The following is a 72,089-nucleotide window of genomic DNA, read 5'->3' on the forward strand; positions in this document are numbered from 1 at the left end:
GCAGTAATACACACCAGAGTCTGTGACTTTAACAGAAGAGATCTTCAGATACACACGAGTTTGATCTTTATTCACTTTTCCTGAGAATCGAGGATCCTGATCCACAATTTCTGACTGTTGTAAAACATTTCCAGTAGCATGTAGAATGACAAAAAGATATTGAGGAGAAGATCCGGGATATTGGCGATACCACTGTAGTGAGGATGCTGAAGAATATTTACAGGACAGAGTTAAAGTTTCACCCTCTGTCCCATAAACCTCAGTGTCGTCTGGTGTGATGACATTCGCAAATATACAACCTTCAAAATCAAACATCTAAATTAAATCAATGCCATGAACATCAAAATGAATGAAAAATGTTTAATGTAAATAATAGATCATCCAAACACGAAGTCTCAAATGAAATACTTACATACTAGAGAATAAATCAAAGAAAATAAAAAGAGTAACATTGTGAAGAGAAACACAAGGATGTTTTGCTTTAACACAAACTGTTGTTCAACTGAATGATATGCAGTAATGCCTTGTCAAGCAGAGGATGTCTTAACTCCTCCCCTTAAAGCTACAGAACACAATTACTGTCACCGCATTTGACACATATGGCCAGATTTACTAAACAAAGCAAATTAGCATGAATGTGAAAAAGTGCAGATCTCATTTCCATAATGATCAACACAGATGAATGTAGGGTTTAAGACGTGCTTTTAAAGTGTTCAATAATGCTGCTAATACCAGTTCACTTTCATTTGCAAATATTAGTAAAACATGATGCGTGATTCATTGAAACACTTTCTTCTCGTACATTTTGGGTCTGAAAGAGAAACTCCTACAAACGCATATGCAATAAGGTCACAAGACATGACCGTGACGTTTGAGCCTTGACCCTCTGCGCACGCACAACACCCCCAACACACACACTTACCACAGTACAGTTAGGTATTTGACCTTATTGTGCTTTCCTATAGAAGTGAGAATACATCATTATACCATCAGACTCACCACATGATACATTTACAATGCTACTTCATACCCTAAACGCAACAAGCCGAACACAGCAAGACATTTATCACCAAATAAAACGCAATACAAATACAAAGCATTAATACACATATACATTATGATCGGCGTGTTGTGTGTATGGCTCTTCAACAGAATAATGGAGCTCATGACAGACATTGCCTCCCAGTCTGATCATAAAACCAACACAGACTAACATACACAATGCCAGTTTAAAAAGCAACACAGAGACACTCTCAGCAAAGAAAACTGGTGCTACACTAGCAGACATAACAGAGATTCAGCAGCGTATGATTATAATAAATCTTAATATTAAACCTGTAACGTGACAGTGAACTAAACGTATGGAACTGACCGTAGTAACTTGACCATTTATCTGATAAAGTGTCACTGTTATGCAGAATAACAGCAAATATGCACAATATGTGACATTTAAAACTGATCACAGTCATAATCACCCGTCTCAATTAAAGCGAATGTTAAAGGTGGGGTGGATGATAGGGAAAGGTGCTAACTTTAGCCTGCTAGCACTGATAGTCCCACCCCTTGCTGTTCAAAGCCACGCCTCCTCCAAACACATGGACGTATTTTGTAATGAGTTGCAAACTAAATCCATTAAATTCTTCTGGTAGCATGTACATACCTGTCCAAAAGAAAGAGAGCAACCATTGTCTTTCAGGACCTTTGTCTGCCGGAGCTGTCTTCATCGTGTAAAAGCTGAACCGATGTTAATTCAAGTTTTTCCTCTTTCATTATGCAAAATACGTTGACTGAAAATATACACATGACCAGTCACAGCGTTCGGCCAGAATGTTTATGGTCCTACTCCTTTCACAGACGATTTTTAATAATACAAATATTATTTGACCTCTAAACGTCTCGATTGCTATCAGGATATAAAGACATTTCCAACCAACATGACAAAAAATGTTTCTTGAAGAGATCACCTCTCCTGTAAAAAATGCGCCCATTTATAAAAATGATATGATTTTGAGTTTTACTGTCACTCAAATGAATCTCTCCCATTGATTTACTGTACTGTCAGCCAGCGGTTTGCTACTAGAAGGCGCCCAACCCTGTGTATGCACACGTTTGACTTCTCGAGCATGCGCAGGCTGAGCAAACACCATATGACATCCCAGAACTGCGACTTCTCCATATTCTTGAATTATACTTGGAAATCTCACGTGGATAGAGTCCAGATCGATCGAGGAAGTTAAAATATATAATAACATTTTGGGTGTTTAACATCTGATGTATGTAAATGATGAATATATCAACACAGATGGTATTTTACCAGAGGATTGAGCATCACTGTCTCTGCAGTTATAACAGAGCTAGAGAAAAAAACAGAATCTGCTCTGATGTCCTCAAGAAATGTAGAGAAACAGACAATATGCCATTTGACCTCATCCTATCAATTAAATGTATAGTTTACTTGTTCTAAACCTTTTTTACGCAGTATTATATTTCTGTTTTATATATATTCCTATATTTTACTATATCACTTATTTAACTTTGCAATGCATACATCTCATTTTCTTCGACACTTTCACTATATGTGCGTAAACCAGAATCATACCCCAAGACCAACGAGCCGCAGATTTCAGGCAATTCTGCAGCCTCGGCCACCTGGCAAAGACAAGGAGGTCAATAAGTATGTAAGTTTTTCACTCGTGGGTTCCATGGTGTAATGGTGAGCACTCTGGACTTTGAATCCAGCGATCCGAGTTCAAATCTCGGTGGAACCTCTTTGTGGGTCCTGATGTTTGCCAAAATGACCTGTGGACTTTGAAGTGTGAGGCACTGGACAAACAAAAGAAGGTTAGGGCACTCATGATAGAATACCTTTCGTTTCTTCAAGATATGTTCTAACGTTTATATCTGATGGTGGATTACAAGCGGCTGGACGAGGGAGTGTATCTCAGCATGGCACAGGGGAATTAGCTCCAATGGTAGAGCGCTCGCTTAGCACGTGAGAGGTAGCGGGAATCGATGGCCGCATTCTCCAGCTGATGTTTGTCATACACTTGCTTGTATGGGAAGGTCCGAGTCAGCAATGCGAACGATACCTGTGGCTTTGAATGTATAGTGGGAAGACCTCTGGGCCAAGGCTCATTTAAAATGGACTGTGGCAAAGTGGAAAACTGTTCTGTGGTCAGACGAATCAAAATTTGAAGTTCTTTTTGGAAAACTGGGACTAAAGAGGACAAGGACAACCCAAGTTGTTATCAGCGCTCCGTACAGAAGCCTGCATGTCTGATGGTATGGGGTTGCATGAGTGCGTGTGGCATGGGCAGCATGCACATCTGGAAAGGCACCATCAATGCTGAAAGGTATATCCAAGTTCTAGAACAACATATGCTCCCATCCAGACATCGTCTCTTTAAGGGGAGACCTTACATTTTCCAACATGACAATGCCAGACCACATAATGCATCAATTACAACATCACGCTGCATAGAAGAAGGATCCTGGTACTGAAATGGCCAGCCTGCAGTTCAGATCTTTCACCCATAGAAAACATTTGGCGCATCATAAAGAGGAAGATGCGACAAAGAAGACAGTTGAGCCACTAGAAGCCTGTATAAGACAAGAATGGGACAACATTCCTATTCCTAAACTTGAGCAACTTGTCTCCTCAGTCCTCAGACGTTTGCAGACTGTTTAAAAAGAAGAGGAGATGCCACACAGTGGTAAACATGGCCATGTCCCAACTTTTTTGAGATGTGTTGATGCCATGAAATTTAAAATCAACTTATTTCTTCCTTAAAATTACACATTTTCTCAGTTTAAACATTTGATATCTCATCTATGTTGTATTCTGAATAAAATAGTGAAATTTGAAACTTCCACATCATTGCATTCTGTTTTTATTCACAACTTGTACAGTGTCCCAACTTTTTTGAATTTGGGTTTGTATTTATCAGTCTGTTTTTTGTTGTTGTTGCACTACTGCTAATAAACTAACATCTACCATAATATGTATTTTATTATGATGTCTTCTTTATTCTTCTGTACAGCACTTTGATCAGCTTTGGTTGTTTTAAATCGCTTAACAAATAAAGTTGGATTTGATTGTATAATGACAAACTGCTTAATAGTGAGTGAAGTACATAAGAGGCTGAATCTGGACAGTCTGGTATAATCTCACCCCTGATCCATCATCATTCATCTTTGTGTCCCAATGCAATGACTTCAGTTTTCTCCTTGTTTCAGTTTTAAAACTGAACATATCTTTGAAAAGGTGACTGTACTCATAGATGTATCGACTTGAATAGAAACATCTCTTTTAGTGAAATAGTTAAAAATGGATAAATGTTGATATGATTTCTGAGAGATATTTTCTTTGGAGTAAATTTATGAGATGAGATCAAGTGACTAATATAGAGAGAAATTTCTCCACCTAGTGGTTTTGTGCCTTTACAACACATTTGTATGATCCCAGATTTAAGGACACGTTTTAAATCATTACCCTAATATTTCAACATCTTCTTCTTTAATGAATCTGTAAGAAGTTGTTCCTTCATCGCTTTACAATGTGTAGTGTGTCTAACATAAGACAAAATGTACATTATTTATTTTAATAAAATTTAATTTTTGAACAAACATCTATATATTAGCAGACAGAAGACTCTTAAGATAATTTATTAAATATCACGACATCACATATGTTTGTTGTGTTTTCACACAATTTCACATAATAACTGTGAATCCGTGAGGTTTGTGTTCAGTGTTGTTGTGTTTTGTGTCACTGTGGGCTCCAGGGCGCAGTAATACACATCAGAGTCTGTGACTTTAACAGAAGAGATCTTCAGATCCACACTGCCGTCTGCTTTTCTGTGTTTGATGGAGATTCCAGAAACTGGAGGATCAGCTTCAGTTATGACACCTGAATAATCCAGTATAAGAAACTGTGGTGCTGAAGCTGCATATTGACGATACCAGTGAAGACTATAGACAGAACCAGTGTAGTTACAAGACAGGGTCACATTCTCAGATTCGACTGCAAACACTGTATCTCTGTACGGACTGATGACTTCTTTAGCTCTGTAACCTACAACACAACATTATATGAGTAGAGTTCAAATAAGAGTATAGTGATATAATGATGAATGAATATTTTACCTTCAGTTACAGTCAATAATAGAAGAACACAAGTCAACATGACAGTATTGAAAGAGCAGTTCAAACACACGTCCTCTTCTCGTCTCAGATCCGCATCACAGATGTGTTAAGCTCCACCTCTTGACATAAACTTAATAGTCACATATGTACAACCTTTAAAATCAAAATGAACTGAAAGCCATTATTGACCAAACAGCATCTGACATATAGTCAACATAAAGACATGTACGAGGAGGAAAGACTGAGGAAGGCTTTTGCTTGTCATGTACAGTGGACACACAGAAGTTTAGGAAGAGCAATTTAGATTCATTCTAACAGAGAGAGAACATGAGAACTCCACACATGACCTTACGACTCAGCCGAGGATTAAACCGGGACGTTCTCTATGAGGCAAGATGTACAGTAACTATTATTGTACTCACAGAGAGAAGTAGCAATGTGGGATTGAACGCATGAGTTTTTGAAAAGAGAAAAGTCCAGTCCAAGAACATGAAAACATATTAAAGATTGAGGAATTGAAAGGCACTTGGAACACTGAGACCAGCAGTAAACCCCTGATGTCTGAAAGCCAAGAGTTGAAGACCAGAAGACCAGAAGCCGACTGTAACTGAGGATTGTGTTTCAGTCATTAGATGTTATTTACCTCTACACTTGTATTTATTATATACAAAAGAATTACATGTATTTTTAAATGTCATGTATTTATTACAAAACTGCCTTATAGTTTTATTTCATTCATCTTAGATTCATTTTCAGCAGGTGTTACTGTATCCTGTCATATACAAAGCTTTGTGGTTTTCATACAGAACAGCTGTGGTTTGATTTACTTGATTAAAAACTCTTCAAAGAAATAACTGTGTTTGAGTTTTTGTAAAGACTTTCAGGCGTTTTGTGTCACTGGGCTTCATCTCTCACAGCACAGTAATATAGAGCTGAATCTGACAGAGAAACACTCTTAATAATGACTTCAGTGGATGTGTCTGATGTCTTTGACTGAAACCGATGGTCTGGTATATCTTCATAACTACGTGATCGAGCTCCTTTATACAGTAGATATTGAGGTTCTCTGTTAGGATTCTGTCTGTACCAGTAAAGATAAATATAACGGCTGGTTGCTTCATACGTGCAGCTCAGTGTCACAGAATCTCCTTCACTTTTCATTATATTAGTTTCTTTTGGATCAATGCTGTCAGCAAATACACCTGCAAGGGAATAGAAAAGTAAATAAACAACATTTATAGTAATACAAGTATTATAAACCCGTTTTATCTAATATATTCACATAGTAAATTCAGTAGTTCAATAGGATTTTTGAGGCTTACAATTTTAGATGCACTTTACCTGACACTGTAACAAGAATCAGCAGGACACATCTCTTCATGTTTATAAAGAAACTATATCATCACTGTCTTCATGAATCAATGCTGAAAGAGAAAGAAGTGAATTGGGTGGAGATGGCTGTAGGCTGTAAAGTGGGTAAATGTGGGTGTGGTGTATAGCAGGGGCTCTCAACCTTTTGCAACTCATGGCCCACCAAAGACTGTTAAAAACATTTCTGAGGATCCCCTTTCCAAATATGACAGTATTAACCCAGTGTCATGATTCTGCCTTCTCTTGTCTTGGTTTTCTGGTCTAGAGGCAGAGTCATGACAGACCCACGTGTTTTATGTGGAGAGAAACATATTATTGTCAATCAGGACATAATATGCGTTCTCTCCTGTCTCGTCATTTGGCCCCGCCCCTCTCGTTTCTAGTATAGCTTTCCTCCTGTGTCTCATTACCCACACCTGCCCATCGTTATATCCTTTGTTCGTCTCCCTATTTAAATCCCTTGTATTCTCTGTCCTGTGCTCGTTTGTCTTGTAAACCTTGTAAACCTTGTTCATCGTGTTCATGTTAATGGTCCCTTGTATTTTGAAGTGCCTTGTTTTGTTCCTGTTTATTTATACCCCCCTTGTGGGAACCCTTTATTTGTAGTTTACCTTTATTATTTATTAAACCCTGTTTTACCCCGTATTGCTGCCTGCGCTTGGGTTCTTCTCACCACCTGTTCCGTGAAACACAGACTATTCAAAGAGTAGATATACTCTACTGTTAATATGCCACAGTAACAGACTTAGTCAAGTCAGCTGTATGTAGATGAAAACTGTTGTAATATTATAGAAAAGATTTGGCAGGTCTGTTCTGTAACCATTTATTCCTGTAACAATAACAGGGCCGGTCACAGACCGGTGTTCTGTGTTCAAATGTCTCTGATGGTTTTAGCGCATTGTTAGAAAACATTTCTCCACATATAACACACTGTCCACAAGCAACAACTGAAGGGCTACAAATAGCAACTATCACTTTTATTACATTTATATTTGCAGGATTCTCAAGTTTTATCAAAAGCTTGGAGCGAGATCACATGCGGTTAGGGGAGGAGCCCTAATAGAGACCCTGATGTTAGTTCAATCTGACATTGAATGTTGCAACACCAAACACGTCACAAATATTAATGGACTTTAAGATAATGCATCTTGACTCGGACATGTAAATTCATAAGACTTATTAAATCATTACAAAATGTGTCAATTTAAAAATAAATACAAATTGGAAGAAAAAAAATAATTTGGTGGTAGTCTACCACTGACTATACGGCCCACCAGATGGCGCTACAAAGCCCACCAAAGGGCCGCGGCCCGCCGGTTGAGAATCACTGGTTTATGGCATTAAGACGTTTACACAATGAAAACCTGAAAAGTTTTTCCTTCATTTCTGAAAAGTTTCACGTACACAAGACAGTGTTGTCAAAACAATCTGCATTTACACGGATCTGGGAAAACAAATAAAAGGCTGTATTATGAGTGCCAGGCCAGTGGATGGCGATGTTGCTCCGTAAAGAGACACGACGGCCAGCGGACATATGCCAAAAGTGCTTTAAACACACATATATGTCAACCAAGGGTATTTAAAAGTCTGGTGAATGTAAATAATGTGTCTGGGCTGGTCTCAGTGTTGCAGTAAATCCACTCTTTGCTGGAGAAACGTGAAAACATATGCAGAGAAGCTCAAGCACACAACACCGGAGACGTCATACTGTTCTGGGCCTACTCACGTCACTGAACACGTAATACACATGTGCGTGACGTCATCGCTCTCAGAAAGCTTCGTCTTGCAGTTTACACAGAGATGAGAACGCCGCCATTTTCAAAAACTTGCACTTTGAAACATGTTTATAAAAGTTCATGTTTTCTTTCCCCAAAACAACCAACTAAACAGCCTCTAAGACCCTCTCATCCTCCTCGCTCCATTTCTATAAGAACATGTTATAACAGTATGCTGATGTTTACTGTATTTAGTGTATTATAAGGACAATAGAAGTCACACAGAAATGATGTCTAGATTAACATACTAATAAATTGTGATGATGAAGTTTTCTTCTTGTACTGTAATAAATGTTATTATCAGAATGTTCACTGTATGTCACTGTATCACATCTTTTATTTCCCACAGTATGACATGAACATGCTGTTTAGACAATAAACATGAAGAACCACAGTTACAGTATACAGATACCATTGGGATCTTTTTGAGAAAACTGTGATGTGATGTACAGTTTGTTCATCTTGTTGTTTTGTGTTTCCTGTCACTGTTATAATCATCTATTCACAGGGAACCATTGAATGTTTCTGGTACAACATCTCCCCCTACTGGCACTCTTTTACAGCCCTGCGTTACACTTACAGGACCCAAAAATACATCTTCCCCACATCATTACAAACCCTTATGCCATCATATGTGTATATGACTTCCTTTTATCAGCTGAACACAATATTATAAAACAGTTTGGTTCTCAAATCTGATTGGCTGAGAGCCGTCTCCAGCAATGAGATATTCACCACTGGAACCGCTGGAAAAACATTTTTCATTTGTATAAAAGTACTAAGTGATCATTATTGTAATGTATGTAATGCAAACACACTTAAGATTAAAGCTATAAAAGCTAACAAACATAACTTAAAGATTACATAACTTATACATAACACATCATTTATAGTTCGTATACAGTATTCTAGAATTCTATTATTTTCATATTTTAAAAACATTTCTGTATTAAAACTAAGTTTTCATGAATGTTGAAGCTTCTTTCTATATAACAGAGGGTTTGTGTTCAGTGTTGTTGTGTTTTGTGTCACTGTGTCTTCAGGGCGCAGTAATACACATCAGAGTCTGATAGAGTAACAGAAGAGATCTCCACATACACACCAGTTTTCTTTTCATTCAATTTCCCAGAGAATCGAGGATCTAGATTCACAATTTCTGACTTTTGTGAAACTGTCCCTGTAGCGTGTAAAATGAGTAACAGATATTCAGGAGGTGATCCAGGAGACTGGCGATACCACTGTAGAGTATCTGCTGAAGATGATGAGTAGTTACAGGAGAGAGTTATATTTTCCTCCTCCGCTCCAGACATCTCAGTTTCAACGGATGTGATGATGTTTCCAAAACTGTCTCCTGTGTAAAACAAAGATCAAAGTTTATGAAAATGTTTTAATGTCATAAAGTAACAGGCCAGAATAAAATCAACATAAATGTTATTGTTCTGTAACAGAATAGCACTTACTTGCTAAAGAACAAAGAAAAGCCAAAACAAACAGCATCGCTTTACAGGATGATCATCCGCAGCACACACTGAAGTGAATACTAGTTTATTTATCAAGTTGTTTCCACTAGAAGCTCCTCCTCTATAAACTTGTGGGTGAATGTAGTCTGTGGTATTTCAACAATCCTGAGACAACTGTATCACTATTCATAAGAAATCTTCATTCACACACAGTGTGTCTTTAAAAAGAGATTCAGCCTCCTCAAGATTGACCTCTAGTGCATTAAACCAGCAGTGTAAACGCCACTCTAATAGTTTTCATTGAAATATCAGCCTCTAGTGACAGATGACAATCAATAAATAATAAACATATTTGCTTTCATAATGCCTTGGTATGTTTGAGGGCTATTGCACTTGAGACACTATTTTATCTCACATCTCAAGTCAGGGAGGTTTCTGTATGATGTATCTGTTTCTGTTTTCTACGGCCTGTCATTGATAAAAGTTTGATTCATATATAACGTTTTAAATATGATCACATATTATGTATATTATACAGTATAGATGCAAGTGTTGTGAAATAATGACACAATGTTCAGTTTTACCTTCAGTTACAGTCAGTAATGTGAGTATCATAGTCAACATTGCAGAGATGAAAAAGCTATCAAACATTTCTGCTGCTTGTTTCAGTGATCTGTGATGTTAGTTCTGTATCAAACTTCATCTCCTGTCTGACAGATACAGAATACATCAGATATAGTGTGAGATCATACACAACCACGACTCATGCTTGATGTCCATTTGTAGGATTTAAAGCAACATTTAGAAAACATTTTCTAATCCTGATCATCATATGAATCCAGCAGATGACAATCTGATCTCGTTCCTCAGTTCCTGCAGTGAACTTCACAGATCTTTCTTTAATAGTCACTTTTTTGAGTGACTTGAACAGCAAGTATACTTTTTATGACAGCATTTGTTAAGTTAGAAAACATGTTTTGGTGTTTAATGCACTGAACAGTTTGTTTTATTGATGTAATTGTGTGTTTGTGTTCAGTGTTGTTGTGTTTTGTGTCACTGTGGGCCTCATGGCACAGTAATACAGATCAGAGTCTGATAGAATAACAGTGTCACGGTGTGTGGACAGAACCCAAACGCAGGCAGCAGAGTTAAATAACAAAAACTTTATTTAAACAAAAGACCCTCGATGGGGAGAACATGATCAAAACAAGACAAAAGTGTAAACATGGGGAACAAAACAAACAAAGTCCTTTGAATAATAAATCAACAAAATCCACAAATTTAGAACAGGAACAAACACGATAATCCATAGACAGGAATAATCCAACAAGGTGACGTGAGGAGGTACGATAATGACAAAATGACAATGAACCGACAAGGGACAGAGGGAAACTGGGCTTGATAAAGGGAAACACTAACAAGGACAGATGACACAGGGAGAGTGGCCACAGGTGACAAGGATGAAACACTAAGGGAAAGCTAACAGGAGGATTGCACGAGGCAGGTGAGGGGACTGAAACACTAAGGGAAGGATGGATCAGGGCTGGAGACAAGACTAACACTAACGGACTGCAAACAGGGAAACAAGGGGGCGGGACTAAAGGACGAGACACCGGAGAGAGAGCATGGCTTCTTAAACCAAAACAATGCTCTTTCTCCACACAAAACACATGGGACTGACATGATCCTGCCACAAGACTCGAAAACCAAGACAAGGAGAGGCAGGATCATGACAGAGCGCCCGCCTTAAAGAACTCCTCCAGGAGTTCTTCAAGATCACACTAAACATGACAAGACTGACAGACAGGAGGACAGACACCATAAACACAGAACAGAACACACTAGGGGCAGGGCTGACATGACTAGAAAGGGATTGGGGTTGGACAATAAAATAAACATCAATGGGAAGGGGGGAGGCGGAATTGGTGGGAAAAACTTGGGAACATAACTGGGTGGGGACTTAGGAGGGACAGGACCCTGCTTCCTAGAGCTGGGCGGAGGGATGGGATAGGAAGGCCTGGGCATGGTAGGGATACCTTTCACGGAGTGGGAGGAACTAGAAGGGGTAGGGCATGACAGGACGGCCGTAGTAGGGAACGGCTGGGGCAAGGCTGACTGGGTTGTAGGTTGGAGGGCCGGCTGTGACTCCGGCTGAGAAGGACTGGGTGCAGGACGGACCACCGGACTTGACGGGACCACCGGACTTGACGGGACCACCGGACTTGACGGGACCACCGGACTTGACGGGACCACCGGACTTGACACCTGGGCAGGGCTTAATACCGGCTGCTGGGCAGGACAGGATGGTTCCACTCTCCTCTGCCTCTTCCTCTTTGACCGGCTCACAGGACGTGTGGCCGGCTGCAGAGTAGCGGTGGGGGACCCCACTATCTCCGTGCTGGAAGCCTCGGACGGGGAGTCCCACGACTCCCTCCGTCCACGCCTACCACGGAGGCTAGCTGGTGGTGGAGCAGAGGCTGGTGGCGCGGCGGTTGTCAACACCCCTAGCTTCAGGGCAAGACCCTCAGGGATGGGGCCCAACGGAGATGCAAAACATGGAGCAGTTGAGACCCTGGGCTCCGGTCGGCTCATGACAAACCTGAGCACACCCTCGAAGTCCAGCGGTCTCAGCCTCCTCGTCTCCGCTGGAGATAGGGGAACCCTGAGGCCGTGGATGAATGCTGCGGTCACCTCCTCCTCTCCGAGGACCAGCTCTCCTGCAGCTTCCAGAAACCTATCAAGGTAGTCCACCAGGTCTGAGTTATCCTGGCGAACGCTGCAGAGGGGACGAGGCTGGCAGGACCTTGCAGCAAACACTGCTGCCTGCTGGGTTCTTCTTGGTCGGTTCATTCTGTCACGGTGTGTGGACAGAACCCAAACGCAGGCAGCAGAGTTAAATAACAAAAACTTTATTTAAACAAAAGACCCTCGATGGGGAGAACATGATCAAAACAAGACAAAAGTGTAAACATGGGGAACAAAACAAACAAAGTCCTTTGAATAATAAATCAACAAAATCCACAAACTTAGAACAGGAACAAACACGATAATCCATAGACAGGAATAATCCAACAAGGTGACGTGAGGAGGTACGATAATGACAAAATGACAATGAACCGACAAGGGACAGAGGGAAACTGGGCTTGATAAAGGGAAACACTAACAAGGACAGATGACACAGGGAGAGTGGCCACAGGTGACAAGGATGAAACACTAAGGGAAAGCTAACAGGAGGATTGCACGAGGCAGGTGAGGGGACTGAAACACTAAGGGAAGGATGGATCAGGGCTGGAGACAAGACTAACACTAACGGACTGCAAACAGGGAAATAAGGGGGCGGGACTAAAGGACGAGACACTGGAGAGAGAGCATGGCTTCTTAAACCAAAACAATGCTCTTTCTCCACACAAAACACATGGGACTGACATGATCCTGCCACAAGACTCGAAAACAAAGACAAGGAGAGGCAGGATCATGACAAACAGAAGAGATCTCCAGAATCAACTGAGTTTTCTTCTCATTCAGTTTTCCAGAGAATCGATGATCGACATCTAAACCTTTAGACTTTTGTAAAACGTTTCCTGTAGCGTGCAGAATGAGGAAAAGAAAATCAGGAGCTGATCCAGAATATTGGCGATACCAATAAAGATAAAGTGCTGAAGAGAAGTCACATGATAGAGAGATATTTTCCCCTTCTGTCCTTTACATCTCAGTGTGAACCGGAGTGATATTCCCCAAACTGTTCACTGCAGAAAAGATCAAATATATGTTTAACACATGACATTTAGTCCTTCAGCAGACACCTTTTTATTTTATAAGGAAATAAAGAAAACAAATGTTCACAATTTGAACTGACTGGATAAGTAATATTATAAATACCTGCAAAGGAAAACAGCCAAATAAAAACAAACAGCATCATTTTCAGAGGTTCAGCTGAGCCAAATAATGAGAAATAACCAAATTGCTTACCACAGCTATGCAGACGACACACAGATATATTTTAACGATTACAGCCCCATTGACTCCCTGCTCAAATGCATTGATGAAATAAATAGTTGGATGTGCCAAAACTTTCTTCTGTTTAACAAAGACAAAACTGAAGTCATTGCGTTTGGAAATAAAGATGAAGTTCTCAAGGTGAACGCGTACCTTCACTCTAAAGGTCAAACAACAAAAAATCAAGTCAGGAATCTCTGTGTGTCTCTAGAGTCAGACCTTAGCTTCAGTAGTCATGTCAAAGCAACAACTAAATCAGCATACTATCATCTGAAAAATATTGCAAGAATTAGATGCTTTGTTTCCAGTCAAGACTTCATCACCAGCAGGCTGGATTATTGTAATGGACTCCTTACTGGCCTCCCCAAAAAGACCATAAGACAGATGCAGCTCATACAGAACGCTGCGGCAAGGATTCTGAGCAGAACCAGAAAATATGATCATATCACACCAGTCCTCAGGTCTTTACACTGGCTACCAGTTACATATAGGATAGATTTTAAAGTTTTATTACTGGTATATAAATCGTTCAATGGCCCAGGACCTCAATACATTGCAGATATGCTCATTGAATACAGACCCAAAAGAACACTCAGGTCATTAGGATCGCATCAGCTAGAAATACCAAGAGTTCTCTCCGAGCAAGGAGAGTCTGCATTTAGCTATTATGTGAGCGGCAGCTGGAACAAGCTTCCAGAAAAGATCAGATGTGCTCCAACAGTAGTCAAATCCAGACTCAAAACACATCTGTTCAACTTTGCATTTAATGAATGTGCACTGTGCCTCTGACCGTCCGACTGTTAAACTGTTAAAACATTAGTTTTTACTCTTACATATGTTGTCAGCTATAGCTCCTCCTCTTAAAGCGACAGTGCAGTGTTTCCTTAAGCATTCTTACGGTATATGATCATGAAGATGATACAACAGTGAATTATTTCATCTCAAACACATGATGCCCAATGAAGGTTTATGTCCAGAAGTTTGTATGTCTGTGTCATGTTTGACCGCTGCTGTATTTTCTGTCATGATTATAAGACGAATATGTGGCTAAAGATCAGCAACTGTACAGAACTCAGACTGGTACAAAATAATAGTAAAATCACTGTATTTCTATTTAGTTGTAAGGTTGAATGCGTTGGGCCTGACTGAGGGAGATGTTTTCTTTGTTTTGGTCCTCTTGCATCACTAAGCAGGTGTTAACACATCCTGTCTTGTGTTATTTTACAGACAGAACTGTGGTTTGTCACTTCATGGATCACTGACTCTAGTTGTGTGTTAGTTTTTGTAAAGCGTCTGTGGACTTTGTATCGCTGTGCTCTTAACAGCACAGTAATAGAGAGCCGAATCTGACAGAGTCACAGATTTAATAGTGAGTGAAGTGGATGTGTGAGAGGTTGTCGACTGATACCGACCGTCCGACACGTTTCCTCCGCGAGTCTTAAAGCGAGCACCTTTAAACAGTAAATACTGAAGTTCTCTGTTAGGATTCTGTCTGTACCAGTAAAGATAAACATTATTTCTGCTTGTATTATATGTGCAGCTCAGCGTCACTGATTCTCCTTCTCTTCTTATTTTACCTTCTTCTTTTGGTATGATAGTGTCAGCAAACACACCTGCAAAGAGAATATGGATTAAGATTTAGAAGAAATAATAAAACAATCCTCTAGTAGAGTTGTGCACCGTTACAAAACTCAAATGTACCTGTCATGAGAATCAGCAGTTGACATCCGTCCATGTTTACATTAAAACATATATATTTAATAACAGAACTACTTTTCTTATGAAAAGAAAAGTAGACATATAAATAAATGAATTTAGGCAATCCTTAAATCCTTCGTTTTATTGTGAATCCAGTTAGAAGATTATTTTTGCTGACACTGAAAATCAGATGCAGAAATATATTTTGAAGCTTTAACATGTGTTTGTAATGTGGGTGTGGTCAGAGATATTCCTGTTACCAATGAACATACTGGAAATGTTGTTTTACTACAAACATTCATACTAAATAGGCCAAACTAAAATAACTACATTTAATATTCACTTGTGTACAATGATTTGAGTTATTAACTGTAAAGAAAACATATTCCTATATTGTGTGCACAGAAACAGCGCGTCATGTTTAAATTACTTGTTTAAACGGATGTCTGCACCCTAAATAATGCATTTACTGCAAAAAACAACAACGATTACCAGATTATCGGCACTATACCAAGATGTTTCTAACACATGCTGGTCTATATAATGTGTTACCGTCAGATCTCTCGCCCGTCAGCTGAAGTGCCCTCATGATCCACCAGAGGGCCCGCCACACATTACCCGGACCGCCATTACTCACTACATTCCCCATAATCCTTTGCTGGACTCATTAAGATCAATCAGATCCACCTGTGTGTTGTTAACTTGTTATATATATACCCAGTGGCCTTCAGAAAGCAGGTAAGTGCAAAGTCAGAGTAAGTTAACGCCGGAAAACGCAAGTAACCATAGCAACCATGGTAACCATAGCAACCATGGTAACCATAGTAACCATAGTAACCGTGCACAGTAACCGTGCACAGTAATCATAGTAACCGTGCACTGTAACCATGGTAACCATGCATCGTAACCACGCTGTTTGTTTCTTTATTTGTTTTCCTTAAGTTCGTAACACAGACATTAAAATGGCATGTCCGTTTATTCAGGAACCCGTAGATGAGGAAGCTGCATTCATTCAGAGAGAGTTACATTTTCGTCGGGAGAGAATATATGGTGAAGCCCCGTTTGGATGTTTTATTTGAGCGATACTGTTTTTCTTTACAGTCCGTTACATATATCCACACTCCGCTTCATCCTTACATCACAAACCTCACTCGTCGTGGCCGCGCTCTTCCATCTGAGCAGATTCTTTGTGCGGCTTTACGTTTCTTTGCTAATGGATGCTTTCTATATAACAGCAGAGATGCAGAACACGTTAGCAAGGCAACTGTATGTAGAGCAGTAAGATAAGTGTGAATCGCTCTCAAGCACTTTTTATACATTAAGTTTCCTGTGAGAGCCTTCAAAGAGGAGTTTCATAGGATTGCAGGGGAATGGTTTACATCTTTCTGAATTAGTCTGATCAAATAAATGTGGTCTTGCTGTCACCTCTGGAAGTAGATAATCAATTATTATCAATTATCAAGAACTATTATGTCCATGGGAAGTCCATCCACAGCATTAATGTGCAGGTACACTGACATGGTCTAATGTTTCCTAAAGTCAAAGTACAGTAACTCTAATGTCTTTGTCACTGTGAAGATCATATGTGATGCTGCACACATAATAACAAATGTGGAGGCTAAGTGGCCGTCTCGGTTCATGACTCACGGATATATGGTGAGTCATCTGTGAGCAACAGAATGGACCAAGGTAAGTGAACATATGCCCTGAACACATTGTCATGTCTGTCTGTCTGTGGAAAAGCACTAAACCAATGTGACCTTACAGGAGAGACCGATGGCCTTCTGCTGGGTGATGGGGGTTACCCGTGCCAACCTACACTCATAACCTCTTACCCAGAACCTGAGCCGGGACCCCAGCAGAACTTCAATGTGGCACACAGCAGGACAAGAGCCCTATATGCAGGACTATATGATGCAATGTCTTTGGACACTAATACACCACACAAACACCATCCATCCATCCATCCATTTTCTTCCGCTTATCCGGGACCGGGTCGCGGGGGCAGCAGTCTAAGCAGAGATGCCCAGACATCCCTCACCCTAGACACTTCCTCCAGCTCTTCCGGGGGGACACCGAGGCGTTCCCAGGCCAGCCGGGAGACATAGTCCCACCAGCGTGTCCTAGGTCTTCCCCGGGGTCTCCTCCCGGTCGGACGGGCCCGGAACACCTTCCGAGGAAGGCGTCCAGTAGGCATCCGTAACAGATGCCCAAGCCACCTCAGCTGACCCCTCTCGATGTGGAGGAGCAGCGGCTCTACTCCGAGCTCCTCGCGGGTGACCGAGCTTCTCACCCTATCTCTAAGGGATCGCCCAGCCACCCTGCGGAGGAAGCTCATTTCAGCCGCCTGTATCCGGGATCTTGTCCTTTCGGTCATGACCCAAAGCTCATGACCATAGGTGAGAGTAGGAACGTAGATTGACCGGTAAATTGAGAGCTTCGCCTTGCGGCTCAGCTCTTTCTTCACCACGACGGACCGGTACATCGACCGCATTACTGCAGAAGCTGCACCGATCCGTCTGTCAATCTCCCGTTCCCTCCTCCCCTCACTCGTGAACAAGACCCCGAGATACTTAAACTCCTCCACTTGAGGAAGGAACTCTCCACCAACCTGAAGTGGGCAAGCCACCCTTTTCCGACTGAGGACCATGGCCTCGGATTTGGAGGAACTGATTTTCATTCCAGCCGCTTCACACTCTGCTGTAAACCGTCCCAGTGCATGCTGAAGGTCCTGGTTTGAAGGGGCCAACACGACGACATCATCCGCAAATAGCAGAGACGAGATCGTGTGGTCCCCAAACCTGACACCCTCCGGCCCCTGGCTGCGCCTAGAAATTCTGTCCATAAAAATTACGAACAGAACCGGTGACAAAGGGCAGCCCTGCCGGAGTCCGACATGCACTGGGAACAGGTCCGACTTACTGCCGGCAATGCGAACCAAGCTCCTGCTTCGGTCGTACAGGGACCTGACAGCCCTTAGCAAAGGACCACAGACCCCATACTCCCGAAGCACCCTCCACAGGATGCCGCGAGGGACACAGTCGAATGCTTTCTCCAAATCCACAAAACACATGTGGATTGGTTGAGCAAACTCCCATGCACCCTCCAGCACCCTGTAGAGGGTGTAGAGCTGGTCCAGCGTTCCACGGCCTGGACGAAAACCACACTGTTCCTCCTGAATCCGAGGTTCTACTATCGGCCGTATTCTCCTCTCCAGTACCCTGGCATAGACTTTCCCGGGAAGGCTGAGAAGTGTGATCCCCCTGTAGTTGGAACACACCCTCCGGTCCCCCTTCTTAAAAAGAGGGACCACCACCCCGGTCTGCCATCCCAGAGGCACTGTCCCCGACCGCCACGCGATGCTGCAGAGGCGTGTCAGCCAAGACAGCCCCACAACATCCAGAGACTTGAGGTACTCAGGGCGAATCTCATCCACCCCCGGTGCCCTGCCACTGAGGAGTTTCTTGACTACCTCAGTGACTTCGGCTTGGGTGATGGACGAGTCCACCTCTGAGCCCTCAGCCTCTGCTTCCTCAATGGAGGACGTGACGGTGGGATTGAGGAGATCCTCGAAGTACTCCTTCCACCGACCGACGACATCCCCAGTTGAGGTCAACAGCCTCCCACCTCCACTGTAAACAGCGTTGGTAGGGCACTGTTTCCCTCTCCTGAGGCGCCGGACGGTTTGCCAGAATCTCTTCGAGGCCAGTCGATAGTCCTTCTCCATGGCCTCACCAAACTCCTCCCAGGCCCGAGTTTTTGCCTCCACAACCACCCGGGCAGCAGTCCGCTTGGCCTGCCGGTACCTGTCAGCTGCCTCAGGAGTCCCACAAGCCAACCAGGCCCGATAAGACTCCTTCTTCAGCTTGACGGTTTCCCTTACTTCCGGTGTCCACCACCGGGTTCGGGGATTCCCGCCTCGACAGGCACCGGAGACCTTACGGCCACAGCTCCGAGTGGCCGCTTCGACAATGGAGGCGGAGAACATGGTCCACTCGGACTCAATGTCTCCAGCCTCCCTCGGGATCTGGTTGAAGCTCTGCCGGAGGTGTGAGTTAAAGATCTCTCTGACAGGAGACTCGGCAAGGCGTTCCCAGCAGACCCTTACAGTACGTTTGGGTCTGCCGAGTCTGTCCAGCTTCCTCTCCTGCCATCGGATCCAACTCACCACCAGGTGGTGATCAGTTGACAGCTCCGCCCCTCTCTTAACCCGAGTGTCCAAAACATATGGTCGCAGGTCAGATGAAACGACCACAAAGTCGATCATCGACCTGCGGCCTAGGGTGTCCTGGTGCCACGTGCACTGATGGACACCCTTATGCTTGAACATGGTGTTCGTTATAGACAAACTGTGACTAGCACAGAAGTCCAATAACTGAACACTGCTCGGGTTCAGATCAGGGGGGCCGTTCCTCCCAATCACGCCCCTCCAGGTGTCATTGTCGTTGCCGACATGGGCGTTGAAGTCCCCCAGTAGGACGACGGAGTCCCCAGTCGGAGCACTTTCCAGCACCCCTCCCAGAGACTCCAAGAAGGTCGGGTACTCTGCACTGCCGTTCGGCCCGTAGGCACAAACAACAGTGAGAGACCTAACCCCGACCCGTAGGCGCAGGGAAACGACCCTCTCGTTCACCGGGGTAAACTCCAACACATGGCGGGAGAGCTGGGGGGCTATAAGCAGACCCACACCAGCCCGCCGCCTCTCACCATGGGCAACTCCAGAGTGATGAAGTGTCCATCCTCTCTCGAGGAGTGTGGTTCCAGAGCCCAAGCCATGCGTAGAGGTGATCCCGACTATCTCTAGTCGGAACCTCTCAACCTCCCGCACCATCTCAGGCTCCTTCCCCGCCAGCGAGGTGACATTCCACGTCCCTAGAGCTAGCTTCCGTGTCCAGGGATCGGGCTGTCGAGGCACTCTCCTCCGACTGCCGCCCGATCCACAATGCACCGACCCCCTATGGTCCCTCCCGCACGTGGTGAGCCCACGGGAAGGCGGCCCCACGTCGCTCCTTCGGGCTGAGCCCGGCCGGACCCCGTGGGGAAAGGCCCGGCCTCCAGGCGCTCGCATACGAGCACCGACCCCGGGCCTGGCTCCAGGGTGGTGCCCCGGTTGCGCCATACCGGGCGACGTCACGGTCCTTGTTTTTGTAAACATCATATGGGGTTTTTGAACCACTCTTAGTCTGACCCGTCGCCTAGGACCTGTTTGCCTTGGGAGACCCTTCCAGGGGCATATAGCCCCCGACAACATAGCTCCTAGGGTCACTCGGGTACTCAAACCCCTCCACCACGTTAAGGTGGCGGTTCAAGGAAGGGACCACACAAACACAGCACTGTTAAATAAACTCATTTATTCAGATTTCATGTGGTCTTCTTTATGTCCTACAAATACAAAAGTGAAATAAATGTATCTATCAGAAAGGGCCTGTACAAACCAAGATCAGTGGCCTCTTACATATGACATCAGCACTTGTATCATTGGGGAGTGACAGGTGCTGATGAACTGTTACTGGTCGCCTCTTCATCCGTCAGAGAAGGAAGGACCTACATGAAAAAAATAGTGTATATTGGTGTATATATATACAGTATAAGTTTATATATATATATACTGCAACCTCCTGCAAGTTACCCAGAGTAAACACTCTCTCACAGAAACAACATGAAGACATTGGATCACAGTTGAGAAGCTTAAAGTTTTTCACTGTGAAACAACATTATGTATTATTATTTTTGCTTAGTATTTTATATTACTAAGATACTTAAAATATATATTCATCATGGCTATCTCTGTTAGGTTTGTTGAGATGTTTGGAAATATTATTTTACCATGTAATCTACTGTATCATGAAGTAAACTCCTCCTTCTTACAGTTCTCACAAATGACATTCAACATCTTTTCTTCAAGTATCACCGGCAGCCATGTGTGTAAAATAACATTTGTTTATAGGTGATTTAATAACAGGTGGTGTTTTATTAACACTGTACTAATGTTATATAGCTTTAGCTTCAGTAATCCGACATACGAAGGGCTGGAAGTGTGGACACATTTACTGTTACATGGATCATTTAGCTTTAACAAAACAAGACTTTTATTTAAAGGACATCAACTCTCTTCTTCTTCTTCTTTTGTGTGTGAGAAAAGAAAATGTCTGCAGAAATGTGCTTGATTCTGAAATATTCTCACACAACAATAATAAGTTTGTGTTCAGTGTTGTTGTGTTTTGTGTCACTGTGGACATCAGAGCGCAGTAATACACATCAGAGTCTGTGACTTTAACAGAAGAGATCTGCAGAAACACTTGATCTTCTTTCACTTCAGCAGAGAATCGAGGATCTGATTCCACAATTTGTGACTTTTGTAAAACTGTCCCAGTAACATGAAGAATGACAAAAAGAAATTCAGGAGCTGATCTGTGAGACTGGCGATACCACTGTACAGTATCTGCTGAGGAGTAGTTACAGGACACAGTTATATTTTCTCCTTCTGCTCCAGACATCTCCGTTTCAACAGCTGTGATTCTACTCGCAGAGCTGTAACCTGTAAAGAAGAGCAAGTGTGTTTATTAGAAAACAAAACAACAAATAAAAGCATCAAAGACAAGCAAAGAAACAGAGTTTAATGCAGGTGTCCAGTCCTGCTCCTGGAGGGTCAGAGCCCTGATTTAATGGAACTGAATTGTGAATATTGAAAACTTACAGACAAGAGAAGAAAGTAAAACCAAACAACAGATCATCATATTGAATGAGTTCATCTGCAGCACAAACTGATCCTTACACACTAAAGTTTCATTGTCAAGTACATGATGTCTCCTCTGTTAGCACCTCCCCTAAACACTGAACAATTCACTGCATGAATAACATTCAATTTCAATCCTCTCTTAATCTCTATAAGGTTCATTTATAGAGTTAAAACACAAAACATGGAATGTGCACAAAAAGAAACAGGCAAATATTCATCTTTAGAAAGGTTGAGAACCCTGGTGTAAGGTGTTTGGCCTTGTTTTTACAGACACGGACTCGTACTGTATATTCATGTTTAATAGCCACACTGAGTGGGATGCTTTGGGCGATAGGGTTTGATTTGGGGTCAGATATGTTCTTACATGTAAGCAAGAGTAAGTTTCTGTTCAAGCGCTGAATATGGTTTTGTCACAGTGGGCTGCAGAGCACAGTAATACACATCAGAGTCACACACATGCAGATGTTGAATTATCAGAGAAACTGATCGTGATGAAGAATCAAGTTTGGACTGAAATCTACTCTAGAATTCAGCAGCTTTATCACCATCTCCATATTTAGATTTCAAAAGGATGTATTTTGGAGAGTCATAGTTGTGTTGTCTGTACCACAGGAGAGTGGGGTTTGAGCTTGTAGTATTGTATTCACAGTCCAAAATAATGTTGTCATCTTCATGTGCAGATTGAAAACCTTTCGGCTGATGAACAGAATCCTGTGCTTTAGTTTCTGTGAGGAGAGAAAATGGTTGTTTGTCCGTCTAATAAGATAAAACAGTCCATAAAAATGTGTTTATAAAGGTTCAACTGAAACTTACCGGAGTAAATTGACAAAAGTATTAAAACAGTTCTCACAAAGTTTCTCATGGTAAAGCACATTATTTGTCACAGAGCGTTCACAACTAAACCTGTTCTCTACTCCTGCAGTTCATTTAAAGCTGTGATTTCTGTGACCTCTGCTGGTGAAAGATAAAAACACTTCTGATCTGTGTGTTGTGTTCACAGCTTTTACAGTAAAACTACAGACTTCAGTTTTCATAAAGTTGAGCAGCATTCAGAATTGAGGATGTGATACTAGAATTTAAATTAGGAGAGAAAAATGGGAAAAAACTGCAGAGGAGAGAGAAATCTGCTTTAGTTTGTTTAAAAAAATAAAGTGAATTTTTGTATTTAATTTTACCTGAAATGATGATGAAGATGAGAAGCAGGTGTGTGTTCATGTTTGTGAAGTCAGATCAGTTGTGTGTTGATGTTGTGTGTGATCTGAGCTGTAGATTTGTGTTACTGTCAGTCTCTGCACATCACACATAAAGTCACATGAAACAAAATATGCACTTTTCTGTCATCAGGGCAGTATGAGGTATAATCCACAGCTAGCTGTGAGTTAAAGGGTTTTAATGATGTTTAATTAACAAAGTTCGGGAGGAGCCGTAGCATATAATCAGCCGGCTGGTCCACAATCAGCAATCACTGCACATACACAATTAGCCATAGCGAGCTCGCTCATAAATAGAGAATCCATCTTACCTGCTCGATCTCCTAAGATTAAGCATCCCTCCTCCACCCCGGCTCCTCTCCCAAACTCACTTTTCTTTTGCAAGAGCCCCGGGGGGTGTGCTCTGGGCTCAAACCGGTTCCGAGCTCGGCGCACTCACCCTGACCAAGGTGTAGTGTTTCGGGTTCGGATAGATCTGGCGAGCTCGGAGCCCGCTTCCCGGACAGCACGCCAAATACGCATAACCTTCATAACCAAGCTCTTGCTTTATTATCCCTATCAACATCGCTGTTATCTGCGCAGGTGAACTCGTGAAATGCACGATGTGGAGTCCTGAAACAACCCGACGTGAAGCAGAAAAATCCTTTAACACACGACTGGTGTGGATTATTCTGCTTATACCAGGTCATTTGCCAAGTTAAAGCTTTTGTTGATGTTTACAGTGTAATTTTAGATCAAATAACAGTTGAAAATAACAGTTATTTGTAAGGTAATTTCTCCCATGTGTTAAAGGCCTTTAATGCACAACCTCCAGCCAATCAGAATCCAGTATTCAGACAGACCATGGGATAAATAACATTGTGTTTGTGTGAGTGTTGAGTGTGTTTGTGTGAGTGTTGAGTGTGTTTGTGTGAGTGTTGAGTGTTTTGTGTGAGTGTTGAGTGTGTTTGTGTGAGTGTTGAGTGTGTTTGTGTGAGTGTTGAGTGTGTTTGTGTGAGTGTTGAGTGTGTTTGTGTGAGTGTTGAGTGTGTTTGTGTGAGTGTTGAGTGTGTTTGTGTGAGTGTTGAGTGTGTTTGTGTGAGTGTTGAGTGTGTTTGTGTGAGTGTTGAGTGTTTTTGTGTGAGTGTTGAGTGTTTTGTGTGAGTGTTGAGTGTGTTTGTGTGAGTGTTGAGTGTGTTTGTGTGAGTGTTGAGTGTGTTTGTGTGAGTGTTGAGTGTGTTTGTGTGAGTGTTGAGTGTGTTTGTGTGAGTGTTGAGTGTTTTTGTGTGAGTGTTGAGTGTGTTTGTGTGAGTGTTGAGTGTGTTTGTGTGAGTGTTGAGTGTGTTTGTGTGAGTGTTGAGTGTGTTTGTGTGAGTGTTGAGTGTGTTTGTGTGAGTGTTGAGTGTGTTTGTGTGAGTGTTGAGTGTGTTTGTGTGAGTGTTGAGTGTGTTTGTGTGAGTGTTGAGTGTGTTTGTGTGAGTGTTGAGTGTGTTTGTGTGAGTGTTGAGTGTGTTTGTGTGAGTGTTGAGTGTTTTTGTGTGAGTGTCGAGTGTGTTTGTGTGAGTGTTGAGTGTTGAGTGTGTTTGTGTGAGTGTTGAGTGTGTTTTTGTGTGAGTGTTGAGTGTGTTTGTGTGAGTGTTGAGTGTGTTTGTGTGAGTGTTGAGTGTGTTTGTGTGAGTGTTGAGTGTTTTTGTGTGAGTGTTGAGTGTGTTTGTGTGAGTGTTGAGTGTGTTTGTGTGAGTGTTGAGTGTGTTTGTGTGAGTGTTGAGTGTGTTTGTGTGAGTGTTGAGTGTGTTTGTGTGAGTGTTGAGTGTGTTTGTGTGAGTGTTGAGTGTGTTTGTGTGAGTGTTGAGTGTGTTTGTGTGAGTGTTGAGTGTGTTTGTGTGAGTGTTGAGTGTTTTTGTGTGAGTGTTGAGTGTTTTTGTGTGAGTGTTGAGTGTTGAGTGTGTTTGTGTGAGTGTTGAGTGTGTTTGTGTGAGTGTTGAGTGTGTTTTTGTGTGAGTGTTGAGTGTGTTTGTGTGAGTGTTGAGTGTGTTTGTGTGAGTGTTGAGTGTTTTTGTGTGAGTGTTGAGTGTGTTTGTGTGAGTGTTGAGTGTGTTTGTGTGAGTGTTGAGTGTGTTTGTGTGAGTGTTGAGTGTGTTTGTGTGAGTGTTGAGTGTGTTTGTGTGAGTGTTGAGTGTGTTTGTGTGAGTGTTGAGTGTGTTTGTGTGAGTGTTGAGTGTGTTTGTGTGAGTGTTGAGTGTGTTTGTGTGAGTGTTGAGTGTTTTTGTGTGAGTGTCGAGTGTGTTTGTGTGAGTGTCGAGTGTGTTTGTGTGAGTGTCGAGTGTGTTTGTGTGAGTGTTGAGTGTGTTTGTGTGAGTGTTGAGTGTTTTTGTGTGAGTGTTGAGTGTTTTTGTGTGAATGTCTCAGTGTGTTTAGTGACTGTGGGCCTCAGAGCGCAGTAATACACAGCAGAGTCACTCACATGAACATCCTGAATGTTCAGAGGAAATGATTTTAAAGATGTGTTGAGTTCAGCTTTGAATCTCTCCATGAACTCGTTGATAAATCTGTTCAGCATGTATTTTGGGAATTCATTCACACTTTGTTGATACCAGAAGAGATCTGGAGATGAAACGGTGCTTTTATATGTACAAGTGATTGTTACAGTTTCTCCTTCAAAAGCGGTTTGAACTCCTTTACTTTGATCAACACTGTCCTGAGAGTTACATCCTGAAATAAAACATGAAACAACAGTCATAAGGATCTTTGTTCACATTAGAATTGAGACAGAAGTTTATTAACCGCAGGAATATTTGAGCACGTTGATCAGATACTAAAATATAAATGATGAATGTTCTTACCAAAGTCATGAGCAGTGAAGAAAAGAGCAATGATCATCCACTTTGTCATTGTTGATGTGAAGAGAGACAATATCTGATGTGATGTGTGTCCTTAAATCATTTCTCTTGAGATTCTCATGTCTCAGCCTCACACAAATATTCAAGAGATGTTTCCCTCTAGTGGTGGAGATGTGGTATGTAACCTTTGAAATCATTTGCGATATTTGGTGATTTAAAGCACAGAGTACAATTCCTTTGACAGATCATCTATAATATGAGATTACTGTATATTCATCTACATCCTCAATATAATAAAACATATTTCATTTATTTGAATATAAAGGAGAAGACAGATGACTTTACATGTGATATTTAGTAAAGTTATAATGAGTAAACTAATATCAAACACCGATGGTTCTTTGTTTATATAAGATGCTTTAGATGTTTCCAGACTTGTAATGTTCACACAGTGTTTTTGTATGAGTGTGTTTTTGTGAGTGTTGAGTGTTTTTGTGTGAGTGTTTTTGTGTGAGTGTTGAGTGTTTTTGTGTGAGTGTCGAGTGTGTTTGTGTGAGTGTTGAGTGTTTTTGTGTGAGTGTTTTTGTGTGAGTGTGTTTGTGTGAGTGTTGAGTGTGTTTGTGTGAGTGTTGAGTGTTTTTGTGTGAGTGTGTTTGTGTGAGTGTTGAGTGTGTTTGTGTGAGTGTTGAGTGTTTTTGTGTGAGTGTGTTTGTGTGAGTGTGTTTGTGTGAGTGTTGAGTGTGTTTGTGTGAGTGTTGAGTGTTTTTGTGTGAGTGTTGAGTGTGTTTGTGTGAGTGTCGAGTGTGTTTGTGTGAGTGTCGAGTGTGTTTGTGTGAGTGTCGAGTGTGTTTGTGTGAGTGTTGAGTGTGTTTGTGTGATGGTTGAGTGTGTTTGTGTGAGTGTTGAGTGTGTTTGTGTGAGTATTGAGTGTGCTTGTGTGAGTGTCGAGTGTGTTTGTGTGAGTGTCGAGTGTGTTTGTGTGAGTGATGAGTGTTTTTGTGTGAGTGTTGAGTGTGTTTAGTGAGTGTTTTTGTGTGAGTGTTGAGTGTGTTTGTTTTGAGTGTTGAGTGTTTTTGTGTGAGTGTTGAGTGTGTTTGTGTGAGTGTTGAGTGTGTTTGTGTGAGTGTTGAGAGTGTTTGTGTCAGTGTTGAGAGTGTTTGTGTGAGTGTTGAGTGTGTTTGTGTGAGTGTTGAGTGTGTTTGTGTGAGTGTGTTTGTGTGAGTGTCGAGTGTGTTTTTGTGTGAGTGTCGAGTGTGTTTGTGTGAGTGTTGAGTGTGTTTGTGTGAGTGTTGAGTGTGTTTGTGTGAGTGTTGAGTGTGTTTGTGTGAGTGTTGAGTGTGTTTGTGTGAGTGTCGAGTGTGTTTGCGTGAGTGTCGAGTGTGTTTGCGTGAGTGTCGAGTGTGTTTGCGTGAGTGTCGAGTGTGTTTGCGTGAGTGTCGAGTGTGTTTGCGTGAGTGTCGAGTGTGTTTGCGTGAGTGTCGAGTGTGTTTGCGTGAGTGTCGAGTGTGTTTGCGTGAGTGTCGAGTGTGTTTGCGTGAGTGTCGTGTGTGTTTGTGTGAGTGGTGTTTGTGTGAGTGTCGAGTGTGTTTGTGTGAGTGTGGAGTGTGTTTGTGTGAGTGTGGAGTGTGTTTGTGTGAGTGTCGAGTGTGTTTGTGTGAGTGTCGAGTGTGTTTGTGTGAGTGTCGAGTGTGTTTGTGTGAGTGTCGAGTGTTTTTGTGTGAGTGTCGAGTGTGTTTGTGTGAGTGTCGAGTGTGTTTGTGTGAGTGTCGAGTGTGTTTGTGTGAGTGTCGAGTGTGTTTGTGTGAGTGTCGAGTGTGTTTGTGTGAGTGTCGAGTGTGTTTGTGTGAGTGTCGAGTGTGTTTGTGTGAGTGTCGAGTGTGTTTGTGTGAGTGTCGAGTGTTTTTGTGTGTATGTTGAGTGTTTTTGTGTGAGTGTTGAGTGTTTTTGTGTGAGTGTTGAGTGTGTTTGTGTGAGTGTTGAGTGTGTTTGTGTGAGTGTCTCAGTGTGTTTGTGTGAGTGTCGAGTGTGTTTGTGTGAGTGTTGAGTGTTTTTGTGTGAGTGTCTCAGTGTGTTTGTGTGAGTGTCGAGTGTGTTTGTGTGAGTGTCGAGTGTGTTTGTGTGAGTGTCGAGTGTGTCTGCGTGAGTATCGAGTGTGTTTGCGTGAGTGTCGAGTGTGTTTGTGTGAGTGTCGAGTGTGTTTGTGTGAGTGTCGAGTGTGTTTGTGTGAGTGTCGAGTGTGTCTGCGTGAGTGTCGAGTGTGTTTGTGTGAGTGTCGAGTGTGTTTGTGTGAGTGTCGAGTGTGTTTGTGTGAGTGTCAAGTGTGTTTGTGTGAGTGTCGAGTTTGTTTGTGTGAGTGTTGAGTGTGTTTGTGTGAGTGTCGAGTGTGTTTGTGTGAGTGTCGAGTGTTTTTGTGTGAGTGTCGAGTGTGTTTGTGTGAGTGTGTTTGTGTGAGTGTCGAGTGTGTTTTTGTGTGAGTGTCGAGTGTGTTTGTGTGAGTGTTGAGTGTGTTTGTGTGAGTGTTGAGTGTGTTTGTGTGAGTGTCGAGTTTGTTTGTGTGAGTGTTGAGTGTGTTTGTGTGAGTGTCGAGTGTGTTTGTGTGAGTGTCGAGTGTTTTTGTGTGAGTGTTGAGTGTGTTTGTGTGAGTGTGTTTGTGTGAGTGTCGAGTGTGTTTTTGTGTGAGTGTCGAGTGTGTTTGTGTGAGTGTTGAGTGTGTTTGTGTGAGTGTTGAGTGTGTTTGTGTGAGTGTTGAGTGTGTTTGTGTGAGTGTTGAGTGTGTTTGTGTGAGTGTCGAGTGTGTTTGTGTGAGTGTCGAGTGTGTTTGCGTGAGTGTCGAGTGTGTTTGCGTGAGTGTCGAGTGTGTTTGCGTGAGTGTCGAGTGTGTTTGTGTGAGTGTCGAGTGTGTTTGCGTGAGTGTCGAGTGTGTTTGCGTGAGTGTCGAGTGTGTTTGTGTGAGTGTCGAGTGTGTTTGCGTGAGTGTCGAGTGTGTTTGCGTGAGTGTCGAGTGTGTTTGCGTGAGTGTCGAGTGTGTTTGTGTGAGTGTCGAGTGTGTCTGCGTGAGTGTCGAGTGTGTTTGCGTGAGTGTCGAGTGTGTTTGTGTGAGTGTCGAGTATGTTTGCGTGAGTGTCGAGTGTGTTTGCGTGAGTGTCGAGTGTGTTTGTGTGAGTGTCGAGTGTGTTTGTGTGAGTGTCGAGTGTGTTTGTGTGAGTGTCGAGTGTGTTTGTGTGAGTGTCGAGTGTGTTTGTGTGAGTGTCGAGTGTGTCTGCGTGAGTGTCGAGTGTGTTTGTGTGAGTGTCGAGTGTGTTTGTGTGAGTGTCAAGTGTGTTTGTGTGAGTGTCGAGTATGTTTGTGTGAGTGTCGAGTGTGTTTGTGTGAGTGTCGAGTGTGTTTGTGTGAGTGTTGAGTGTTTTTGTGTGAGTGTTGAGTGTGTTTGTGTGAGTGTGTTTGTGTGAGTGTCGAGTGTGTTTTTGTGTGAGTGTCGAGTGTGTTTGTGTGAGTGTTGAGTGTGTTTGTGTGAGTGTTGAGTGTGTTTGTGTGAGTGTTGAGTGTGTTTGTGTGAGTGTTGAGTGTGTTTGTGTGAGTGTCGAGTGTGTTTGTGTGAGTGTCGAGTGTGTTTGCGTGAGTGTTGAGTGTGTTTGCGTGAGTGTCGAGTGTGTTTGTGTGAGTGTCGAGTGTGTTTGTGTGAGTGTCGAGTGTGTTTGCGTGAGTGTCGAGTGTGTTTGTGTGAGTGTTGAGTGTGTTTGTGTGAGTGTCGAGTGTGTTTGCGTGAGTGTCGAGTGTGTTTTCGTGAGTGTCGAGTGTGTTTGTGTGAGTGTTGTGTGTGTTTGTGTGAGTGTGTTTGTGTGAGTGTCGAGTGTGTTTGTGTGAGTGTGGAGTGTGTTTGTGTGAGTGTCGAGTGTGTTTGTGTGAGTGTCGAGTGTGTTTGTGTGAGTGTCGAGTGTGTTTGTGTGAGTGTCGAGTGTGTTTGTGTGAGTGTCGAGTGTTTTTGTGTGAGTGTCGAGTGTGTTTGTGTGAGTGTCGAGTGTGTTTGTGTGAGTGTCGAGTGTGTTTGTGTGAGTGTCGAGTGTGTTTGTGTGAGTGTCGAGTGTGTTTGTGTGAGTGTCGAGTGTGTTTGTGTGAGTGTCGAGTGTGTTTGTGTGAGTGTCGAGTGTGTTTGTGTGAGTGTCGAGTGTGTTTGTGTGAGTGTCGAGTGTGTTTGTGTGAGTGTCGAGTGTTTTTGTGTGTATGTTGAGTGTTTTTGTGTGAGTGTTGAGTGTTTTTGTGTGAGTGTTGAGTGTGTTTGTGTGAGTGTTGAGTGTGTTTGTGTGAGTGTCTCAGTGTGTTTGTGTGAGTGTTGAGTGTTTTTGTGTGAGTGTCTCAGTGTGTTTGTGTGAGTGTCGAGTGTGTTTGTGTGAGTGTCGAGTGTGTTTGTGTGAGTGTCGAGTGTGTCTGCGTGAGTATCGAGTGTGTTTGTGTGAGTGTCGAGTGTGTTTGTGTGAGTGTCGAGTGTGTTTGTGTGAGTGTCGAGTGTGTTTGTGTGAGTGTCGAGTGTGTCTGCGTGAGTGTCGAGTGTGTTTGTGTGAGTGTCGAGTGTGTTTGTGTGAGTGTCAAGTGTGTTTGTGTGAGTGTCGAGTATGTTTGTGTGAGTGTTGAGTGTGTTTGTGTGAGTGTCGAGTGTGTTTGTGTGAGTGTTGAGTGTTTTTGTGTGAGTGTCGAGTGTGTTTGTGTGAGTGTTGAGTGTTTTTGTGTGAGTGTTGAGTGTGTTTGTGTGAGTGTGTTTGTGTGAGTGTCGAGTGTGTTTTTGTGTGAGTGTCGAGTGTGTTTGTGTGAGTGTCGAGTGTGTTTGTGTGAGTGTTGAGTGTGTTTGTGTGAGTGTTGAGTGTGTTTGTGTGAGTGTTGAGTGTGTTTGTGTGAGTGTCGAGTGTGTTTGCGTGAGTGTCGAGTGTGTTTGCGTGAGTGTCGAGTGTGTTTGTGTGAGTGTCGAGTGTGTTTGTGTGAGTGTCGAGTGTGTTTGCGTGAGTGTCGAGTGTGTTTGTGTGAGTGTTGAGTGTGTTTGTGTGAGTGTCGAGTGTGTTTGCGTGAGTGTCGAGTGTGTTTTCGTGAGTGTCGAGTGTGTTTGTGTGAGTGTTGTGTGTGTTTGTGTGAGTGTGTTTGTGTGAGTGTCGAGTGTGTTTGTGTGAGTGTGGAGTGTGTTTGTGTGAGTGTCGAGTGTGTTTGTGTGAGTGTCGAGTGTGTTTGTGTGAGTGTCGAGTGTGTTTGTGTGAGTGTCGAGTGTTTTTGTGTGAGTGTCGAGTGTGTTTGTGTGAGTGTCGAGTGTGTTTGTGTGAGTGTCGAGTGTGTTTGTGTGAGTGTCGAGTGTGTTTGTGTGAGTGTCGAGTGTGTTTGTGTGAGTGTCGAGTGTGTTTGTGTGAGTGTCGAGTGTGTTTGTGTGAGTGTCGAGTGTGTTTGTGTGAGTGTCGAGTGTTTTTGTGTGTATGTTGAGTGTTTTTGTGTGAGTGTTTTTGTGTGAGTGTTGAGTGTGTTTGTGTGAGTGTTGAGTGTGTTTGTGTGAGTGTCTCAGTGTGTTTGTGTGAGTGTTGAGTGTTTTTGTGTGAGTGTCTCAGTGTGTTTGTGTGAGTGTCGAGTGTGTTTGTGTGAGTGTCGAGTGTGTTTGTGTGAGTGTCGAGTGTGTCTGCGTGAGTATCGAGTGTGTTTGTGTGAGTGTCGAGTGTGTTTGTGTGAGTGTCGAGTGTGTTTGTGTGAGTGTCGAGTGTGTTTGTGTGAGTGTCGAGTGTGTCTGCGTGAGTGTCGAGTGTGTTTGCGTGAGTGTCGAGTGTGTTTGTGTGAGTGTCGAGTGTGTTTGTGTGAGTGTCGAGTGTGTTTGTGTGAGTGTCAAGTGTGTTTGTGTGAGTGTCGAGTATGTTTGTGTGAGTGTTGAGTGTGTTTGTGTGAGTGTCGAGTGTGTTTGTGTGAGTGTTGAGTGTTTTTGTGTGAGTGTCGAGTGTGTTTGTGTGAGTGTTGAGTGTGTTTGTGTGAGTGTTGAGTGTGTTTGTGTGAGTGTTGAGTGTGTTTGTGTGAGTGTTGAGTGTGTTTGTGTGAGTGTTGAGTGTTTTTGTGTGAGTGTTGAGTGTGTTTGTGTGAGTGTTGAGTGTGTTTGTGTGAGTGTTGAGTGTGTTTGTGTGAGTGTTGAGTGTGTTTGTGTGAGTGTTGAGTGTTTTTGTGTGAGTGTCGAGTGTGTTTGTGTGAGTGTCGAGTGTGTTTGTGTGAGTGTTGAGTGTGTTTGTGTGAGTGTTGAGTGTGTTTGTGTGAGTGTTGAGTGTTTTTGTGTGAGTGTTGAGTGTTTTTGTGTGAATGTCTCAGTGTGTTTAGTGACTGTGGGCCTCAGAGTGCAGTAATACACAGCAGAGTCACTCACATGAACATCCTGAATGTTCAGAGGAAATGATTTTAAAGATGTGTTGAGTTCGGCTTTGAATCTCTCCATGAACTCGTTGGTAAATCTGTTCAGCATGTATTTTGGGAATTCATTCACACTTTGTTGATACCAGAAGAGATCTGGAGATGAATCAGTGCTTTTATATGTACAAGTGATTGTTACAGTTTCTCCTTCAAAAGCGGTTTGAACTCCTTTACTTTGATCAACACTGTCCTGAGAGTTACATCCTGAAATAAAACATGAAACAACAGTCATAAGGATCTTTGTTCACATTAGAATTGAGACAGAAGTTTATTAACCGCAGGAATATTTGAGCACGTTGATCAGATACTAAAATATAAATGATGAATGTTCTTACCAAAGTCATGAGCAGTGAAGAAAAGAGCAATGATCATCCACTTTGTCATTGTTGATGTGAAGAGAGACAATATCTGATGTGATGTGTGTCCTTAAATCATTTCTCTTGAGATTCTCATGTCTCGGCCTCACACAAATATTCAAGAGATGTTTCCCTCTAGTGGTGGAGATGTGGTATGTAACCTTTGAAATCATTTGCGATATTTGGTGATTTAAAGCACAGAGTACAATTCCTTTGACAGATCATCTATAATATGAGATTACTGTATATTCATCTACATCCTCAATAAAATAAAACATATTTCATTTATTTGAATATAAAGGAGAAGACAGATGACTTTACATGTGATATTTAGTAAAGTTATAATGAGTAAACTAATATCAAACACCGATGGTTCTTTGTTTATATAAGATGCTTTAGATGTTTCCAGACTTGTAATGTTCACACAGTGTTTTTGTATGAGTGTGTTTTTGTGAGTGTTGAGTGTTTTTGTGTGAGTGTTTTTGTGTGAGTGTTGAGTGTGTTTGTGTGAGTGTCGAGTGTGTTTGTGTGAGTGTTGAGTGTTTTTGTGTGAGTGTTTTTGTGTGAGTGTGTTTGTGTGAGTGTTGAGTGTGTTTGTGTGAGTGTTGAGTGTTTTTGTGTGAGTGTGTTTGTGTGAGTGTTGAGTGTGTTTGTGTGAGTGTTGAGTGTTTTTGTGTGAGTGTGTTTGTGTGAGTGTGTTTGTGTGAGTGTTGAGTGTGTTTGTGTGAGTGTTGAGTGTTTTTGTGTGAGTGTTGAGTGTGTTTGTGTGAGTGTCGAGTGTGTTTGTGTGAGTGTTGAGTGTGTTTGTGTGAGTGTTGAGTGTGTTTGTGTGAGTGTTGAGTGTGTTTGTGTGATGGTTGAGTGTGTTTGTGTGAGTGTTGAGTGTGTTTGTGTGAGTGTTGAGTGTGTTTGTGTGAGTGTTGAGTGTGTTTGTGTGAGTGTCGAGTGTGTTTGTGTGAGTGTTGAGTGTGTTTGTGTGAGTGTTGAGTGTGTTTGTGTGAGTGTTGAGTGTGTTTGTGTGATGGTTGAGTGTGTTTGTGTGAGTGTTGAGTGTGTTTGTGTGAGTATTGAGTGTGCTTGTGTGAGTGTCGAGTGTGTTTGTGTGAGTGTCGAGTGTGTTTGTGTGAGTGATGAGTGTTTTTGTGTGAGTGTTGAGTGTGTTTAGTGAGTGTTTTTGTGTGAGTGTTGAGTGTGTTTGTTTTGAGTGTTGAGTGTGTTTGTGTCAGTGTTGAGTGTTTTTGTGTGAGTGTTGAGTGTGTTTGTGTGAGTGTTGAGTGTGTTTGTGTGAGTGTTGAGAGTGTTTGTGTGAGTGTTGAGAGTGTTTGTGTGAGTGTTGAGTGTGTTTGTGTGAGTGTTGAGTGTGTTTGTGTGAGTGTGTTTGTGTGAGTGTCGAGTGTGTTTTTGTGTGAGTGTCGAGTGTGTTTGTGTGAGTGTCGAGTGTGTTTGTGTGAGTGTTGAGTGTGTTTGTGTGAGTGTTGAGTGTGTTTGTGTGAGTGTTGAGTGTGTTTGTGTGAGTGTCGAGTGTGTTTGTGTGAGTGTCGAGTGTGTTTGCGTGAGTGTCGAGTGTGTTTGCGTGAGTGTCGAGTGTGTTTGCGTGAGTGTCGAGTGTGTTTGCGTGAGTGTGTTTGTGTGAGTGTTGAGTGTGTTTGTGTGAGTGTCGAGTGTGTTTGCGTGAGTGTCGAGTGTGTTTGCGTGAGTGTCGAGTGTGTTTGTGTGAGTGTGTTTGTGTGAGTGTGGAGTGTGTTTGTGTGAGTGTGGAGTGTGTTTGTGTGAGTGTCGAGTGTGTTTGTGTGAGTGTCGAGTGTGTTTGTGTGAGTGTCGAGTGTGTTTGTGTGAGTGTCGAGTGTGTTTGTGTGAGTGTCGAGTGTGTTTGTGTGAGTGTCGAGTGTGTTTGTGTGAGTGTCGAGTGTGTTTGTGTGAGTGTCGAGTGTTTTTGTGTGAGTGTCGAGTGTGTTTGTGTGAGTGTCGAGTGTGTTTGTGTGAGTGTCGAGTGTGTTTGTGTGAGTGTCGAGTGTGTTTGTGTGAGTGTCGAGTGTGTTTGTGTGAGTGTCGAGTGTGTTTGTGTGAGTGTCGAGTGTTTTTGTGTGAGTGTCGAGTGTGTTTGTGTGAGTGTCGAGTGTGTTTGTGTGAGTGTCGAGTGTGTTTGTGTGAGTGTCGAGTGTGTTTGTGTGAGTGTTGAGTGTTTTTGTGTGAGTGTCGAGTGTGTTCGCGTGAGTGTCGAGTGTGTTTGTGTGAGTGTTGAGTGTTTTTGTGTGAGTGTCTCAGTGTGTTTAGTGACTGTGGGCCTCAGAGCGCAGTAATACACAGCAGAGTCGCTCACATGAACATCCTGAATCATCAGAGGAACTGATCTTGAAGATGTGCTGAGATCTGCTGTAAATCTTGCTTTAAACTTTTCATTTTCACCACCAAAGGAACCGACTCTGTTCAGTATGTATTCAGGGAATCCATTTACTGTTTGCTGGTACCAGAAGAGAGTCGGAGATCCAGAAGATTCATATGTACAGTTTATTGAAACAGTTTCTCCTTCAGAAGCAGTTTGAGCTGTTGTATTCTGCTCAACACTGTCCTGAGATTTGATTCCTGTAGAGTTTCATGATAAACTAAATAAGTCAAAATAACGACAAGACATTGATTGAAAATAACCTGTTGATGTTTTAAACAGACATAAATTCTACATACCCATGAAATATATGAAAACAATGAGAATTTGTTGTATCCAGTGTGTAGTCATGTTTCCTGGTGAAGAGATGAAAAACATACGTTTATTCTCAACAAAACTTCAGACACATTTCCAGCATCTGCTTTAGTCTTTGACCGAGTCACTGAAAGTGTCAGACTGACATCTCATGACTCCTCTGTTCCTCTGAATACAGCAGGTTTACTTCAATAGTGGATCTTAACATAAGCCGCCTCCTCTTTCATTCTGTTCCCATCATCACAATGAGATTATAAAAGAGAAATCAAGTGAAAGTAAAACATGATGTAAGACAGAAGACCATGAGAGATAGTTTTCTATTATAAAACCGCATTACCTAGAATCACTGCGCCACTCTTGCTACGTACAGCAGTTTTATGTGGTAGTTTGAGTTTATTTATTAATTAAAAGTTAGTTTATGTTCGCCGGTTCCCGTCTCCTTCCTTCCTTTTATGGAACTTTGTTACACGTATTTTTATTGACTTTAAACACTGTTCATGTATAAAAATAGATACATGTTAATGTTAATAGATAAACACCACAGTCTTTAAGCACATTATTCATTGTGTTCTTTGCTGCGTCTGTGTTGCTTGGCAGCCGCACCTGTTTCTGAGGAACTACTTTGTTTGGCGGAAGAATGTAATTCTATTAAAATAATTACATAATATTTGTTGTGTTTTACTTCATGAAACTTTACTATGCATATGGATTAACCGTTTTATAAAAGCAATAAGCCCCGCGAAGCCGTGGGTTACAGTGCATTTTATAACAGCTAAGGGGCGTTGTTAGGCACAACGCGAAGTGGCTTCTTGGGGCTTATTGCTTTAATAAGATTGTGTGAGTTCTTCAGTTATTGATCATTGTAGTGGCGGACCACTCTTAGCTGGGACATATTGCTTAGCTATCCAACGAAAATGAAACTTTAAATTTTACCTTTTTTTGTAGTGGATGAAACAGGATTCCTGCAGATGGTTAGCGGGGAAGGTAAGCAGAGCATTGCAGGCAGGTAAGTAGGTTGATAGTATCAAACAAGGCATGGACTCCAGTAATCCAACAAACGATTGGTAAGTTAGAAGAATGGTGGTCAATTAAGGCACAACTCAAGATCAAAATACTGTTCAATTACGATTCAATACCAATTCAAACAGCGATGTAAAAACTGTATGCTTAACATGTTCCAACCGTTTTCTTGTTCTTTGTTCTTGGCAGGTGAGAGGCGGCCATATTTATCTTTCAACATTCTCACCCCCCATCAAAAGAAATGTCCCTACAAAATAAAGGACCCTAAATCTAACAAAGATTACTCATATAGCACAACAATTTAGATTAAACTCAAAAATAGCTCCTAATATTTTATCATGAGAATCTTCTTGAACCTCCTCACACTTCCACATTAATATTGTTTATTAGTTTAGTTTAGACTTCTGTTTGGATGCCTTACGTATACAGTATGTATCAACCTTATAGCTTGAGTGGGTTTATTGTGAGATCATGTGAAGGTTTGATTCGTGTTCAGTTTGACAACACTGCGACCATGTGGCTATAATGTGCTTGTACAGTGTTGCATGTGTTATGAATGAACTTTAATGCATTAATCGTATTATAGACTTTATCAAATATTGTATTGGATAGTCTTCATTTCAGTAATGTTGTGCTGTATATAACAAAACAATAAGAAACTGTATTGAAGTGTGTATTTAATAAACATGATCTCATGTACCTCTGAGGTTTTTGTCGGGGTCTGTATGGTCTTGTGTCACTGTGGGCCTCATGGCGCAGTAATACAGATCAGAGTCTGATAGAGTAACAGAGGAGATCTCCAGATGAACGTGTTTCTGCTTCTGTTTACTGAGTTTCACAGACATTCTTGGATCTACATCAGACTTTTTGTCATGTGTTGTGCCATCAAGAATAAGCACAAGAAATTCAGGAGCTGATCCAGGATACTGACGGTACCAGTACAGATAATCATTAGACGTATAACTGCAGGATAATGTGACATGTGAATCCTCCTCAGCAGAAATCTCTTCTTCATCTGCTGTGATGGCACTTCCAGAAACACTATCTGAAAAACAAGAGGAACAATCACAATACATCATCTTTTCCCCTGAAAACACATCTGATCAAATATATAAATGCACTGTAAGTCACTTTTGATAAAAGCATTAAAAATAAATACATACATGCTAAAGCACAGAAGAGAAGAACATCCATTATTCAGCACTGAATTCAAGAGAGGACACAGAATAGTTTCATCTCAGTGTGAAGTGAGTAGATCTATAAATCTACTGTATGAAGCTCCTCCTCTTTAAAACACATCATGATTTTCATTTATATTTCACACTCACTCTCTTCTGAGCATTTAATGTGTGTGTAACAAATGATTTTATTCATAAGGAAAATAAAGGTATGACGTGTATTACTCAATGTAGTCCACGTCCATTATTATTGCGTGTGGAGCTTTTGTGTTTCTTTGTTCAGTTTTGTTTCTGTTGTGTCATCAGCTGTGGTCAATGATTTTAAATCATTTTTTGTTGGGTTACTGATTCAGTTCACACCTGTTTTCTGTTGAAGTTTCTGTATTTATACTGTTTTGGTTTAGTTGGTATTATGATTTGATTACATTTATCTTCCTTGCATTCAATGGATTTTGCTTTAGTATGTTACACACCCACAATTTCTGTTTTTGAGTTTAGTTATTTTGTCTCATTTTCAATCATTGAAGTCTTGGAGCTCTTGATATTTCATTGATGCCTCTGGTTGAGAAACACTTTTAGGGTGAGCGGCGCCCTCCTCTGGTTATTTACAGCTGTTGTAATCTTAACATGCAGGTGATGTGTTATTGTTCAGTGTTGTTGTGTTTTGTGTCACTGTGGGCTGCAGGGCGCAGTAATACACACCAGAGTCTGTGACTTTAACAGAAGAGATCTTCAGATCCACACGGCTCTCAGCTTTTCTGTGTTTGATGGAGATTCCAGAAACTGGAGGATCAGCTTCAATAACTGTGTCATATGTATCCAGTATGAGGAACTGTGGTGGTGAATCTGCATATTTCTGATACCACTGAAGACTATTGACTACAGAAGCGTGATATTTACAAGACAGTGTAACAGTGTCGCCCTCGATGGAAGATTCAGTTTCATTATGGGAAGTGATGGTGTCTATGGCCGTAGTGCCTGTAAATGAAATGAAACATTAATTTATAGTTTATTAATACAATACAAACATCATTTAATACAAACTTTATTTAAACTCATTATTTTAAACTGAAATAAACAATCTAAGCAGATTCTGTGCAGTTTCTTACCGTCAGTTGTTGCCAGTAATATTATTATCCAGATCATCATGATATACTCTAAACACACTTGTAGTCGTGATGTCATCTGCTCTGAGGTTTGTCTCAGTTATTGTTGTGTTAAGCTCCTCCTCTTCACTCTGAAAACTAAAACACATTACAGACACATCACAGCAAAAACCCACATTAAGTGTAAAGATCACAACACAATAAACGTGATGATGCATTATATATCTGATGTGAGGATTTGATCCAATTACATGTATAGTTATATATACTATATATTACACAATACATTCATATTGCTTCATGTTAGATAAGATAAGACAGTGAGGGGGATATTATGATCATAAAGTACGTTTATTTTTCTTTTGAGGATTAAGAATTGTAGTTTGACACAGATATTATATGCAATACTGTACAGAGTCTGAGCTCTGTGACGTCCTGAAAACTGCTGGTTTTAGTTTGACAGCAGATCATCTGGTGATCTCTGTGGGCTTCAGATCACAGCAGTTCAAACACACAGATTCTGAATCATCAGAGGAAAAGTTTGACTTGTGTCGGTTGAAATGAGGCTTGTGTTAAATCTGTCTGTGAACTCTTTGCTGTTCTCTTCACTACACTTGTGCTTTCTCAGTATGGATCTGTGTGAATTCTTTCCTCGTTGGATTGACCAGAAGAGATCTGTGTGAACATCAACAGAGGTGTAGAGGTCTAGTAAAGATTGTTTTAGCAGAATGTAGATGAGTCAAAATCCCAGTTTGTCTTCATTACTGGGCTGTTCGGTTCACTATGAGAAAGATATGAGAGATTGATGATCGAGCTATTTTATCTTCACACATACTGTACAGTATATTCAGATGTCTGCACAGTAACCAAACCTCTTTCAGCTCAACATTCTGGCCCTCTAGTGGAAAGATCAGGTGTTATCAGATTTCACCATTAACGGGACTTTTATTTTCTCTCAGACATTGGACATTTATAAGAAAATGCATTTAGTTCATGTTGTTAACTGAGTCTGAATGTATTTTAATATCAGTATTGTAGCGGCCATTCTGTTTATTTAAGTACCTAACATCTCTTTTGATATGTTACAGGGTTGTGGGGATGTCTGCTATCCTGCTGACCTCCGCTGTACCTTTGAGGTGATCCAAAACATTTTCATGGAACTGAATGGAGATAAATTTTGAATTAAAGTTCTGACTTTAAAGAACAAACATGTTAAAACATGAAGATTGTTCTCAGTCATGTTGAACTATTTCATGTTTGACTGTTGTTTTTGAGTGACTTGTATTTCTCTTGTTGAATGCATTGTTTTCATTTTGCCTTTACACTGTGACTATTGTGGAAACACTATTGACTGTTTCTGTTGTCCTGTGACGGTTAGATTCTGTCTCATCATGTCTTGTCTTTCTGGGTCTTGTGGCAGAATCATGTCAGGGCCTCATGTTTTGTGTTTGCTGTTTACAAACCATTATTACAAGCTTTCCGTGGTGAATCCCACAAGGACAGTGACACAGTTTTAAACTCCGTTCTTTCATGTACTTGCTCAATAATTGGTTTGAGCTCATTTTTACTCAACATAACTTACGGACTGCCACTTTAAACCAAGTTTATGCTTCATATAGGGATGTGAGCTGCTTTAATATGGGTCTGAATTGGTTTCTTTGTTTACCTTTGTTTCATGTTTTTAAATACATTGTTAAATATTTGAACTCAAAAGTTGAATAAAAGTATTTTTGTGAAATGTCTGCGAGTGTTTTTGATATTCAGATACATTTGACTTAACACATCAGTAAGTACATTTCACTCCAATATTTAAATGATTTAATATTTAAAACAGTCTCACAAACCTTCTGTGTAAAACCACTTCATTTCACAGGTGTGGCCACATCCCCTTATTTCCACAGCTGTGGTTTTATCAAAAGTAAAAGAGCTTTGATGTGGTTTGATGAAACACATTGAGTTTTTGTAAAGACTTTCAGGCGTTTTGTGTCACTGGGCTTCTTCTCTCACAGCACAGTAATATAGAGCTGAATCTGACAGAGAAACACTGTCTGTCATCAGTTTAGTGGACGATTGAGATGTTTCAGATTTAAACCGATTGTCTTGTATATTCTGACCGCTTGATGACCGAGCGCCTTTATACAGTATAAACTGAGGTTCTCTGTCAGGATTCTGTCTGTACCAGTAAAGCCAAACATAGTTGCTGGTGGTTTGATATGTGCAGGTCAATGTCACAGATTCTCCTTCATTTATGATTATATGAGCGTCTCCTTCTGGTCCAATTTTAGCAGCAAATCCCCCTGAAATAAAAAGATTCATTGATATCACATACTGGCTCTTTCTTTAATCACATTTGTTGAATCACACTTTAAAACATTATTCAGTCTTTAAATGTTTCATATCGGCTTTATCAAATAATATTTGCTTCTGCAGTCTAATGTGTTTTTTCTGATATACTTGGTAATAAATGAAATATTTACCTGAGACTGCAGTAAAAATCAGCAGTAGAGTCGTCTGTGTCTCCATTTTACCAGCAGACAAGATGTTTCTGTACAGGGGAGTTTGTGTTAGATTTGTGAAGTATTAAGCACTGATACCGCACACACTGAATGTGCTTTTACTGCAGATTGTCAAATGTGAAATTCTGGTGGTTTGTAGTATATTACTGAAGTAATGAAGATATGTTGCAGATTCTTCTGTAGGTGGGTGTGGTTACTGCAGTGTTCTCTCAACGAATCAGAAGTGTTTATAATAAAATAAAATGTTTAAATAAAATATTTATTGACATTTCAACATATCTTAAATAATTGCGGGTGCAAAAGTGATATAAATTCAATGCAATGAACATTGACAAATCAAGAATGTTTAACATTGAGGTCTCTTGCTGTCGGTGCGGTTATTGCAAGCTGCATAATATTTTGTTTTTCTTTAATCGTTGAAACCTGTCTGGTCAAAAACCCCTCAAGAGATGGTCATATGTGCACAGTATATTGTACTCAAGGTAGAAAGTGCAGAAATAGTTGCATGTTTATGTTTGTGCTCTCTGAGAAAAGCCAACAACAAGATCAAAAGAATAAACAATACATTTAGATAAATATAAAGGTCTAAATAAAACATATTTTAGATATTTTCAGTTGAACAAAGTGGGATTTAACATTGAGGAAATGTTTAACAGTGTGATGATGCTGTTTAAACTCAGAACAGGGCCAGATTAACACTTCACTGTACCCTGGGCAACAATATTCAAGGGCCCCATCATCACAACCCCAGAATCACAATAATCTAGCAAAATACTGAATAAATTACAGTAATACAGTCAATATACTCAATATTTCAACTGCATTTTGATTTACAGATGTGCAAATGTTCATCGAACTACAAATGCACTCAGTCATGATGTTATGAAAACAAAACACATCAGCATCAATCTGGCAAAATTTACCCACTACATAGTCACAAAAGATAAATAAGCAACGACTTTCAAAGCATCCAATATTTATTTAACAACACCTACTCCAAACACAAATGCATAGAATTGATAGAGCCATCAAAGAGGAAGTTCACAGACAAGACACAAACAAAAATCCATAGAATCCATCTCCTAGAATCAAGTAGCATTTTGGTCCTCATCTTATTTTAAACAGAAATCACTGTCACCTCAGAATTCAATAGGACTATCAAGTTACAGCGCAATATAAACATTTTTCAATTTACATTTTTTAAAAACAAAATGTACAGCATTTACATGGAGCCACCACAAGGAACAAATGTATCAAATGCAGTATCATCTGCTCCTAAACAGTTTTAAAACAGAAAACAACTTGTCACATCACAGTTCAACAAGACAGGCAAGGGTTAAACATTTTAGTGCAATATAAACATTTGGAAATCTGTCAATTTATCTCAATTAGACAAGACAAAAAGAAATGCTAAATAATCTGGCAAAATACACAATTTGAATCCTAAATAATGGGGAAGAGTATTTATAAATTTGAAATGCTTGATTTCATTTGGCAAACACATCTCACACGAGCATTTTTCTGGACTTTGAATGTGAAACAGGGGCTGCTCGCAGACTCGACGAGCGGTTCAGATGGCGGTTAGACTCAAGACCCATCACCGCTTCCCTCAATGTTGCACTCGCAGCAGAATCCGGGTCGTAGGTTGAAGATGCTGCTGGGGGCTCTTTGCTCTCGGGGCTGTGAACATTAGCTAGCGCCGGCAGTGAAGAAATGTTCTGGCTAGCTGAGCTGTCCTCGTTGACGGATGGTGCCTTAGCAGACTAGTTGCTAACGTTTACTAGTGTAGAGAAATTCCCTAATTTCGGTCTATATTTTAAATTTTCTGCGTTCCTGATATCCTTCTCCCTTTTAAATTTCCGATTAGCGCTCCTACTTAGCTACTCAGTGTTTGCATTTTTGAGTTGTGTTGTAGCGCTTGCCGTCACGCGACCGGCTCAGTGCACGTTGATTGGTGTTACCGCCCGCGGGGCCCTTTAGAGGTCGGGGGCCCCTGGGCAATTGCCCATATGGTTAATCCGGCCCTGACTCAGAACAACATATTTTGTTCATGTTCCATTACTGTAATAAGAATCTCTTTTAATCCTTTAAAACTCTTTACTTTGGTAGAAAATGAAATAAAGCTTTGATTGTATAAAGATACTATAAGACACAGTTATATTAAGATATAAAAACATGCTGCAGTATGACAATTCTCATTCAACTTTAATATTTTCTGCAATTATTATTACATTAAAATGAAACAACTTACAATTGAACATAGTTTACATTTACATTTACATTTAGTCATTTGGCAGACGCTTTTATCCAAAGCGACTTGCAGATGAGGAAACATTGGAAGCAATTATAACAACATAGGTAACAAAATACATAAGTGCATCAAAACTAGTCCATTAAAGCCTAGCACAGTATACAAAGCTAAGAATTGTGAGGTTAGTAATTTTTTTTTTTTTTTAAGAAGGAGAGGGAAAAGAATTAGGATAAATCAATCAGTGACGTGTTGACAGAAGAGATGCGTTTTTAGGCGTTTTTTAAAGATGGCAACAGAGTCTGCTGATCTTGTAGCAGCAGGTAGATCATTCCACCAATGTGGAACAGATCCAGAGAAGGTACGGGAGAGTGACTTTTTTCCTTTTTGGGATGGTACCACTAGTTGTTGTTCCTTTGCAGACTGCAGTGATCTGGCAGGAACATAGATCTGCATTAGCGAGTGGAGTTACAATGGTGCGGACCCGGTGGGGGTCTTGTAGGCCAGGAGCATAGCTTTGAACTTTATGCGGGCGGCAACAGGGAGCCAGTGTAATCTGATGAAGAGTGGCGTTACATGCGCTCTCTTCAGTTCATTGAAGACAATTCTTGCCGCCGCATTCTGGATCATCTGGAGAGGTTTGATTGTGCAAGCAGGAAGTCCAGCCAGAAGCGCATTGCAATAATCCAGTTTGGACAAGACAAGAGCCTGGAGTGCTTCCTAATGTTGTAGAGGATGAATCTACAGGACCGGGTGATGCTGGCAACATGACTTGTGAGGTTAAGCCGATCATCGATTACCACCCTCAGATTTCTGGCTGTGCTGGATGACAAGTAGAGTTGTGTGTCGTCGGCATAGCATTGATAGGAGAAGCCATGCTTCTGAATGACAGAGCCGAGGGATCTCATGTAAATGGAGAAGAGTAGCGGTCCAAGCACTGAGCCCTGTGGCACCCCCGTGTTGAGCTGTTGGGACGCGGAGACCTCATCTCTCCAGGATACTCTGAATGACCTACCCGAGAGGTGCCATTCCAGAGACACCCGTAGCACTGAGAGAAGCCAGGAGGATGTGATGATACATTTGTTTCTATACGTATATCGTAATGCAAATGATAACATATTTGTACATGAAGATGAGGAATTGAATTGTTTGAGAGTGTATGATGTTTTTGTGTGAGTGTTGAGTGTTTTTGTGTGTGTTGAGTGTGTTTGTGTGAGTATTGAGTGTGTTTGTGCGAGTGTTGAGTGTTTTTGTGTGAGTGTTGAGTGTGTTTGTGTGTTTGTGTGAGTGTTTTTGTGTGAGTGTGCAGTGTGTTTGTGTGAGTGTTGAGTGTGTTTTTGTGAGTGATGAGTGTGTTTGTGTGAGTGTTTTTGTGTGAGTGTGGAGTGTGTTTGTGTCAGTGTTGAGTGTTCTTGTGAGAGTGTTTTTGTGTGAGTTTTGAGTGTTCTTGTGTGAGTGTTGAGTCTTTTTGTGTAAGTGTTGAGTGTGTTTGCGTGAGTGTTGAGTGTGTTTGTGTCAGTGTTGATTGTGTTTGTGTGAGTGTTTTGTGTGAGGGTTGAGTGTGTTTGTGTGAGTGTCGATTGTGTTTGTGTGAGTGTCGAGTGTGTTTGTGTGAGTGTGTTTGCGTGAGTGTCGAGTGTTTTTGTGTCAGTGTTGATTGTGTTTGTGTCAGTGTTGATTGTGTTTTCGTGAGTGTTGAGTGTGTTTGTGTCAGTGTTGATTGTGTTTGTGTGAGTGTTGAGTGTGTTTGTGTGAGTGTGTTTGTGTGAGTGTTGATTGTGTTTGTGTGAGGGTTGATTGTGTTTGTGTGAGTGTTGATTGTGTTTGTGTGAGTGTTGAGTTTTTTTGTGTGAGTGTCGAGTGTGTTTGTGTGAGTGTTGAGTGTGTTTGTGTGAGTGTTGAGTGTGTTTGTGTGAGTGTCGAGTGTGTTTGTGTGAGTGTCGAGTGTGTTTGTGTGAGTGTTGAGTGTTTGTGTGAGTGTTGAGTGTGTCTGTGTGAGTGTCGAGTGTGTTTGTGTGAGTGTCGAGTGTGTTTGTGTGAGTGTCGAGTGTGTTTGTGTGAGTGTCGAGTGTTTTTGTGTGAGTGTCGAGTGTTTTTGTCTGAGTGTTGAGTGTGTTTGTGTGAGTGTTGAGTGTGTTTGTGTGAGTGTCGAGTGTTTTTGTGTGAGTGTTGAGTGTTTTGTGTGAGTGTTGAGTGTGTTTGTGTGAGTGTTGAGTGTGTTTGTGTGAGTGTTGAGTGTGTTTGTGTGAGTGTCGATTGTGTTTGTGTGAGTGTCGAGTGTGTTTGTGTGAGTGTTGAGTGTGTTTGCATGAGTGTCGAGTGTTTTTGTGTCAGTGTTGATTGTGTTTGTGTCAGTGTTGATTGTGTTTTCGTGAGTGTTGAGTGTGTTTGTGTCAGTGTTGATTGTGTTTGTGTGAGTGTTGAGTGTTTTTGTGTGAGTGTCGAGTGTGTTTGTGTGAGTGTTGAGTGTGTTTGTGTGAGTGTTGATTGTGTTTGTGTGAGGGTTGATTGTGTTTGTGTGAGTGTTGATTGTGTTTGTGTGAGTGTTGATTGTGTTTGTGTGAGTGTCGAGTATGTTTGTGTGAGTGTTAAGTGTGTTTGCGTGAGTGTCGAGTGTGTTTGTGTCAGTGTTGATTGTGTTTGTGTCAGTGTTGATTGTGTTTTCGTGAGTGTTGAGTGTGTTTGTGTCAGTGTTGATTGTGTTTGTGTGAGTGTTGAGTTTTTTTGTGTGAGTGTCGAGTGTGTTTGTGTGAGTGTTGAGTGTGTTTGTGTGAGTGTCGAGTGTGTTTGTGTGAGTGTCGAGTGTGTTTGTGTGAGTGTTGAGTGTTTGTGTGAGTGTTGAGTGTGTCTGTGTGAGTGTCGAGTGTGTTTGTGTGAGTGTCGAGTGTGTTTGTGTGAGTGTCGAGTGTGTTTGTGTGAGTGTCGAGTGTTTTTGTGTGAGTGTCGAGTGTTTTTGTCTGAGTGTTGAGTGTGTTTGTGTGAGTGTTGAGTGTGTTTGTGTGAGTGTCGAGTGTTTTTGTGTGAGTGTTGAGTGTTTTGTGTGAGTGTTGAGTGTGTTTGTGTGAGTGTTGAGTGTGTTTGTGTGAGTGTTGAGTGTGTTTGTGTGAGTGTCGATTGTGTTTGTGTGAGTGTCGAGTGTGTTTGTGTGAGTGTTGAGTGTGTTTGCATGAGTGTCGAGTGTTTTTGTGTCAGTGTTGATTGTGTTTGTGTCAGTGTTGATTGTGTTTTCGTGAGTGTTGAGTGTGTTTGTGTCAGTGTTGATTGTGTTTGTGTGAGTGTTGAGTGTTTTTGTGTGAGTGTCGAGTGTGTTTGTGTGAGTGTTGAGTGTGTTTGTGTGAGTGTTGATTGTGTTTGTGTGAGGGTTGATTGTGTTTGTGTGAGTGTTGATTGTGTTTGTGTGAGTGTTGATTGTGTTTGTGTGAGTGTCGAGTATGTTTGTGTGAGTGTTAAGTGTGTTTGCGTGAGTGTCGAGTGTGTTTGTGTCAGTGTTGATTGTGTTTGTGTCAGTGTTGATTGTGTTTTCGTGAGTGTTGAGTGTGTTTGTGTCAGTGTTGATTGTGTTTGTGTGAGTGTTGAGTTTTTTTGTGTGAGTGTCGAGTGTGTTTGTGTGAGTGTTGAGTGTGTTTGTGTGAGTGTTGAGTGTGTTTGTGTGAGTGTCGGGTGTGTTTGTGTGAGTGTTGAGTGTGTTTGTGTGAGTGTTGAGTGTGTTTGTGTGTGTGTTGAGTGTTGAGTGTGTTTGTGTGAGTGTTGAGTGTGGTTGTGTGAGTGTTGAGTGTGTTTGTGTGAGTGTCGAGTGTGTTTGTGTGAGTGTTGAGTGTTTTTGTGTGAGTGTTGAGTGTGTTTGTGTGAGTGTTGAGTGTGTTTGTGTGTGTGTTGAGTGTTGAGTGTGTTTGTGTGAGTGTTGAGTGTGTTTGTGTGTGTGTTGAGTGTGTGTGTGTGAGTGTCGAGTGTGTTTGTGTGAGTGTTGAGTGTTTTTGTGTGAGTGTTGAGTGTGTTTGTGTGAGTGTTGAGTGTGTTTGTGTGTGTGTTGAGTGTTGAGTGTGTTTGTGTGAGTGTTGAGTGTGTTTGTGTGAGTGTTGAGTGTGTTTGTGTGAGTGTTGAGTGTGTTTGTGTGAGTGTTGAGTGTTTTTGTGTGAGTGTCGAGTGTGTTTGTGTGAGTGTCGAGTGTGTTTGTGTGAGTGTTGATTGTGTTTGTGTGAGTGTTGAGTGTTTTTGTGTGAGTGTCGAGTGTGTTTGTGTGAGTGTCGAGTGTGTTTGTGTGAGTGTCGAGTGTGTTTGTGTGAGTGTTGAGTGTTCTTGTGTGAGTGTCGAGTGTGTTTGTGTGAGTGTCGAGTGTGTTTGTGTGAGTGTTGAGTGTTCTTGTGTGAGTGTCGAGTGTGTTTGTGTGAGTGTCGAGTGTGTTTGTGTGAGTGTCGAGTGTGTTTGTGTGAGTGTTGAGTGTTTTTGTGTGAGTGTCGAGTGTGTTTGTGTGAGTGTTGAGTGTGTTTGTGTGAGTGTTGAGTGTTCTTGTGTGAGTGTCGAGTGTGTTTGTGTGAGTGTTGAGTGTGTTTGTGTGAGTGTTGAGTGTTCTTGTGTGAGTGTCGAGTGTGTTTGTGTGAGTGTCGAGTGTGTTTGTGTGAGTGTTGAGTGTTCTTGTGTGAGTGTCGAGTGTGTTTGTGTGAGTGTCGAGTGTGTTTGTGTGAGTGTCGAGTGTGTTTGTGTGAGTGTTGAGTGTTTTTGTGTGAGTGTCGAGTGTGTTTGTGTGAGTGTTGAGTGTGTTTGTGTGAGTGTTGAGTGTTTTTGTGTGAGTGTCGAGTGTGTTTGTGTGAGTGTCGAGTGTGTTTGTGTGAGTGTTGAGTGTGTTTGTGTGAGTGTTGAGTGTGTTTGTGTGAGTGTTGAGTGTTCTTGTGTGAGTGTCGAGTGTGTTTGTGTGAGTGTCGAGTGTGTTTGTGTGAGTGTCGAGTGTGTTTGTGTGAGTGTTGAGTGTTTTTGTGTGAGTGTTGAGTGTGTTTGTGTGAGTGTTAAGTGTGTTAGTGTGAGTGTTGAGTGTTTTTGTGTGAGTGTTGAGTGTGTTTGTGTGAGTGTTGTGTGTGTTTGTGTGAGTGTTGAGTGTGTTTGTGTGAGTGTTGAGTGTGTTTGTGTGAGTGTTGAGTGTGTTTGTGTGAGTGTTGAGTGTTTTTGTGTGAGTGTTGAGTGTTTTTGTGTGAGTGTCTCAGTGTGTTTAGTGACTGTGGGCCTCAGAGCGCAGTAATACACAGCAGAGTCACTCACATGAACATCCTGAATCATCAATGGGACAGTTTTTGTTGTGAAGTTCATTGTTGCAGAAAATCTCTTCTGATATTCAGGCTCAGTTGTTCCTCCACTAAATGTAAATTCACTCAGAATGAATGCTGGTGATGTGTTTGGCAGCTGTTTGTACCAGAAAAGATATGGATTTGTGTCAGAGGTAGAAAAACTGCACGGTAGAGTAACTTGATGTCCTTCATTTGCAGTCATTTCTCTTGGAGTCTGTTCAACACTGTCCTTCCCCTCACATGCTGAAAAAACAGATTTATTCATGAATCATTTAAATATACTGAAGATCTCAAACAGATATAGTGTCAATAATAAAACAATATCCTCACCAGAATAAAGTGCTGTGAAGATAAGAGTAATGATCACTAGTTTTTCCATCATCACTTACACTCACTGATCAACTTTAAAACTGTTTTCTTCTAGTGAGTCTCTGTGTGTTTAACATGTTTTCTCTTTGTGTTGTCAGATTCTCACATCACAGACTTATATTTGAGGAGTGATGCCCCCTTCTGGGCAGAAACTTTAATACTTTGAGGAATCTACTTTGAAATGAAAGTACATAAACTGTGTTGCCCTCAATGGACAAGTTTGTTTTGGACTCAAGGTTCAAGTGCAAAAATACACCAAAAACACAAAACACATAAATAATAAACACAACATGACAACTCAACATCAAAAAGCACTATAGCCAGTCCTAAAAGACACTCATTCATTATTGAAGAGTTTGACTGAAATGGGTATAAAATGTTTAATGGATTATATTGGATTTCCATCTTCGGAAGGTAATAATTCATATTGTGCAGAACATGCAATGAATCAGTTTAGATGAAAATCTGCACACAGAGTGTTTCCTGAAGAACACTGAACATACAGCGACTAAAGGGACATTCAGCATCACATCAATGACTTGATGGTTTATCGTGAGTTAAGTCGCCATTATGGTGATCAGTGTTTGTTTATTTGACCTCTTCACCCTTGAGGTCACTGATGTTATAGCTGCTGTCATTGTGTTTGTTTATCATATGACTCATTGGAATGCTTGATTCTGATTGGCCAGTCGTGACATTCCAAGGGTTTTTATTTTCATTAACAGCTGCTTAAAACTAATAACATACTGTAACCCGGATGCTGCAAATCATTATTTCTCTGATAACAACCGGCTGCTTGTACATCATCCCTCACTGAAAACATGCTTGTCACAGCAGTGAAAGTAGAAATGTGATCAGATGATTTTCTCTGTTTGTGTGTTTTAGTATTTAAATGAAGAGACACAGAGATTCTAACTCAGTTTTTCATCACTTTTGTCATTTAACAGCTTATGTGCTTTATGCAGGAATCTCAATATGAAAAGTGTTTTAAATACATAACGTACTGTAACAGCTGTTGACTCTTCACATATAAACATGAAGAATCAGCCTCCTAATCTCAACAGTGGTGACCATCGAATGAACCGCTGAATGCTGGGTACCATCATAGAACAAACTCATCCGTGACTCCCAGCATGCATTGTGACATGAAGCTTTTCATTTGGTCGTCAGCGCTGTTGACATTAACAGTCTGATTCTTGATGTATCGGTGTGTTTAACTCAAGCTGAAGTTTATGATGTTTAAAATCCTTTAGGACGTCTGTCTCAGTTATAGAGTCATAATCCAGTACAGACTACAGCATCCACAAGCAGAAGAAAACACTTGTCATCAGTATATAAGATCTGATTGAAAACATTACAGTAGATGATGCACATCTTCAATAACCGTAATGTTTTATATGATGCTTTATCTTTTCCATTGTAAGATGTTCACACAATTACAACAGTTAAAAGCTAAAGAAAATCTAAACTAATATAAGAAACCAACGGTCAAGAGCCTCACTAATACAAACACTGATGACCACAATGAAGACTCAACAATAAAACATCAACCTGTGTAAATGTGAACAAGAACTTGTAGATGTCTGACAGAAATGAAGTGAAATTGGTTTGTAATAAGTGAAGATGGTTTTTGTGTTTGTGGAGTTGTTTAATGGTGAGATCTTGACAGATGTAGATGTTGTGTTTCTGTTGCTCTTTTCTTTTTTTCTGTTGTTCTCCTCTGTTAAAATGCTATTTATTGTTAAATAAACCTGATAATTGATCAACTGGAAAAACGCTTCACAAATACAGTGAATAAATATTAGAGATGTGCTTCAGTCGAATCAGAATAGTCACGTCTTGCCTAAAGTCAAACCGCACGTGTGTGTGTGCATGTGGGGACGACACCAGTGGCCTGTAACACAAAGTTGGTTTGGGTTTTTTCAGGTAAGTTCACGTTTAGTTTAAGCAGACGCTACGTCTTTGGGCTCCAGAAGGTGGATTGGTTTTGAGTGAGTTAATAATATAAATAATAAATCATATTTTTGCCCGTCTGCTACGCCACTGCCCATATAACCAGAATGACATGATTTCATATTGCATTACACCTCTGAGAAGATTTGACTGTGAGATTGGTGGTCGAGTCAGACTCCTCCTATCAAAGCATTGAATCTTCCTCTGTTCGGGGTCACCCCTAATAAATATACAAAACATGCAACAAGATATTACACTTGATTTGATTGTAAAATAGTGAACATTTAATACAATAATAAATCATAATTAAAACATTTCAGTGGACTCAAATGAAACAAGTCCACACAACTAAGAGTTTGCAGTCAAACAAACGGTTAAGGATTGTAAAACATACAAATGTTTTCTGTTATTTTCACTGTAAACTGTTCAGATGTTTTTTCAGGTAACCACAGCTGACAGTTGGTTTAAAAACTACAGAATTTCACTGTAATTTTATGGACATTTTTTGTGAAATCAGATTCATTTATTTCATTAATCTTAATTTGATTTATGTGAAGAACATTTATATTATTGTATTTGATTCATTTGTTTGTCTTATATGTTCACATGTGTCTCTCTGCGTGCAGCTGCAGGTAATGAACCGTATGAATCTCATAAATCTGGGGACGTCACATGTATTATTACGGATATCTACTGTGTATTTCAATGAGTTTAATTTCATACACAACCACACACAGGTGTTGTGTTATCATTATTGTGTGTTATAGATTGTGGGTTTGATGTGGTTTGAGATCAAAGTGAAAAGTGAATTTCAGTTTTTGTTCAGCGTCACATAGACTTTGTATCACTGGGCTTCAACTCTCAGAGCACAATAATATAAAGCTGAATCTGACAGAGTCACAGTGTTAATAGTGAGTTCAGTAGTTGTGAGTGTTGTAGTGGAACTAAACCGGCGATCAGAGGGGTTCCCAACACCACCAGCAGCCGATCCAGCTCCTTTATACAGTAAATACTGAGGATATTGTCTGTACCAGTAAAGTCTAACACCACTGCTGTCTGTTTTATATGAACAGCTCAAGGTTACAGTCTCCTGTTCTTTCTTTATGATTATTGATTCTTTATTTGGACCGATCTGATCTGCAGACATCACACCTGAAACAAACAAACAAGAATATTCAACTTGAACACAATTATAAAGTTATATTATGTTTACTTGAATTATATTATCATTATAATCCTGTATGTTTTTATAACTATTGTAATCATACAGTACAGATGTTACCTGAAATGATGATGAAGATGAGAAGCAGGTGTGTGTTCATGTTTGTGAAGTCAGATCAGTTGTGTGTTGATGTTGTGTGTGATCTGAGCTGTTGTGTTACTGTCAGTCTCTGCACCTCACACATAAAGTCACATGAAACTTCCTGCTGTCTGTCAGATGATGCTGATGTGACTCTTAACATAAACAACGTCAAATCATCCACTTGTCATTGATGCTGTGAGTTAAAGAAACAGAATATGTGATGTGAGTCTCTTTAATCCGCTTCTCTTGACATTCTCATGTCTTTAAGAGATGTTTCCCCTAGTGGTGATAATGTGGAATGTATTGGATTTTCTTGAGTTACTTTATTCATTTGTGATTTTAGAGATGTTAACAAAGTTAAAAGCGGCGGTGGTTAATCGAATCTTAACTCCACCCATTCACACAAGGTGAAACTAAAACAGTGTATAAGTCTGCACTAATTTCTGCACTGCCACAATCATGCATAGCATATACCAATATGTATGAATGTATAATCATCATAATCTACTTAATAAACAATGAACTAGTTGAATTGGCCCAAGACAGATGAGTTCACACACTTAAAATAACAATGTGATTTTACAGGAAATTACTGGCTACTAGTTGCATTACTTTCACAGAAATTCACTGAAAGAAAATTACAAGAACTACCTGGAAAGTGACAGTACAATACTGTGATTTTTTATTATTGCCTACTAGTTGCATTACTTTCACAGGAATTCAGGCATTGTGATTTTACAGGAATCAAGTAACCCACATTATAAATACAGTGTGATTTTACAGGAATCAAGTAACCCACATTATAAATACAGTGCGATTTTACAGGAATCAAATAGCCCACATTATAAATACAGTGTGATTTTACAGGAATCAAGTAACCCACATTATAAATACAGTGCGATTTTACAGGAATCAAGTAACCCACATTATAAATACAGTGCGATTTTACAGGAATCAAGTAACCCACATTATAAATACAGTGTGATTTTACAGGAATCAAGTAGCCCACATTATAAATACAGTGCGATTTTACAGGAATCAAGTAACCCACATTAAAAACACAGTGTGATTTTACAGGAATCAAGTAACCCACATTATAAATATAGTGTGATTTTACAGGGATCAAGTAACCCACATTATAAATACAGTGTGATTTTACAGGGATCAAGTAACCCACATTATAAATACAGTTTGATTTCACAGGAATCAAGTAACCCACATTATAAATACAGTGCGATTTTACTGGAATCAAGTAACCCACATTATAAATACAGTGTGATTTTACAGGAATCAAGTAACCCACATTATAAATACAGTGTGATTTTACAGGAATCAAGTAACCCACATTATAAATACAGTTTGATTTCACAGGGATCAAGTAACCCACATTATAAATACAGTGTGATTTTACAGGGATCAAGTAACCCACATTAAACATACAGTGTGATTTTACTGGAATCAAGTAACCCACATTATAAATACAGTGTGATTTAACAGGAATCAAGTAACCCACATTATAAATACAGTGTGATTTAACAGGAATCAAGTAACCCACATTATAAATACAGTGTGATTTTACTGGAATCAAGTAACCCACATTATAAATACAGTGCGATTTTAAAGGAATCAAGTAACCCACATTATAAATACAGTGTGATTTTACAGGAATCAAGTAACCCACATTATAAATACAGTGTGATTTTACAGGAATCAAGTAACCCACATTATAAATACAGTGTGATTTAACAGGAATCAAGTAACCCACATTATAAATACAGTGCGATTTTACTGGAATCAAGTAACCCACATTATAAATACAGTTTGATTTCACAGGAATCAAGTAACCCACATTAAAAATACAGTGTGATTCTACTGGAATCAAGTAACCCACATTATAAATACAGTGTGATTTTACAGGAATCAAGTAACCCACATTATAAATACAGTGTGATTTTACTGGAATCAAGTAACCCACATTATAAATACAGTGTGATTTTACAGGAATCAAGTAACCCACATTATAAATACAGTGTGATTTTACAAGGGATCAAGTAGCCCACATTATAAATACAGTGTGATTTTACAGGAATCAAGTAACCCACATTATAAATACAGTGTGATTTTACAGGAATCAAGTAAACCACATTATAAATACAGTGTGATTTTACTGGAATCAAGTAACCCACATTATAAATACAGTGTGATTTTACAGGAATCAAGTAACCCACATTATAAATACAGTGTGATTTTACAAGGAATCAAATAGCCCACATTATAAATACAGTGTGATTTTACAGGAATCAAGTAACCCACATTATAAATACAGTGTGATTTTACAAGGGATCAAGTAACCCACATTATAAATACAGTGTGATTTTACAGGGATCAAGTAACCCACATTAAAAATACAGTGTGATTTTACAGGGATCAAGTAACCCACATTATAAATACAGTGCGATTTTACAGGAATTAAGTAACCGACATTATAAATACAGTGTGATTTTACTGGAATCAAGTAACCCACATTATAAATACAGTTTGATTTAACAGGAATCAAGTAACCCACATTATAAATACAGTGTGATTTTACAGGAATCAAGTAACCCACATTAAAAATACAGTGTGATTTTACTGGAATCAAGTAACCCACATTATAAATACAGTGTGATTTTACAGGAATCAAGTAACCCACATTATAAATACAGTGTGATTTTACAGGGATCAAGTAACCCACATTAAAAATACAGTGTGATTTTACTGGAATCAAGTAACCCACATTATAAATACAGTGCGATTTTAATGGAATCAAGTAACCCACATTATAAATACAGTGTGATTTTACAGGAATCAAGTAACCCACATTATAAATACAGTGTGATTTTACTGGAATCAAGTAACCCACATTATAAATACAGTGCGATTTTAATGGAATCAAGTAACCCACATTATAAATACAGTGTGATTTTACAGGGATCAAGTAACCCACATTAAAAATACAGTTTGATTTTACTGGAATCAAGTAACCCACATTATAAATACAGTGCGATTTTACAGGAATCAGGTAACTCACATTTAGTTGCATGACTTTCACAGTAGAGGAAGGGCAGTACTGTACTGTGATTTTACAAGTACTGACATGGATGGGCAGTATTTCAAATACATGTATTAGAAGTGCAAAATGATGCTATAATTGCAGAACATTTAGTGTAGTTATAATACTGTGAAGCCAAATTGCGATATGTGTATTATACGGTAAACGTACATTACAGAATGGATATTATACTGTACACAAACATTACAGTGTGGATATTATACTGTACACAATTATTACAGTGTGGATATTATACTGTACACAAACATTACAGTGTGGATATTATACTGTACACAAACATTACAGTGTGGATATTATACTGTACAAATACATTACAGTATGGATATTATACTGTACACAAGCCTTACAGTATGATATTATACTGTACACATACATTACAGTGTGGATATTATACTGTACACATACATTACAGTGTGGAAATTATACTGTACACATACATTACAGTGTAGATATTATACTGTACACATACATTACAGTGTGGATATTATACTGTACACATACATTACATTGTGGATATTATACTGTACACAAACATTACAGTGTAGATATTATACTGTACACATACATTACAGTGTAGATATTATACTGTACACATACATTACAGTGTGGATATTATACTGTACACAAGCCTTACAGTATGATATTATACTGTACACATACATTACAGTGTGGATATTATACTGTACACATACATTACAGTGTGGAAATTATACTGTACACATACATTACAGTGTAGATATTATACTGTACACATACATTACAGTGTGGATATTATACTGTACACATACATTACAGTGTGGATATTATACTGTACACATACATTACAGTGTGGATATTTAACTGTACACATACATTACAGTGTGGATATTATACTGTACACATACATTACAGTGTGGATATTATACTGCACACAAACATTACAGTGTGGATTTTATACTGCACACATACATTACAGTGTGGATATTATACTGTACACATACATTACAGTGTGGAGATTATACTGCACACATACATTACAGAGTGGATATTATACTGTACACATACATTACAGTATGGATATTATACTGCACACATCCATTACAGTGTGGATATTATACTGTACACATACATTACAGTGTGGATATTATACTGTACACATACATTACAGTGTGGAGATTATACTGCACACATACATTACAGTGTGGATATTATACTGCACACATACATTACAGTGTGGATATTATACTGTACACAAACATTACAGTGTGGATATTATACTGTACACATACATTAAAGTGTGGATATTATACTGTATACAAGCCTTACAATATGATATTATACTGCACACATACATTACAGTGTGGATATTATACTGTACACATACATTACAGTGTGGATATTATACTGTACACAAACATTACAGTGTGGATATTATACTGTACACATACATTAAAGTGTGGATATTATACTGTATACAAGCCTTACAGTATGATATTATACTGCACACATACATTACAGTTTGGATATTATACTGCACACATACATTACAGTGTGGATATTATACTGTACACATACATTACAGTGTGGATGTTATACTGCACACAAACATTACAGTGTGGATATTATACTGCACACATACATTACAGTGTGGATATTAAACTGCACACAAACATTACAGTGTGGATATTATACTGTACACATAAATTACATTTTGGATATTATACTGTACACATACATTACAGTGTGGATATTATACTGTACACATACATTTAAGTGTGGATATTATACTGCATACAAGCCTTACAGTATGATATTATACTGTTCACAAACATTACAGTGTGGATGTTATACTGCACACAAACATTACAGTGTGGATGTTATACTGCACACAAACATTACAGTGTGGATATTATACTGCACACATACATTACAGTGTGGATATTATACTGTACACAAACATTACAGTGTGAATGTTATACTGCACACATACATTACAGTGTGGATATTATACTGCACACAAACATTACAGTGTGGATATTATACTGCACACATACATTACAGTGTGGATATTATACTGTACACATACATTACAGTGTGGATGTTATACTGCACACAAACATTACATTGTGGATATTATACTGCACACATACATTACAGTGTGGATATTATACTGCACACAAACATTACAGTGTGGATATTATACTGTAAACATTAATTACATTTTGGATATTATACTGTACACATACATTACAGTGTGGATATTATACTGTACACATACATTACAGTGTGGATGTTATACTGTACACATACATTACAGTGTGGAAATTATACTGTACACATACATTACAGTGTAGATATTATACTGTACACATACATTACAGTGTGGATATTATACTGCACACATACATTACAGTGTGGATATTATACTGTACACAAACATTACAGTATGGATATTATACTGCACACATCCATTACAGTGTGGATATTATACTGTACACATACATTACAGTGTGGATATTATACTGTACACATACATTACAGTGTGGATATTATACTGTACACATACATTACAGTGTGGATATTATACTGTACACATACATTACAGTGTGGATATTATACTGTACACATACATTACAGTGTGGATATTATACTGTACACATACATTACAGTATGGATGTTATACTGCACACATCCATTACAGTGTGGATATTATACTGTACACATACATTACAGTGTGGAGATTATACTGTACACAAACATTACAGTGTGGATATTATACTGTACACATACATTACAGTGTGGAGATTATACTGCACACATACATTACAGTGTGGATATTATACTGTACACATACATTACAGTATGGATGTTATACTGCACACATCCATTACAGTGTGGATATTATACTGTACACAAACATTACAGTGTGGAGATTATACTGTACACATACATTACAGTGTGGATATTATACTGTACACATACATTACAGTGTGGAGATTATACTGCACACATACATTACAGTGTGGATATTATACTGCACACATACATTACAGTGTGGATATTATACTGTACACATACATTACAGTGTGGATATTATACTGTACACAAACATTACAGTGTGGATATTATACTGTACACATACATTAAAGTGTGGATATTATACTGTATACAAGCCTTACAATATGATATTATACTGCACACATACATTACAGTGTGGATATTATACTGTACACATACATTACAGTGTGGATATTATACTGTACACATACATTACAGTGTGGATATTATACTGTACACAAACATTACAGTGTGGATATTATACTGTACACATACATTACAGTGTGGATATTATACTGTACACAAACATTACAGTGTGGATATTATACTGTATACAAGCCTTACAGTATGATATTATACTGCACACATACATTACAGTTTGGATATTATACTGCACACATACATTACAGTGTGGATATTATACTGTACACATACATTACAGTGTGGATGTTATACTGCACACAAACATTACAGTGTGGATATTATACTGCACACATACATTACAGTGTGGATATTAAACTGCACACAAACATTACAGTGTGGATATTATACTGTACACATAAATTACATTTTGGATATTATACTGTACACATACATTACAGTGTGGATATTATACTGTACACATACATTAAAGTGTGGATATTATACTGCATACAAGCCTTACAGTATGATATTATACTGTTCACAAACATTACAGTGTGGATATTATACTGTACACAAACATTACAGTCTGGATATTATACTGCACACATACATTACAGTGTGGATATTATACTGTATACAAGCCTTACAATATGATATTATACTGCACACATACATTACAGTGTGGAGATTATACTGCACACATACATTACAGTGTGGATATTATACTGTACACAAACATTACAGTGTGGATATTATACTGCACACATACATTACAGTGTGGATATTATACTGCACACATACATTACAGTGTGGATATTATACTGTACACATACATTACAGTGTGGATGTTATACTGCACACAAACATTACAGTCTGGATATTATACTGCACACATACATTACAGTGTGGATATTATACTGTATACAAGCCTTACAATATGATATTATACTGCACACATACATTACAGTGTGGAGATTATACTGCACACATACATTACAGTGTGGAAATTATACTGTACACATACATTACAGTGTAGATATTATACTGTACACATACATTACAGTGTGGAGATTATACTGCACACATACATTACAGTGTGGATATTATACTGCACACATACATTACAGTGTGGATATTATACTGTACACATACATTACAGTGTGGATATTATACTGTACACAAACATTACAGTGTGGATATTATACTGTACACATACATTAAAGTGTGGATATTATACTGTATACAAGCCTTACAATATGATATTATACTGCACACATACATTACAGTGTGGATATTATACTGTACACATACATTACAGTGTGGATATTATACTGTACACATACATTACAGTGTGGATATTATACTGTACACAAACATTACAGTGTGGATATTATACTGTACACATACATTACAGTGTGGATATTATACTGTACACAAACATTACAGTGTGGATATTATACTGTATACAAGCCTTACAGTATGATATTATACTGCACACATACATTACAGTTTGGATATTATACTGCACACATACATTACAGTGTGGATATTATACTGCACACATACATTACAGTGTGGATATTAAACTGCACACAAACATTACAGTGTGGATATTATACTGCACACAAACATTACAGTGTGGATATTATACTGCACACATACATTACAGTGTGGATATTAAACTGCACACAAACATTACAGTGTGGATATTATACTGTACACATAAATTACATTTTGGATATTATACTGTACACATACATTACAGTGTGGATATTATACTGTACACATACATTAAAGTGTGGATATTATACTGCATACAAGCCTTACAGTATGATATTATACTGTTCACAAACATTACAGTGTGGATATTATACTGTACACAAACATTACAGTGTGGATATTATACTGCACACATACATTACAGTGTGGATATTATACTGCACACAAACATTACAGTGTGGATATTATACTGTACACAAACATTACAGTGTGGATGTTATACTGCACACATACATTACAGTGTGGATATTATACTGCACACAAACATTACAGTGTGGATATTATACTGTACACATAAATTACATTTTGGATATTATACTGTACACATACATTACAGTGTGGATATTATACTGTACACATACATTACAGTGTGGATGTTATACTGCACACAAACATTACAGTGTGGATATTATACTGCACACATACATTACAGTGTGGATATTATACTGTACACATACATTACAGTGTGGATATGATACTGTACACATACATTACAGTGTGGATGTTATACTGCACACAAACATTACAGTGTGGATATAATACTGCACACATACATTACAGTGTGGATATTATACTGTACACAAACATTACAGTATGGATATTATACTGTACACATAAATTAAATTTAGGATATTATACTGTACACATACATTACAGTGTGGATATTATACTGTACACATACATTACAGTGTGGATATAATACTGTACACATACATTACAGTGTGGAAATTATACTGTACACATACATTACAGTGTGGATATTATACTGTACACATACATTACAGTGTGGATATTATACTGTACACATACATTACAGTGTGGATATTATACTGTACACATACATTACAGTACGGATATTATACTGTACACATACATTACAGTGTGGATATAATACTGTACACATACATTACAGTGTGGATATTATACTGTACACATACATTACAGTGTGGATATTATACTGTACACATACATTACAGTGTGGATATTATACTGTACACATACATTACAGTACGGATATTATACTGCACACATACATTACAGTGTGGATATTAAACTGCACACAAACATTACAGTGTGGATATTATACTGTACACATAAATTACATTTCGGATATTATACTGTACACATACATTACAGTGTGGATATTATACTGTACACATACATTACAGTGTGGATATTATACTGCATACAAGCCTTACAGTATGATATTATACTGTTCACAAACATTACAGTGTGGATATTATACTGTACACAAACATTACAGTGTGGATATTATACTGCACACATACATTACAGTGTGGATATTATACTGCACACAAACATTACAGTGTGGATATTATACTGTACACAAACATTACAGTGTGGATGTTATACTGCACACATACATTACAGTGTGGATATTATACTGCACACAAACATTACAGTGTGGATATTATACTGTACACATAAATTACATTTTGGATATTATACTGTACACATACATTACAGTGTGGATATTATACTGTACACATACATTACAGTGTGGATGTTATACTGCACACAAACATTACAGTGTGGATATTATACTGCACACATACATTACAGTGTGGATATTATACTGTACACATACATTACAGTGTGGATATGATACTGTACACATACATTACAGTGTGGATGTTATACTGCACACAAACATTACAGTGTGGATATAATACTGCACACATACATTACAGTGTGGATATTATACTGTACACAAACATTACAGTATGGATATTATACTGTACACATAAATTAAATTTAGGATATTATACTGCACACATACATTACAGTGTGGATATTATACTGCACACAAACATTACAGTGTGGATATTATACTGTACACATAAATTACATTTTGGATATTATACTGTACACATACATTACAGTGTGGATATTATACTGTACACATACATTACAGTGTGGATGTTATACTGCACACAAACATTACAGTGTGGATATTATACTGCACACATACATTACAGTGTGGATATGATACTGTACACATACATTACAGTGTGGATGTTATACTGCACACAAACATTACAGTGTGGATATAATACTGCACACATACATTACAGTGTGGATATTATACTGTACACAAACATTACAGTATGGATATTATACTGTACACATACATTACAGTGTGGATATTATACTGTACACAAACATTACAGTGTGGATATTATACTGTATACAAGCCTTACAGTATGATATTATACTGCACACATACATTACAGTGTGGATATTATACTGTACACAAACATTACAGTGTGGATATTATACTGTACACATACATTACAGTGTGGATATTATACTGTACACAAACATTACAGTGTGGATATTATACTGTATACAAGCCTTACAGTATGATATTATACTGCACACATACATTACAGTTTGGATATTATACTGCACACATACATTACAGTGTGGATATTATACTGCACACATACATTACAGTGTGGATATTAAACTGCACACAAACATTACAGTGTGGATATTATACTGCACACAAACATTACAGTGTGGATATTATACTGCACACATACATTACAGTGTGGATATTAAACTGCACACAAACATTACAGTGTGGATATTATACTGTACACATAAATTACATTTTGGATATTATACTGTACACATACATTACAGTGTGGATATTATACTGTACACATACATTAAAGTGTGGATATTATACTGCATACAAGCCTTACAGTATGATATTATACTGTTCACAAACATTACAGTGTGGATATTATACTGTACACAAACATTACAGTGTGGATATTATACTGCACACATACATTACAGTGTGGATATTATACTGCACACAAACATTACAGTGTGGATATTATACTGTACACAAACATTACAGTGTGGATGTTATACTGCACACATACATTACAGTGTGGATATTATACTGCACACAAACATTACAGTGTGGATATTATACTGTACACATAAATTACATTTTGGATATTATACTGTACACATACATTACAGTGTGGATATTATACTGTACACATACATTACAGTGTGGATGTTATACTGCACACAAACATTACAGTGTGGATATTATACTGCACACATACATTACAGTGTGGATATTATACTGTACACATACATTACAGTGTGGATATGATACTGTACACATACATTACAGTGTGGATGTTATACTGCACACAAACATTACAGTGTGGATATAATACTGCACACATACATTACAGTGTGGATATTATACTGTACACAAACATTACAGTATGGATATTATACTGTACACATAAATTAAATTTAGGATATTATACTGTACACATACATTACAGTGTGGATATTATACTGTACACATACATTACAGTGTGGATATAATACTGTACACATACATTACAGTGTGGAAATTATACTGTACACATACATTACAGTGTGGATATTATACTGTACACATACATTACAGTGTGGATATTATACTGTACACATACATTACAGTGTGGATATTATACTGTACACATACATTACAGTACGGATATTATACTGTACACATACATTACAGTGTGGATATAATACTGTACACATACATTACAGTGTGGATATTATACTGTACACATACATTACAGTGTGGATATTATACTGTACACATACATTACAGTGTGGATATTATACTGTACACATACATTACAGTACGGATATTATACTGCACACATACATTACAGTGTGGATATTAAACTGCACACAAACATTACAGTGTGGATATTATACTGTACACATAAATTACATTTTGGATATTATACTGTACACATACATTACAGTGTGGATATTATACTGTACACATACATTAAAGTGTGGATATTATACTGCATACAAGCCTTACAGTATGATATTATACTGTTCACAAACATTACAGTGTGGATATTATACTGTACACAAACATTACAGTGTGGATATTATACTGCACACATACATTACAGTGTGGATATTATACTGCACACAAACATTACAGTGTGGATATTATACTGTACACAAACATTACAGTGTGGATGTTATACTGCACACATACATTACAGTGTGGATATTATACTGCACACAAACATTACAGTGTGGATATTATACTGTACACATAAATTACATTTTGGATATTATACTGTACACATACATTACAGTGTGGATATTATACTGTACACATACATTACAGTGTGGATGTTATACTGCACACAAACATTACAGTGTGGATATTATACTGCACACATACATTACAGTGTGGATATTATACTGTACACATACATTACAGTGTGGATATGATACTGTACACATACATTACAGTGTGGATGTTATACTGCACACAAACATTACAGTGTGGATATAATACTGCACACATACATTACAGTGTGGATATTATACTGTACACAAACATTACAGTATGGATATTATACTGTACACATAAATTAAATTTAGGATATTATACTGCACACATACATTACAGTGTGGATATTATACTGCACACAAACATTACAGTGTGGATATTATACTGTACACATAAATTACATTTTGGATATTATACTGTACACATACATTACAGTGTGGATATTATACTGTACACATACATTACAGTGTGGATGTTATACTGCACACAAACATTACAGTGTGGATATTATACTGCACACATACATTACAGTGTGGATATTATACTGTACACATACATTACAGTGTGGATATGATACTGTACACATACATTACAGTGTGGATGTTATACTGCACACAAACATTACAGTGTGGATATAATACTGCACACATACATTACAGTGTGGATATTATACTGTACACAAACATTACAGTATGGATATTATACTGTACACATAAATTAAATTTAGGATATTATACTGTACACATACATTACAGTGTGGATATTATACTGTACACATACATTACAGTGTGGATATAATACTGTACACATACATTACAGTGTGGAAATTATACTGTACACATACATTACAGTGTGGATATTATACTGTACACATACATTACAGTGTGGATATTATACTGTACACATACATTACAGTGTGGATATTATACTGTACACATACATTACAGTACGGATATTATACTGTACACATACATTACAGTGTGGATATAATACTGTACACATACATTACAGTGTGGATATTATACTGTACACATACATTACAGTGTGGATATTATACTGTACACATAAATAAAATTTAGGATATTATACTGCACACATACATTACAGTGTGGATATTATACTGTACACATACATTACAGTGTGGATATAATACTGTACACATACATTACAGTGTGGATATTATACTGCACACAAACATTACAGTGTGGATATTATACTGCACACATACATTACAGTGTGGTGATTATACTGTACACATACATTACAGTGTGGATGTTATACTGCACACAAACATTACAGTGTGGATATTATACTGCACACATACATTACAGTGTGGATATTATACTGCACACAAACATTACAGTGTGGATATTATACTGCACACATACATTACAGTCTGGATATTATACTGTACACATACATTACAGTGTGGATGTTATACTGCACACAAACATTACAGTGTGGATATTATACTGCACACATACATTACAGTGTGGATATTATACTGCACACAAACATTACAGTGTGGATATTATACTGTACACATAAATTACATTTTGGATATTATACTGTACACATACATTACAGTATGGATATTATACTGTACACATAAATTAAATTTAGGATATTATACTGTACACATACATTACAGTGTGGATATTATACTGTACACATACATTACAGTGTGGATATAATACTGTACACATACATTACAGTGTGGATATTATACTGTACACATACATTACAGTGTGGATATAATACTGTACACATACATTACAGTGTGGATATTATACTGTACACATACATTACAGTGTGGATATTATACTGTACACATAAATTAAATTTAGGATATTATACTGTACACATACATTACAGTGTGGATATTATACTGTACACATACATTACAGTGTGGATATTATACTGTACACAAACATTACAGTGTGGATATTATACTGTACACATACATTACAGTATGTGTGCTGACAAACTGCTTGGGAGCTCCTCAGTGGTGAAACTCCTCCTCTTTCAATCAGTGGTGAACCAGGTGGAGCAAATCTTCCAGGCAATCTGAGCGTACCAGCACCTGGCTCTGCTGTTGTCTTTAAAGTGTATTTATAAAACCACAGACATTTTGTGAGCAAGGTGACTGTGCAAGACCAAGCCCTCCACAAAACTGTGAAGGACAGCCGGTTTTTCACCTGTTTTCTGCCAACCAAAGAATGATAAATAAAAGACCAACAACTGATTCCATGGCTGTTTATTGAGTGAAATCCAGTTACAATCTTCATGTGGAGGGAGTGTCCTTTTCAAGTGGGGAATTGCACGAAAAAGGGGTCGAAACTTGACAGTGAAAAACCGCGAGTCAAGACTGGAAAAGAACCAGAAAAGTGACCACACGTGTCCAGAGAGACAAGCAAAGACTGTTCCGGCCGTGCTACTGTGAGTAAAATGGCTGATTCATTACTGGTGAAGCAGCTAAAGACTGCAAGGACATCAGCGAAGCGTCAGTTTTCCCGTCTGGCCAATAATGTGCTACGAATGCATACAATGATGTCAGAAGAGGAGCTCAGAGACCATTTTAGGAAGCTCACTGCAGAAGCTGGCAGAGTCCTGGAGGCCAACGATGATGTAGAGGAGCAATGGATTGAAGAAAACTCTGATGCAGAGGAGGTGAGCGAGCAGCAGAAGTCTGACTTGGGCAAAACAGCCAATGAGTGTGAGAGCTGCAGGAGTTAAAGGACCTCATACAAAAGACATTGTGGGCCAATTTTGGGGAATATGAACTGACCCAAGCAATTACAACAGCTGAGTCGCAAGTGGAAAACGTGGGAGCTGTGGACCCAAGAAAAAACCCAGATGCATATCTCTTCATGATCGGGCAACTAGAGAAACTTGTGAAGGATGCGAAGGAGGTGCATAAATATTGGAGGTGCTGGGCCCCCCCAGCAGAGCAACAACAGTTCCAGCGTCGTATCAAAGACCTTGAAACTATCCTGCCAAATCTCACAATAAGACAAGCAGACTTTACAGGGACACATGTTAGAGGAGAAACCAGCAGATTGAGTACTACTTCAAGCAGTTTTGTGGCTATACCAGCAATTAAATTAAAGCCAGCTGCCCTCCCAAAGTTTTCTGGCATCCGCCGAGAGTTTCATCGGTGGAAAAAAGACTGGGATGCGCTCCAGAGGCATGGAGAACCTACTGGATCTAAAGAGGTTAAAAAGTTCCAACTTCTCGACAGTGTGGATGAGAAGACAATACGAGACCTCCACCTTACAACTTACACAACTGCTGAGGAGGTTTTCCGGGTCTTAGAGAACCGCTTTGGAAATAAGACAACTATAGCCCTTGAGATAGTAGAAGAGCTCCAAAGACTCCAAGCAGTTAAAGGTAACCAGCCCAGAAAGATTGTAGAGCTCATCCAAGCTGTAGGAAAATCCCTGGTCGATCTGAACGAGCTTGGTAGGACTGGTGCTATAAAGAACCCCCTGGTAACAAAGACAATAGAGAGTAAACTTCCTGATGGCCTGAAGAAGGAATGGCTTCTTCATGTAGCTGACAAAGGTGATGAAGCTGAAGAAAACAAGCGGTTTGACTACCTCCTCAGGTTTCTTCAAGGTCAAGAAGCCATCTATGAGAAGCTGGACCAACTGAAAGAGGAGGAACCAAAACCAAAATCTGAACCTCGGCAAGCTCGAACGAGAACCTCCACCCAATTAAGCAACCAGGCTCAAGGATGTGTGGTCTGTGGAGACTGGAAGCATAGGAAGAAGTTATATTTCTGCCAAAAGTTTCGAACGCTTAAGCTGGCAGAGAAAAGAGATGCTGTCAGGAAGCTGGGAGCCTGCAAAAAGTGCCTGGAGATTCATGATGAAGGTGACTATTGTAAATCAGAGTTTCTGTGCAGAAGGCCAGACTGCATAGAACAGCGTGCTGCAGGACACCACTATTACCTCTGCCCGAGAGTTGGTACATCCAAAGGGAATGACGTCCAGAGGTCTAACAACAGCAAAGTGGGAGGTGACACAAGAGTGCGTTATACCCAAGCCCAAGAAGAGTTCATTAAAAGCCTATCACCTGAACTTGCAGAGAAGTGTTGCAATGCCTTTTGCAATACTGTAGCCAGAACCTCTCTTGTGTCTAACCAACCCAGTCTTCTAGCAGAGAATGGAATAGTGGAGTGGCCAGTCATCATGATGCTCTTAGAGGTCACGGCCAATGCAGGGCAAAAAGTTGGGACTTTGATCGACCTGGCATCAGATACAAATTATATAACTCACGATGCAGCTGATCGTTTGAACCTCAGAAGTGAAGCCATAACCCTTGTTGTCCACGGGGTGGGAGGAATGAAAGTTCAAGTCACCACGAAACGGTACCTCCTAAAGATCCGGGTCCGCACAGAGCAAGGCAATGTCAAATCCCACCAACTCCTCTGCTATGGTTTGGACAGCATTGCAGATATTCACAAACATGTGACAGCCAAAAGACTCCAAGAGTTCTTTCCAGATGTCCCCCAGAATGAACTTGTTAGACCAAGACAGATACAACTTTTGATAAGCCATAAGGAAGGGCGACTTGTCCCACAGAAAATACGCACCGTTGGGGACCTTGTACTATGGGATGGGCCATTGGGAAAGACAATTGCAGGGACACACCCTGGTCTGTTTGAAGAGGCTACAGTTACAGTACACCAGTCCAGAGCGCACTTCGCTAGATCCATGAGAACGGCAGCATTGATGTATGAAGAGCATATCTGTGCCAAACCTACCATCAAGTCTTCTTATTCTGCTATAACCACTCGGGATTTTATTGAGTGGTGGAAATGGGATAGCATTGGCGCCCCCTGCACCCCAAAATGTGGAGGATGTCGGTGTGGCAGTTGTCAACTTGGTGGCAAAGAAATGACTCTGGCTGAAGAAAGGGAGCTGGAAGTTGTTAAGGGTGGCCTGACTTATGTTGGTGCTGATGACCACAGTGATAGTCCACACTGGCATGCAAGGTATCCATGGCTCAGTGACCCATCTACATTGCCAAACAACATACAAGCAGTGGAGGCAACCTTTCTCAGAACAGAGAGACAGCTCGTCAAGGAACCGCAGTGGAGAAAAGCCTATGGTGCTCAAGTCCATGAAATGGTTGACCGCCGGGCTGCAAGAAAGCTGACCAAAGAGGACCTTACTAACTGGAATGGACCTGTCTGGTATGTTAGTCATCTTATCGCACCCAATCCCCACTCTGTTACAACTCCGGTACGACTTGTCTGGAACAGCAGTCAGAAGTACAAAGGCCAAAGTCTTAATGACCTTCTGATGAAAGGCCCTGACGTCCTCAATTCGATTCGAGCTGTCCTCCTCAAGTTCCGCCAAGGCTCCTACGCCGCTCTAGGAGACTTCAGGAAAATGTACAATTCTGTGTGGCTTGAGGAGAGGGAAGTCCATATACACCGATTCTTGTGGCGGGATTCAGAGGGCGACGAGTTGGAACAATATGCCATAACCAGAGTGAATATTGGGGACAAGCCAGCAGGGTGCATAGCACAACTGGCCATGAGGGAGACTGCTAACCTGCCTCAATTCAGCCACCTCACGGATGAATGCCAAGTATTAGATGAGCACAGCTACGTCGATGACATCTTGACATCTCACAACTGCCGTGAAAGACTCGGAGTCATCACAAAGAATGTGGAGCTGATTCTAAAAGCAGGAGGGTTTGCACTGAAGCCTTGGGTCTTCTCGGGCCAAAATAAAGGAGTAAGAGAAAAGGCATCACCAAAAATTGTTGTCTTGCCAAATCAGCTTAAGGAGGAAGACAACAAGGCGCTCGGTCTCGGCTACATTGTGGATGAAGACATGTTGCATGTCATGGTGAGGGTCAACTTCTCCAGGCGGAAGAAAAAGATGAGACTTTGGCAAGACTTACTGCTAGAAGAAGTACAAGCACAGACACCAGACCCGCTGACGAGACGTGAACTGCTGAGTCAAGTTGCTGGTTTGTATGACCCAGTTGGCCTGACAACGCCATTAAAGCAAAAAGGGGCTATCTTGGTCCGAAGGGCATTTCAAGAGGCAAAACCAAAATGCAGCATGGTCAAGGACACATGGGACCTTCCCCTGTCAGATGAGCTCCGCAAGGATGCAATTGGAATTTTTGAGGAGTACGTCCAGCTAAGCAAAGTAATGTTCCCAAGAGCCCTTACCCCACCAAAGGCAACAACGAAACCAGTCGCTGTCACTTTTTCAGATGGCAGTGAAAGCTCATATGGTGCTGTCCTCTACCTGCGGTGGAACTGCAAGGAACAATTAATAATTCGACTAGTGGAGTCAAAAGCAAAGCTGACACCACTAGATCAGAGGGGGGATGCAGTCAAAGCAGAGCTTTGCGGTGCAGTCTTTGCAAGCCGCCTGAAAAAGTACTTTGAACAGCATACCCAGATCAAGATAAAAAGATGGTACCATTTGTTAGACAGTCAGACTGTTCTTGGAGCTATCCAGCATGAAAGCTATGGATTTCAGACCTTCTTCGCTAATAGAATTGGAGAGATCCAAGAGAGCACACGGCTACAGGACTGGTGGTGGATCCCTGGACCACTCAACATAGCTGACATTATCACTCGAGGAGCTGGGCCAAAGGAACTTGATGCCCATTTAGAGTGGCAGCAAGGGCCAGAGTTTCTATATCTTCCAGAGAGCGAGTGGCCAATTATGTCGTCAAGAGATGTGTCTGTGACAGCTCGAGAAAGCATTAACAATATGCAAAAGAAGTCATTTGTGGCAGCACTCACCAGAGCCCAAGCGAAGATAAGTCTTCCAAGTCTTGTGGGAAGACTTCCTGATGGGGGAAAAGCTGTCCTAAATTTGGTGGATGAGAGGCGCTTTAGTAGCCTAAAGTGTCTAATCAAGACTGTTGCTTTTATCTGGAGAGCCGCCAAAAAGTTTCGATCTACATTAAAGTCCATCGAGACCCCAAAGTGGGAGGCGATTCCCACAAAAGGAGTTATCACCGCCACAGAACGTTGAGAGGCAATAAGAGACCTCTATCTTGCTGCTCAAGAGGGGGTGACGTTCCCAACTACCACTACGGACCGCCTAGTTGTGTACAAAGAGCCAGAATCTGGGTTACTTGTCTGCGGTGGGAGAATCCATGGCTTCAGGGAGAATGGCACTGCAGTTCCCCTTCTGCCTTTCAATGCATGGGTCTCTACTTTATTGGCACAA

General features: G+C 39.8%; 1 long non-coding RNA gene and 1 gene segment (V, D, J or C); both read right to left on the reverse strand.

Annotated features, from left to right (window-relative positions):
• Window positions 1–4,703: 4,703 nt before the first annotated feature.
• On the reverse strand, window positions 4,704–6,526 carry LOC306891599 (T cell receptor alpha variable 14/delta variable 4-like). The segment is given in 2 exons: window positions 6,487–6,526; window positions 4,704–5,074 (listed from the first exon to the last, which is right to left on the reverse strand).
• A 15,537-nt stretch (window positions 6,527–22,063) lies between these two features.
• Window positions 22,064–23,512, reverse strand: LOC306892259. The gene is made up of 3 exons (XR_013786449.1): window positions 23,360–23,512; window positions 22,998–23,289; window positions 22,064–22,909 (listed from the first exon to the last, which is right to left on the reverse strand). It is a non-coding gene; the product is annotated as an uncharacterized lncRNA (long non-coding RNA).
• Between the last annotated feature and the right edge of the window lie 48,577 nt (window positions 23,513–72,089).

Source organism: Barbatula barbatula (assembly GCF_947034865.1).
Source record: "Barbatula barbatula genome assembly, chromosome: 3".
Taxonomy (NCBI): Eukaryota; Metazoa; Chordata; class Actinopteri; order Cypriniformes; family Nemacheilidae; genus Barbatula; species Barbatula barbatula.